Raw genomic sequence first — 62,923 nt, forward strand, 5'->3', positions numbered from 1 at the left:
GTGTCTGTAAGATTTCAATTTATAAATGTTCGCGAAAGTATTTATATTCTTCAGTATACTACCTACATGCAAGTTTCTTTCACTCAAAGTAATTCAAAAGCCCGTGCTTCATAATTTTACTGTAAAAATGCTTGTTTTAATGGGTTACTGCAACTCATTAAAAACAAGTATTTTGCCTGTAAATTTACGGTGTATGAGGCATTTGAATTACTCTGGCTCAAAATATATGACAACTTGAAATTCAAGAAAAATTTCCCCGTTGCATTTTGTCAAGAGTTTACTTGCATATTACACAAAACCTAATTAACTTAAACTCACAACAATACCAGAACTTATAAATAAATAACCAAGTGTACTCGCTAAGGATAAATTACTGAAATTTTGTTATCTTTTAGCCCTGACAACCCTTATTAGGAACCGGAAAAGGGTAGACAACCTTTCTTTGGCTTTTTATTTACAGCTTTTACTCTTCATTGATAATAGAAATTTTTGGAAACCAAATTACTCATTTTTGGTCAACTTCGGCCCCTGATAATCTTGGTTTGATTAGGGACCTGAAAAAAGCATACACTCTTACTTTAGCAATTTATTTGCAACTTTTACTCTTCACTAGAAAATCGCCCGTCATTGTATGACGGGTGAAAATTGTTTCTACATTTAAACGAAGCAATTGCATATTTGGTGATATTTCGATAGTTGAAATTTTAACCCTAACACCAGCGGATTAACCCTAAACTCCAGTAGATATCGTTAATTGCTTTGGTTTCTTCGTTTTCATAAAATTGAAGTCTTGCCCTTAAAACAGTTAATTTACCGTAACGAGTTCAGCCTTGTTACAAGAAAGCATTTCCCTGCATGTTAAACATTACCAAAATATATTATCAAATTATCATGCCGTGGCGCGAGCTTCATTGTTGAAACACGCAGGTTACTCGATTCATCGGCTGTTATTTATATGAGAATTTATGGTAACATTTTGGAAAGTCGATGAGGGTAGGTAGAGCCGGCTCTAGTAGTTCTGCCGCCCTAGGCGATACTGACAAGTGCCCCCCCCCCGCCCCCCATTGAATAATAGTAATAATCATATAAAATAATATATTAATAAAATAAAAATAAGAGTAAAGTGCTTAAAATTAAAGTGAGTTTCTAGTTAAATTCCAAATTAAGTTTTGCATATCCAAGCACTGGTACGCACTAAAATTTATATTTTGTAACGTTAAAGCAGTGCATCTTATGAAATTGGAACAGTAATTGATATTTTCAAAAGACTTTTAAGTCATTCAATTTGCCACTTCTAAAGTTTTACTGAATTTCTTGTTAAATTCGGAGCTATATTTTGCATCTCCAAACACTGGTACACACTCTAATTTATTTATTTATTTATTTTTTCTCTAGCATTGAAGCAGTGAATCTTTTGAAGCTGAAACATATACTCATGCTAAAAAAAAAAAAAAAAAAAAAAATTCAATTTCGAAATTTGCCGCTGCTAAAATCTGCTGCCCTAGGCGGTAATCGCCTATCCCAGGAACCTACCCCAGGAGCGACGATATATACATTATATGCATAATAATAAAGATCACTTACCTTTATAAGATGTTTTGGGAAGTTAAATACAGTTGGAACGGCCGTAGGTTTCAACTTTCTAATATTTACGTAGCCTTTTAAGAAGTCATCTTCCGTAAAATGCTCAGAACACAAACAATGATACACTGTAGGAGTAAAATGTTCTCTTTTGACAGCTGTCACCCACTTGTGCAAAAGCTCTTTGTTACGCAAAGGAAACCTGTAAGCAGTGTGGTATTTTTTATATAAGTTTGAGCAAATTAAAAAGAATACACTCTAATATCAAAACAGACTATATATTTAAAAAAAAACTGTGGGCTTCAAAAGATAAAATCATGCAGTAAGCATACAAAATTCCAGGAAAAAATGCATCACTTTTTATAGATATTGCAGAAAGTTGCATCGTTTAACTTGTGTTAACTGCAAAACAAAACTTCTTGTAATTTGACTGTTTATAAATTTTAAAAAAATGCGTTTTTTATATTGTTTTATAAATAATAACTACTATATTAATACGCATTGGAATTGGTCCGAAAGTGTGATAGATATGAGACAGTATAATACATTTTAACATGCCTTAAAATAAGTATTATTTTCTATCGAATGAAATTAGTTCTACATTTGCTTTTAAGAAACATATTTAAAATTTTGCCCTGAAAAATGACATTATTAAAGCAGCTTCACTTTATATTTTGGATCAGATGTTGGGAACTTTTTTTTTTAAATTTGGTTTGCGATATCAAAGTCATGTACATCGCGAATTTAAATGAAAAAACACATTAAAATGCTAAAAACGTGCTTAAAGCGTACAACTGTACGTTTATCTATCCAGACTTGGGGAATTTTTCTGTATTTAAAATATTTTTACTCCTGTTGATTATTTAATATTATAGTAGTTCAAACTAAATTCTACGCTTCTAAATATAAACCCACTCTTACCTGTGGAAAGATACATTGCTTCCTTTCTTTGCTCTATTCGTACACTTAAATGCTGAACACGAAGTCGGCATGACTGAGTTTCATCCACCTGAAAAATGCTGAGAAACGAAGCAAATGCTGTTCAACCACCAATATATTTGCCCTCACAATGGAGGCCGAGTCCACTCCGAGGGAGAATCATTTTCCCCTCCGAACTTCGGTAGGCTGATCCATCTAGTTAAGTGAGCGAGAGCGAACCGGTTCCCATGTCTATGGAATACACGTATCAAAATTTTACTTTTCTCCCTTATTCACATAGATTCGTCTTATCTCGACGTTTGAAAATTCAATGCAATCCGTGGTTGGACAGTATATAGTATAAGCCGATGCATCAGCTTATGCTTAGCCATTTTGGATCGGATTTTCCATTGTTGCAGAGCTAGGGTTACCACATCAAATTTTCGGGTTGTGCCAAATTTGCTAAAAAAGGGAATTTTATTTAATAAACAATCCACGTACCGCTAATAATTGCTCGCAATGAAAAATCACCAAATGTGATAACTTTGCCAGAAAAGACAATCACTCAAACACGCGCTCCGATCCAAAATGGCTGATCTTAAGCTGATACGTCGGTTCGTATATATAGGGACCTTAATATACATAATAGCGAATTCACTGATCGACTAAAGCTGATATCACCAACAATGAAATTCGCGCCACGACATGTTAATTAGATAATATTTTTTAGAAATGTTTGACATTCGGATAAATGCTTTATTTTGACAAGATTGAACTGGATCCGGAAACTAAACTGTTTTACTGGTAAGACTGTCGCTTTAGTGGAATGAAGAAATAGTAGGGGGGCGGGGCATACTACATTAAATACATTAAACAGACATTCCGTGGGAATTTTCGTGAGGAAACTGTGAGAACAATTCTAATATATTCCTTATGGTCTGTGTAACTATGCCTCACCGGGTGTTTTGCTTGAATTTGAGTCAGACGGCATGTATGACGTCGTCAATCCAAGATGGCAGCTTTGCACATGACTGATGAATTTTTGCAATTATGACTCAATTTTTTGGGTATTTTGTGATAATTTTCAGGTTAATTTACTTTATTAATTTTCTATCACTTTTCTTATTTTAAGTTAAAAGTAAAATACTTAATTTATTTGTTTATTAACTCATGTTAAAAAAAATTCTCCTAAATCTTTTTCTTTGGTATTCAGAATCAGCTAGTTTAAAAAAATCTCAGGTGAGTTTTTGCAGTTAAAAATACTGTTAATTTTCAGGCCTAAATCACTAAACATAATTACAGTCGAGCCTCATTAATTCGAACACGCTTATAACGAATTACTGCTAAAACGAATTACATTTACGATCCCCGTCCTACTGTATTTACACTTAACACTATTGTTTTTAGATTAAAATGAGCTACTGTTGAGACAAATTCACTCTTAAGGTCCCCTTGAGACGCTGTATATTCGTTTAACAGACTTCCTAATAACCTGTATAATTACGTCTTACTTGGAGTTTTTCTTGCATCTTTTGGAACGTGCGTTTCATTTTATTAGTGTAAGATATTGCCCCAGTTACGCAAATTAGTAACCTGCAAGGAGGATTTTCTGGCCTCACTTCTGACCTCTTTGACCGGATGTCAATATCAGTCCAGTTGCATGCTTAAGGGAAAAGACCCTCCGTGGGAAATTGTGAGACCAATTCTAACACATTCCCTATGGCCTATTAAATTATGCCTCACCGAGTGTTATGCTTGAATTTCTGTCAGACGGCCTGTGTCATTAATCCAAGATGGCGGCTCCACTAGTATTGTTTGCCGGTTCGTTGGTGAATAGTCTAAATATTAAATAGGAGTTTCCATAGATTTTGCTAAAGCTCTACGTTTAGAAACACAGAGAGCAAATGAGGTAATAAGGCGCATGGATGAGAGTAATGGGATCTATATTCCTCCTGATCTGATAAAGGGAAGATTTTTATTTTGTGCTGCAGATAACATTGATTTCCTTGAAGACACATCTCATGGGAAAGATACTTTGCACGGCACTGTAATGGTACTTTATCAACAGAAAAAAGACTGGGATAGACAAATTCCACTTTCTCTTACCACGCCTTCAGCGGCCCGTTCCCCTTTGACATTGCCTCAGTTCCTCATTAAAAGCAGAATATTTTTGATTAGGTGGATGAGACGATAGTCTGTGAGGAGGAAAAGAAACAGCATAAGGTTTGTGCGATAAACAGTAGTTTCAAAACCAGACTCATCAGTTCGAGAAACGAGAACATCGAGAAAGGGAAGACAGTTATTTTGTTCTAGTTCATATGAGAACTGAATATGAGGATCTATAGACTTTAAAATAACTAAAGCCTCATCAACACTAAGATGATTATGGTTCATAAGAACAAAACAGTAATCAACATAGCGAACATAAAATTGAAACTGTAATTTTTGGAACAGCTTAACTTCAAAGTAATGCACCTAAATATCACTAAGAATGGGGCTAAGTGGGTTTCCCATAGCCAGACCATCAACCGTAGTATAAAATCTACCATTAAAAACAGAGGAACATTGTGTCAAACAAATCCGAGTAAGAAAAATTAACTCATCAATTTCCTTAGAAGTAAAATGAAATTCAGAAAGTCTACTCTTAAGGAATAACAATGAACCCTCGACCGGCACGTTCGTAAATAAAGAGTTTACATCAAATGCAGCATTAAAAGAGTTATTTGGAGCAAAATTATGAATTTTTTTCGACAAATTCAGTCGAATTTTTCACAGTGAATAAATTCTAACTCCTAAGAGGAGAAAACACTGAGACTAAATATTTCGCAAGTTTGTAGGAAGCCGTACCAATATTGGAAACAATTGGCTTGAAAGGAATACCAGCTAATGAACTTGAGGCAAAGTATAAAACTTAGCACAATCAGCAATAGAAAGAATAACAGAGCGCTTAACTTTCAATGGAATAAATTTGACTGACTTGACAGCCGAAGAAATAGCGTTTGACTAATTATCACAGGGATTTTTAGAAATTTCTGAATATGAACCAGAAGAAATCATTAGTTTTATCAACATAAGATGACTTGTCAATAACAACAATTTGACCACCCTCGTCTGTTTTAGTAACAACCAAATCTGAATTAGAAACTAAATTCCTTACGCAACGACTAACAGTATTGGCAAAAACAGGTTTAAAATTTTTAGAATTGAAGTCAACATTAGAGCTATAAGATGTCGAATGGAATCTTTCTGAGTTGAAGATAAAGCACTAAATTTAAAAACTTTCTCAATGGGAGCAATAAGCTTAGAAAAAGAAGGTTTACTAACCACAGCAAAATAGCATTGCACTTACAAGCGTTCAAGCGAGACTCGGCATTTTTGTACATTTTATGTTTTTGATGGCATTAAGATCTTACCATAAAAAGCAATGGCGATATTGGATTGGATGAAAGTATTTTTTACCGCAAAACGTCAGGAAAGTTTTCTCAGTGTGGAATAACAGTCTGTAATAGGGTTCTGAGTGAATTTTGTTATAAAAACTTATAATTGTATTTGTGAATTTTAAAAATATCTCTTTTTAAATCTTTGCTACTAAATATCTTTAAGTGATATTGAAAGCATTGTTACAGGGCAATTTCACGGGTAACTGACAGACATTTTTGAAACAAAACAGTACGTATTTTGTGATATTCATTGCAAAATATACATTTTAAGAACAATCTTTTCCCGTGGAATATTGCATCTTTTAGGCTGAATTCAATGGTATATAGTTAAATTTTCAAAATACATTTTGAACGATTAAGAAAAATGTTAAAAACAAGGTTAATGACTGACATACTCGTTTTTAAAATATCAGTTAGTTACCATGTTTTTTATAAATATTTAAGAATTCATTCAAAAGGAATTTCGGGAATTCAACTATACCATTAAATTCAACAAGGACGGATACAAGTAATCTTTTATGAAAAAGCGGACTCGCAAGACAGCGGGCTCTTACAGTCTTAAGAATGAAGTTGTAGCACATATCGTAATAATTTAGTGATAAGGATCGGAACTTTGTATAGGAAGTTTTTCAAAGTTCCAAAAACGAAATTTTAGACGATGTTAGATGATATTAAATAGGGTTCAAGGGATCCCCCCCCCTTTTATGGCGTTATGGTAAGGGATGGGGTTTAGTACACTCCTCTGCAATTTAGCAGAAAAGGATTTGCCTACTTATAAAAGGGTAAGGGTATGAAATCAATCGCTTCCTCCTTGAATAGTTTCTGGATCCGGCCTTGAAATTCAGCTTACGAAATACAATATTCCGGAGCAAAAGATCGTTTGCACAACATACCTATATTTTGCGTTGAATGTTACAAAATACGTATTGTTTTGCTTCAAAAATGGAAGTCCGTTATCCGTGAAGTTGCCCTACATTATTAAATTGCTGCAGCTTTCCAATTTCGGATTTCGTTCATGGATGTTTTGAAGATGCACTACCATATATAGGTGCCGTAAACGCGGGCTACTTTGATCCTACGGTCCTTCTGGGACCCAAATGGAGAAAAAGATATACAACTTTCTCTGTCAAACTTCAGGAAGCAATTTTTAAAAATATTTTGACTGAAACCACTAGAGACCATCCCCAAGCGCTCAGTAGTGTGTACCAAGCAGTTCCATTGCTCTGTTCAAGAAGCAACACTAGGGGTTCTGCGTTCCTTGTGCTAAGATGGGTCTTCATAACCTCTCAAACTTTTCCATGTAGAAGCAGTTAGTTCTACATCAGCTAAGAGTTTTTTTATGCATCTATTTATGAGCTATACTTAATACTCTATGCCGTAGTATACTGCCGTGTGCAAGTAAACGGCGGTATCTACAAAAAATGAGTTTCTGAGATATTTGAAGAAACGCGTTTTTGATTTCCCACAAACATCAATAATATATTGAAATTTGATTCTAGGTGATTCTATAGGTTAATATCGAAATATTTTTTGGGTAATCTGTTTCATTTTGATTTTGCTATCAAAAAAATTGATCAAAGCAGATACTGCCGTTTACCTGCTCTTTTCACTAGTAATTTTCATACACTTTTGACTGGCAATTAGCAGTAACTGCACAATTTACTATTGAATGACCAATAATTACAGATTCGACATAATACGGAGTAGATACAATATTTACGAAGTATATTTACTGCAAAGTGAATAATATATTTTATTTTAAAATATAAATAAATACCGCGTATATATACACTTGACCTAAATTTAATATAAATGAATTAAATGCAACTTTTAAAAAAATGATTTTTTTAACAAAAATGTAATACAGGGGTGGACTGGTTGACTTTGGCCCAGTCGGCAAAAGAATATTTTGACCCACCTCTGCAAAATTAAAAAAGTTAAACTAAAGATTACCGGATCTCGATTCTTCTGAGGCGAGTAAAGACATTAAACTACCGCTAGTTCCTGCTTTCCTTTAAGTTTCTAAATCAAGTTTTTAAATCCTAAAAAAAAAAAAGGAAAGAAAATTGTAAAACGCAAAACAAAAATAACACTGACACATTTTTTATGTGCCTTGAAAGTAGGATACTAATGGTTATAAGTCTTAAAAGAGATAGATCTTTCGGTTTCTATACGGACAACATAGAAAGAACACGAGGAAAGGAAGGAACAAGGACAGATACAAGGGAGAGGCGATGAATGCGCTCGCCCTTCTTTTGATCGGGGTTCGGCAGTCCCCCCCCCCTGCATCGGTAGTTTTTCAAAATTGAAGTTCCAAAACCCAAGCAATTTCAGACGATCTTTAGGGATGTTAAGAGGAAGAGTTTGGAGGTCTTCCTCTGGGTATTTTGCAAAAATCTAAGTTTAATGACGCGATTGTATACATTTCAGGCAGATAGGATTGAAGGAAAAAATCAGTTTAGTGACTTTCCTCTGATAATTTTTCGAAACTGAAGTTCCAAAAAAGCACTTTTTTAGACGAACTTCGATCCTGTTAGGGGGAGGGGATCTCTAAGCATCCCCTCGGATTTACTACGAAATTGTAGCTCTAAAATGCAATTTTAGAATAACTCTTTCTACGGAAAAGGAAAGGAGTACGTTCCGGGACCTCCTTAGATAAATCACTATTTACTTGTTAGGTTAAAAACGATGTAGTAATCCCTCTTCCCTCGCTCCCCCCCCTATACATATGTAAATTAGATACGTAGTAGAGCCGAGTTAACAAATCAACCGCCCCCTCCTTGAACAATTTCTGGATCCGCCCCGGAAAGGAATCAGGTAAATCCCTCCGGAAAATTTTCGAAATTGGTTGATCTATATAGGTCTAAGGTTAAAAGAATCAGCAGAAGGGATTCGAGTTTCCATCCAAACGATGTTTTCAATGTTGATGTCAAAAACCGCAATTTTACAATTTTCGGTAACGTTAGAGAAAAGGGGAAAGAATGGATTTTTTTTTCGAAATTGAAGTTTATTTTAGTCTATATTTGTTTACAATAGAATGTCGGGGGCTCTTTCCAGAAATTTTCTAAAATGGGAAGTTTTAGAAATGCAATTTGAGGCTATTGTGAGGGAGGCTCTGAGAAGCTGAGCTCCGACTCTGACAGTTTTACCTCTTTTTCGGTAAACAGGGAGATGTAATTGGCGCTAAGTTGAGTTGAGAAACTTTCTTAGTAGTTTTTTAAAAGCATTCCGACTAAAATGCAAGCTAACAGCACGTCTATTTTTTACTAATCTCCCCCTAAAACAGGTAAACATAGTCAAGGTCACAGCTCAACCCACCAGAGCTGCACAATACCTTTGGTAAAATTAATGGAACAGGGAAGCACTGGGAACACTCAGCGAAAACATTTCGTCTTTGAACTATTAAAAAAAAGCAAAACTATCTTTGTTCATATTTGAGAGAGTAGGAGGTTCAGCATTTAAAAACTGAAGACTTATACTCGACCCAATTTTAAATTACATTTAGTTACTACAGGGAATCCAGTGACTCTCCTTCGGAATTTTTCGACATTGAATTTTAAAAACATACTCGTGTAATATGTTTGGACACATTAACATTAAAGGGGACAGTTTTCTAGAGTGTTTCCCCCAAGATTTTTTAGGAGGGCACCGTACCTTTCCGCTTTTAAGCTAACCTTTGACCCTTAACTTATTCAACCCTCCTTGCCCCTTAAAAGTTTTAACAAAACTTCACAAAAGCGAATTTTTTTTTCTAAAAGATTCACGCAAGCTGGTCCTTGAAACGTCGCTCCCTCGTTTCAATCACTTATCTCCACAAAAATATGATTAGAATATATTTGAACGTTTTTTGCATTACCTTCAAAAACTAAACATCAAAAAGCTTTTTAATATTTTTAAAATAATTACTATCGAAAACGGCGTTTTTTATGGCGTTTAACGGTGAAAATTACTTTCGTTTCAGGCTTGAACTTCGCATGTACCAAAAAGTAAAAGATGTGCCCCTTTTTTATTTGACAAAACATTTCTTACAAAGTACCCTTTTATCGGAAAGCGCACTGCCCCTTTTTTTGGCCTGAGGGACACATTTTTTTCTGAATCTGAAATCAATTTTAGGCTATAGTGCAAATAAAAGGGTTACGGAGTTCTCCCACGGATATTTCTATGAGTGAAATTTTAAGCTCGCTTTAGTGACTTTAAGGGAATGGCAAAGGTTCGAAGACTTTGTCAGGCAATTTTTTGATATTTATGGGAACAAAGGGAAACACAAATGTGGGTCTTGATGCAAAAACCAAAAACCAGGTAAGTCCAGACTCGGTCATTTTTGGTAAGACCAAGAACTAACATCAGTGTCCGATAGAATATCTTTCCCAAATTATTTGCTACAAAGCAGAGGTCTGATCTAACATTTGTGTTTCGTTGTTACACCAATCGGCACCACCTATATTCTTCACACGCAAAAATGAATTAAAGAAAAAAATGGAAAAGCTAGGACGTAACTGGTTCTTGCATTAAAGTCCTCAATTGTAGACCTAAGACAATTCGTTGGTGACTTTAGGACGACAAAGGGACCACAGACCTGAAATGCCTTAGGAACCCCGTTAAGTCTAAATTTGGCCCTGATAACAAGTAATGTTTCTCAAAGAAAAAAAAACTTGCAACACCCCACCCCCCTTCTGAATTCAGTCCTAAATCCGCCTATGTTCAGGAGTTCTCCCTGCTAAGTCGAAATGTTGCCCTGATTCAGATTCAAATTATCGTAGTCCAGACTTGCTTTCCCGTATGCGCTTCTGAGGTGAAAGTACTCGTATAGTGATATAGATCAATGAAATCTCTTTCCAACCGACAGCATTTAGTTGAGTCTGTCACAACCACTGAATACCCGGGGCGTGCACAGATATTTTAGGGCCCGTTACAAATGACTTTTACGAGCCCCTCTCCATCTTGTTTACACCTACGTCCCTACATATATTTCACCCCTCAATAAAAAATCAAGGGACCCCTTCAGGCTCGAAACCGGGCCAACAGCCCCCCCCCCCCCCCTTGTGCATGGCTCATGCTCATATCTCGCCTCAGAGCAACAGTAAGATATCTAATCGCAGAAATAATACTAAGATATCTTACTCTTGCTCTGAGCGACGAATTATCAACACCCGGAAGCATGGCCCACGCATTTATGGCAGGGTCGGGGCCGCTTTGTCTAATGGTTGGAAGCCAATTCAATTTTTGTTATGCACAAATATAAATTTTTAACGCTCTTTTTTTTTTTTTTTTTTTTTGTCCCGGGCCCTTTTTTAGGTCACGTCGGACCCAAATTTCTCTGTTCCCCTCCTGTTTGCTCAATGTGAGAGCCAAGGCCCCTTGAGCTTTAAAAACTAGAGAGAAAGTTGGTAAGAGAGGAAAAAATTCGCACGTGTGGACTTCTGCTACTTACTTTGTCTTTGCTTAGGACGGAAAAAAATAAACCTGTTTCCAAACGCTTTTTTCACATAGAGTAAATAAATTGCATGCTTTTTTTTATTCAGATTTTTTAAAAACTGTCAGGTGTGAATTTAAATCTATTAATTTCAATAAAAGAATTGCTGGAAGTGGCCCACTCAGCGGTTGGCCCAGTCGGGGATCCCCGACTAGCGACCTGGTCAGTCCGCCCAAGTCGCTAGTCGGGGACATATATATATATATATATATATATATATATATATATATATATATGTGTGTGTGTGTGTGTGTGTGTGTGTGTGTTAGTTATAAATTTATTATTAAAAATTACTTAAAAAGTACTTAAATATGTATCAAACGAATTGACCTACACCCACTTGATATAAATTTAATGCAATAACATTTACTTACCTACCCACATACAGATATACTTGCTGATTTAAACAGTCCTTGATAAAACAAACTCAGTTTTGTAGTTCATATTTTTTGACTTTAATAAAACATTGAATAGTAAAAAACTTCAGTAAATTTTCTTTCTTTTTTGTATTTCTTTTTTTCCCCGCATCTCGAGCAATGCGTTGAGTCTAAGTTCTACGTCACATTTTTGTAGGCTATCTTAAACAAAGGGCAGCATAATTTGCTCTCTCCGCTAGAAGAACTTCAGCATTCTGCATGGAATTTCGAGTAGAAGATGGATTGGATGAGTGCTCTTGCTCTGATTCCTCTGACAACGAACAGTCGACAAGCATTCTCGAAAGCTCATTTACGTTTATGTGTTTTCACTTGGCAACTGGAAGATTCTTTGGGCACTTTTAGAAATTACGACAAATCGCTTAATGTTTCGCACTTTGCAATAAAGCAATAAATCTCTACGAAAATTAGGTAAAAGAAATGCGTCGCGTGTTAACAATGGCTCTCATCGAACAACTAAAGTGCAACAGCTTAGTTTTAAAAATTGTGAAAAATATCGTCTGCGACAAAACAAAACAAATGTTCTGTTGTTTCACTTTTATTTATCGTCTGCCAAGTATGAATTGCTTGTGTTTACTCGTTTGTTATCTTTTCTAACTGTATAAAGAACTGATTTTGTTTCATTGTTTTTAGAACCCGAATATGAAGAATCAAAGTACACTTTTAAAAAAAAATGTCTGAGGCCTGTAAAATTACAAACAAATAATTATTTTAAGTCTGTCTTGCGCTCAAGGAGGCCCAAAGTTTAATTTTTTGAGAGGCGGTAATTCCCAATTTTGCCGAATGATAAAACACGACCCGGCACGCATACCTAAATTTAATGAGAAGCGACTAGGAGTCAATTTTAAAAAAATGCTTAATTTGCCAAATAAAGGAAATTTTTGAGAGGTCACACAATAATCTCCCATCGGGGCGCTATTGCTTGCGCTTAGTTGAACCAAAAAAAAAAAAAAAAAATGCAACCACTATTTTTGCGTCTTGGTGTAAGTTTTGGAAGCGATTCATTTATGTTCCATTCTTCGGACGATGGTTATGGGCAGGTATAGAGCAGTAAATACATACTGCTGATTACCGGCACAATGTAGCAATAATATAAGTTATACTGCAAATCACCACTGATATAAAAAAAAATGATTTTATTTAGCGGCAACCAGATAAACATGTTTGCACCATAAAACTGAAGTAATATAGATTTAAGAAAGGAAACAAATTGAAAATGGAAATTTTTGCAGTTTAATCCGTTTACCCTCTCACCGCAGAGCGGTTATGGGCAAAAAATTTCAAAAATGCAAAAAAAAAGGGGGAGGGGAATTAAAAAAAATTGCAGTTTGCCTGCTCACGGGAGAAAGTTTCCATTCTTGCATGGGCAGGCAAAGAGCAGTAAGTGCATGCTGCCGATTACCTGCAAAATGTAGCGATAAAAGCAGTTACTGCCGTTTGCCTGCACACGGGAGAAAGTTTCCGTTCTTCCGTGGGCAGGCAAAGAGCAGTTTGTACATACTCCCGCACAATGTTGCGAAAAAAGCAGTTACTGCTAATTACCAGTGATAAAAAAAATGCTTTTTTTTTGCGGCAACCACTTAAACATGTTTGTACCATAAAACTATAGTGATATAGATTCCAAAAATGCAAAAAAAAAAAAAAAAAAAAGAAAATCGAAAAATCTGAAGTTACTGCCGTTTACCTGCACACGGCAGTATAGTTGTGCTTACCATTTCTGTTAAGGTTTTTATTTAAAAATTTGACAATGACCACAAATCTCTTAACCTAAAAATTACGACCTACTTTGGCCCAGCATGGAACAGTAAAGAATAGATCAACGTAAGACTCTAAACAGGAAAAACCCTGGAATTCTCGTTTAGAAAAAGTTGACCTAGTTGCATCTACTTCTTACAAATTTTGTTAAAATTGTTGGAAAGTTCTTGGAATTGTTTTGTTGTAGAATGAATGGGCTGAGGTTTTCAGGGATAGCTGTTGATGAGAAAGAAGAAAGAGCTAACGTTGAGAGTATGGAACGCACCTGTAAGTTTTGGAAGTGATCGAGAATTTAGGATCTTTTGTTTTACGAATGGTGTTCGGTTAATAAAATTATTTAACCACTAAAACTAATTGAGAGATGACCGTTCACTATCGGCAATTTCCGAGACAAAAAAATAGGTATGCAAACACATTTTTAAAAAATAATAATTTTCTTTAAAAAAAAATGACTCAAACTTCTTTTAAAATGTGTTTTTACTTCAAATAAATGGTTTTTCGTATGCATATCCGTCTTTCTTTGACTCTAGTTAGTTCTACAACGATTTTAAATAGGGAAAAACACTTTGGGCCAATGTAACCCAAACGCAAGGGTAACATTGGCCCAAATAGAAAACAATAATAAAGGGTAAAAGTACCTTTACATCAAATGATTACTATTCAAAAATAAAATTTAGAGAACTCTAGATGCGTAAAACAAGTTCCACAGCTTGGAAATATGAATAGTTACAAAATTATTGTGAGAAAAGTTCAAAAATGTGGGCCAAAGTATCCCGCGTTCACGGTACATGATATTGTTGTTTTTCATGTATTCATTTTTCTTTCCAATTAGATCTATGGCGGCTTGAGAGGTGCAAACGTCCTGGTGACAGAAACATCTCACCTTGACCCGGAAGAAGGGATTAAGTTCCGGAACCTCACCCTCACCGACTGCAGGAAGAAGCTACCCAAAGCACCAGGCGGGGAAGAGCCGCTTCCCGAAGGTCTCTTCTGGTTGCTGGTGACTGGTGAAGTTCCGACAGCTCAACAGGTGAAAATTCTTCTTTTCCCTTTTTCCAAAATCTAAAACTATGACAAGAAGTAAGTCTCTCTAGAAATTCGTAAAAATGTGAATTTTTAAAAGTGTCCCAATATTTTTTGATTTAGTGTGATCGCTCGCTAGTCGTCACCTGGCGAGTAGTCAGGCTAATAGCGAGTCTTACTTTGGAGGATAAATAAAATACTCAACCGGCCACATTTTGAATTGTTTACCGTCCACAGAAAATTATTATTACTTTTATTATTTCGAGACAAGTCATTTATATATTGAAACAAATTTTGATGTAAAAACATTCCCAAATCCTCAAATAGTATTCTATTTTGCCAATGATTAAAAAAAGCTGTTATTCCTTTCACTCTCCTTTTCCTACACCTCAAAAACTAGCAAGCACAAACTGGCGGGCATGTACAAAAGGTTTGAACACACCTGGACGGGGGGGGGGGGAGAAAAATGTAAATGAACGAAACTGCAATTAGGTCTCATATGCCAATATTTTCTTTGACAGATTGCATTTTAGTGCTGTGCCTTTCTGTTTTTGTAATAAATAAATAAAAACTTTTTATAAAGTTGCTACCAATATTTTTTTTAAAGAGGCTACTAAGCCAAAATTGTCTTATGGCCACTGGTGATTAACTAAAAATTTGAACTCTCAGATGTGTCCCCTAAGTTGAAAATTACTTTTGCAAACTATCAAGTACAAATAATTTTAAAAATATTTTTTCCATGCTACTGAGATATCAAAATATTGATATTAAAAATTATATATACATCTATGGTTTAGAGAGCAAGGTTTTTTTTTTTTTTTTTCGAAAACATAGCATGATTCCATACTTTGCCGCGAAGCTTATGATCCCCTTTTAATTACATGTTATTTTACCAGTTTATTGTAGCTGATTTCTATATGTTGCTTGGTTTTTACTTTTCATGTATTTAATTTGTATGTTCCTTCCTGTTTCAATTAGAATGCTTCTCTTGCTTAGTTTTAGTTACGGAAAGCATTTTCCCATAATTTTATTGGTTTCATTTTCACGAATAGTTCCTCTCTATTTCCCGCTCTGTTAATCCGGTAGATTTTGTGCAAATATCATCTATTAAATCTTTCCGAATTTTATTATGACTTTCTGAGGCTCAAAACATATCCAGCTTGCTCCTCACAGACGCACTATGCGTCATATGGATGTAGCGTCTCAGCAGTTACTGAACTTAAAAATTTATTTTCCATCTTCTTTTGCTCATATCTTGTACATTCATATGAGCCTCTAATTGCAGGTCAAAACCTTGTCGAAACAGTGGGCCGAAATGGCATGTCTTCCTCCACATGTGGTGACTATGCTAAATAATTTCCCATCCAGAATGCATCCCATGACCCAATTCAGCGCTGCCATCACGGCTTGCAGCACCGAAAGCAAATTTGCAAAAGCATACAGGGACGGAGTCCCAAAAGCCAATTACTGGGAAGTGAGTATTTTTTCGTTCCTCACATAGCGGCGAATATTAGAATGCTGAATCCCTCATAAATATTGCCTCAAAAGTAATTCTGTATTTATGGCGTTGTAGTAACGTTATTGGGAACTACGAAAGTTCCCTTTCAAGAGGGCCATTTAATTTGTCGAAACATCATCAAAGTAGTAGTTCACGGTTTGCTAATGAAAATTACGTATTCGTGAAAATGTATGAATTAATCTTCAAACAATGTACCATAAGATGCATATTGTTTAATCTAAAATTGTATTTACTCACCTCTAGGGGCTCTCGCCATGACGTAGCCCATGATAAAAATTTAACCAGTATGTTCTTATACCACCATAATTTCCTTTAAGCAATTCCATCACACTTGACTAACAAACATAAGAGTGGATCGGTCTTGCTGCAATCCAAAAGCTTCAAATTGCGATAATACATTAGCTATAATGGCGAGAATCAGGAAAATTTAATTATTTTGAAGAAATTATTTAATATAATTAATAATGCTCAACAAAAGAGTAAAGGACTAACAACATTTGACCTATTTTTGTATTTATACCTATTACATATGAGGCAGTGAGAAGCAAAGGGATGTAAGTGTATACTTTCAAGTTTTGAGTACACTGTAAAAAATCTCGGAAAACTCTCTGAATATACAAAAAAGCTTTCCGTAATACACAGATTCGTACGCCCTCAGCAGTTTTCTGCTCTTATCAAAAACCTTTCCCGTTTAGCAAGAAAGTAAGAGTCGACGCATGCGCAGCTCACACGGCAATTTTATAGTCCAGCACCAAATCCAAACTGAAACTTTCGAAAGCACGCAATGAAAAAAATTGCTGACTCAAGTGCTGAACTCAAGTGCTGAAACAAGTGCGAAGTAACACTCATCAAGGGGATTAGTAGAAGTTTTGTTCCTCGCATGAATTCACTGAAGATAATTTTAAAGTCTTATATTTTATTGCTAATGTATCGTCATGAGATTGAATTTGAAGCTATGTCACTTATTTTTAAGTACGAAGTGCAACTTCTCGACGCATGCCCGCGAAAGGAATACAAACTGAAATTAAAAACCAAATAAATGCCTAGAGGACGCCATGTAAATTCGTTGCGTCGCATAACTTGTGTAGGTAATTTACTTTTTTCTTGGATACTTTTCTTCTTTCTACCAAATGGGTAATTTTTGTTGGCAGAATTTTATTCTGTCATAAAAATCACCTTTTTGGTGACCAAAGCCTGCAAAAGACCACCATCGACGAATAGGTAAGTCGCTTTGCAACTCTATTACTTTAAAGAGATTTAGTTCATATAAATCTCGTTAAAAAAAAAAAAAAAAACTATTTTCCTCAGTATTATTTTTTCGTTGTGAACTATTGCAATTTGAAAATATTTTACATTACATAGAACACATATTTAAAGTGCAAGTGTGTCTAGTTTTATTCCGTAAAATTTATGAATTAAAGATTATAAAAAAAACTTTAAATAAGTGTTATTGTGTACTTTGTTTTTATGTGTCAATCTCAGTTAATATTTGGCTGAACATTTATGTATCAAGCATTATGAATTAAATGTTATAATATGCAAATTGTCAGGTTTGATCGTTCGTCTTTAAGGTTGCATGTTTTCATTCTCTTGTAAACAGTGTAGCTAGATTGTATGAAGTAAAAAAAAAACCTATCTCTTGTAATTAGGAACATAGTGCTTCAGTATTATCTAAATGACGATATATCTCTTTAAATATTTGCATTAGCGAAACGCTTTAAATTAGTTAAATGTGTATTAATTTCTTTAACAAATAGATACATATATGTATTTAAAAGTGTCTTCATTTTTTTCGTTTTACGAGCCTCAATTTTACCAAAAGCAAAAAAAAAAAAAAAGACTTAATAATTTTGTATTTTTACACCATATTAAAGTATTTTACTTATAATTTTATTATACATGAAATATTATTTATCTCAGCAGAGCTTCATTAGTACGATTTATTTTAGTTGCAATGCATCTGCCCTTAAGGGCAAGAAGCTGCAAATATAACAAACAAGAATTATTTCTCAATAATATATTTTTGTATATATATATGAAATACGTAAGCAATGAATAGCAATGAGAAAAAGAAAATTAAAAGTAGCAATTATTAGAATAAAGTTGAAAGGTTGAATTCGGAGCTCATCAGCCGTGGAAGATTCGATAAATATGGTCAAAAGACCAAAAGATATTAAAATATTTACTAAATAGAGAGTGTTTAAGCTCTAACATATGCATTACATTGGGCCAAACGCACCATATGCTAAACTATATGCAATAAACAACAGCTTAAACCTAAAATTCAAAGTAGGGGTTTTTTCCCTGGGCTAAATTAAGAAACAAGTCCCTATAATTTGTCTTCCTCAGGACAGTAACTACTGCATGCATACTAGTTTAATGTAGGACAGTCAGGAGGAATGAGTCAGTGGCAAAAATGGAACAGCTGCATTTACATGCCAAAATAAAAAGTAATATTATTTCATGTTATTGTTTTAAAAGTGATCATTTTTAAAAAACTATGTTATTAATATACAATGTACATATGGGGAGAAGACGAGGGGCGTTCACCACGCAGACTGTGCCATTGACATTTTCAGGGGGTTGCTTTTTCAAGGGGGGGGGGCGCTTCATAGCATTTTATGGGTGCACCATCACTCTTATGGTGGGGGGGGGGTCTCGTATATATGAAATGGAATAATCATGTAATAGAGTTCAATGTTTTAATTAATAAAATATATATTGCATTTTGCGCACACTGTAAAAATAAAATCAGTAACCTATTTTGAATAAGTATTTATATTTGTGATGAGCTGGAAAAGAGCAAGAACAGAAGAATCAACCCGAATGGTTCCAGCAGGGGGACTTGGTGTCATATTTAAATTCATCAATTTCTCTGTTGGTACTTTTCGGTACACTTTGTTCGTCAGAGAAATTAACTTGAGGTGAACGAATTCCGGAACGCGAAGGGTAGGTAAGTCCTGTCAAATTTTATCCGAAGATAAAAGCTATCAAGTTTGATACAAGATATGTTTTTAAGTTCTGCATTAAAAATACAATATGTTGATAGTTTTGTCTTGAAAACATTGAGAGAAAAACTGAAGTTTAAGATTGTTTAACAAACAATCCCCACTTTTCAGAAGGTACCCTCCTCCAATTCCCCGACGATTTTGTGATTAGGAATGAAACTACTAGATTATTTCATAATTTTTCAAAAATTTATAACTGTGCATATGTTATGCTGTTAACCATGCTATTTGTCATTAGAAATTCAAAAAAAAAAAAAAAAATCCACGAATGATTCTAAAATTGCTTGTATTATTGCTCTTAAATATGAAAGAATTGAAACTGATATGGTATGCAATACTATAATAAAGAATTATATTTTAGAAAAAATCACGGAAAAAGGATTCCGAAATTCTCGGAAACGTTTTTGAAAATTGTTTGGAGAATTCCGAAATACTCGGAAACGTTTTCGAACTTTTCATGAACTACAGCTGCACAGAATACTCAGAAACATTTCTGGAAATTACGGAAAGAGGATTCTGAAATACTCAGAAACGTTTCTGAAAATTACAGAAAGAGGATTCCGAAATACTCAGAAACGTTTCTGAAAATTACAAAAAGAGGATTCCGAAATACTGAGACACGTTTCTGGACATTACAGGAAGAGGATTCCGAAACACTCAGAAACGTTTTTGAAACTTTCATGAACCACAGCTGCACGATATACTCAGAAACGTTTTCGGATTTGTTTTACATTGTAACACTCGTTTAAAAATAACTTCCTAGGTATGCTTTCATTGATTTTTTTTCTAAATCATGCTGTACAGCAGCACCTACCATAGATACTAGTACTATTTCTTGCCTCAAAACAGAGGAAGAGTTCACCTACCATTTGTACTGGTTAGCTCCAAATTTTTAATTTTGCCACTTACATCCCTTTGCCTCTCACTGCCTCATATGTAAAATAACTGACAATTCTTTATGGAAAAATGTATTTAATTCAAGAGAGACTAATTCTCGCACAAAATGTGAGGTCGAATCAACTGGTCAAAAACAGGTGACGTTGGTTTGGAAACTTTATTGTATTTACACGGTAAAGTTAATTTGATAATCACGGTAAAGTGTGATTCATATCACACCAGCAGAGTTCAAAATTAGCTGCCCACAGTAAACAATTGCTTTGATTTTATGCGCAGGCATTTGTATTTTTGTCACAAAAATACAAAAGAAAGCAAAATCTAAATGAGTATCGAGTGAACCAATTCTTAAAGTATTTATAAAAAAAACCAGAAAAAACCTCGCGTTATGGTTATTTAACCAACATCTGCTTAAAGAGTATGACATCAAAGCATGAGAGGGATTTACGTTAAAACATTCAATAATGGTAATATACCAAAAACCAAACCAGTAACCCATAATGTCCCAGAAGGAATACCAAGTAGACCTTCCAAATTTGAGTAATTTAAATTTTCAATATTTCTAAGAAACCAATAACACTTCAAGATAGGGTCAGTAAGAATATACAATACTGAATACCAGTATCGGATCTAGGGGAGTTAAATGTGGGTTTACTTTACATACAACCTCCAACACCCCACATCAAAAAAAAAAAAAAAAAGAAGAAGAAGAAAGTCACCTCTACAGTTACAGGTTCGAAAGAAAAAAAATTGCCGTGAGGCAATGATTACATTGACGTTCAGGAGTGTCCAAAAGGGAGTGACTCTCAAGAAAAATTTCTTAATCGGCAAATTTTGTTTGACGATTCGAAAAATTTGGACTGCATTGCATATCGAAATTAATAGCGAGGTTTTTTTTTTTTCTTCATATTTTTATTTATGTATTTCTAATGACGTCTAATGTCTCTTCTCCTCAAATGTAGGTGTGCGCTGGCTCATACTTTATCATTCGATAAAATTCGGAGCTATCTGCTAAAGAGAATTCTCAGAAATTTCAGTTCGGGATGCCCCTGAATGTAATGCTTGCGTAAGGTTAATGATTGGCATATATTTACCTCTCTACACTGTATTCAATAACTGGCATTCTATGGGACATTGTTCCTTACAAGTTTTTTTCTCCCCAGTTTACTTTTGACGATGCTATGAACGTGATAGCTAAACTGCCACCAATTGCTGCCACAATTTACAGAAACTTATACCGCGGTAGAAGCAGTATCGGGGCTATCGACTCAAGTAAGGATTGGGCTCATAACTTCACTTCAATGCTTGGCTACAAAGACTCACAGTTGGCAGAATTAATGCGATTGCACATGACTCTACACAGGTGAGTGCATGCGTATTTCCTTGCCACGAAACCACACGATCAAGAAAATTCGAAAAAAAATTAAAAGTGGTAGCATTTGGAAGAGCATCGTAAAATAGGTTTATGGCACAAAAATTATGTGCCCTCATGGGCCCGTTATCGAAGTATGAGATCTTAAAGTCCGCCGAAATGTTACGTAAAGTCGCCAAATTTAGCGAGTAACGTTCAGAAATGGAATGTACGACGCAAGTTCAACATCTGCATCTGACAAGGTATCTCATTGCCATTTTTGATCTTTACCAAAGTGCGGGAGAGATGTTTTAAGTAAATACTTTACTCATGGGTAACTACCGGGAGAGTCGTGGCACAGACTTCTCCATTAAAATTTTTAGGGGGTTGTTTTTAGGGATATTTTTCTCTCGTCTGGGGAGTGGCCTTTTTTGTAGGGCCTTTCAATTATTGGGGGGGGGGGGGCACTGTCGCTCTTGGAGGGAATAGACACCTCTGCTTTACTTGTGTGTGTCAAAGTTAAGAACCACTATCATGTTCATCAAGATAAAAGTTTTTCCAGAGAAACGACAGCTTTAAAACAGGATTAAATTTACAATGTGTGCCGAAATGATAGATCCACCCGTAAAATCGGAAATTATGTTGATAGAAAAGGATTTATATATATATATATATTATGCACAAAGAACTATTTTATAAACTAAATTGTTTCATTCAATGCAAAATAATACATGAAGAGTATAATGGGAATAATAAGTTAAACAAAATTTACATGAAACAGCTGTTCCAAAAAGATAGGTCCATTGAGCCAAACATCAAATAAATGTTGAATTAATAAGAAAATTTTGTACTTTTTTTCTGAATAAGCTCATAAATCCTATTCGCATTATTCCTACAAGTTTTTCCATACAATTTGCCTCGATTATTGACCATTCGGTGAAAATAGCCTTTTCCATACTGTTGTACTGCATTCCGCCTGCATACACCGCTCATACGAGTATACACCACATGTTTTCTACTGGATTCAGGTCGGGACTGCAAGGTGACCAATCGATAACATGTATACCATTATCCAGAAAGTATTCGAAAGTAGACTTTGCAGTGTGCACAGGAGCATTATCTTGTTGGAACATGAAGAATGGGCCCCTAATGTACTCTGATTGTGGAAGAAAATATTGTTCAAGCAACTGTTGATAGTCTGCAGCATTTTAACGATTGTCTACAAATGCTATATCAGTTTTTCCAGCACCTCCGAATCTGGCCCTTGCCATAACGGAACCACCACCATCTTGCCTTTTCGAGAATATCTTTCTATCGTCACACAGATCGTGCCAGTAATACTGCCAGCCATCTGGACCATCCAAGTTGAATTTCTTTTCACCACTGAATATCACACGATGCTAATCTTGTTTCCAGGCCATCACTTCTTTTGCAAAATTCAATTGCTTTTCTTTGTGCTTTTTAGTCAATTTTGGAGACGCTTTCCTCTTCGCGTACATTAAATTGGCGAACTACTTTACTACTCTATGGACTGTAGATTTTAAAACTGGAGGATTTGTTGCTTGCTTAAAGTGAACAAGCTTATATTTCTTGATTTTAAGTCCTTTACGTTAGTCCTGCTTTGTTGGAGTGTCACTTTTGATGGGCTGCCAGATAATTTTTTACTGTCAAAGGCATTTCTAAGTCGCAAAAAAATGTTCACAACATTATGCGATCTATTTTAAAGATTACCTATTTCTCTATTGGATTTTCCACTGTTTAAATGCTTCAATTTTCCCTTGCTCAACCAACGAAAGACTGCAATGACGACCCATTTCGTTTGCTTGCACCGTGATACTTAAATCTGTTTGAATACCTCCACAGAAGCCAGCATAATCTTGCAGTAAGACTAAGCAACGAGATTTATGCAAAATTTTTTTAAATAAACGTGGTTAGAGCAAAATTCCTGAAGGTGGACTTATCTGTTTGAAACGGTCTTGTAATGAAAATTTGAATAAAATAAAAAGGAATTATTTATTTTTGCGAAATTTCTTTATAAATAGTTGTAACAATTACTGGTTAATTATCTGTATCAAAAAGTGATTCTTATTCTCAATTCGTTTCTGCTGAAAATTATGCACAAAAAGCGTTTCTTCAAATATCTCAAAAATTCTCTGCAGATACTGCACTTTAACTTCCCACAGCAGAATTGATCTTTTCCCAAGTAAAATTTTGAAGAGACGGGCCGGATAAAAGTATATTATTGTATTTTAGTGTATTTAAGTAGATTTTACTTTAGGAGTTAAAGTGTTAATTACAATGTTATTGGTGTACTATATTTTAAGTATTTTCATTATGGTTTTTCAAAGTATTAACTATGAGTATTTTCTTTAGTTTCTATGAAAAGTTAGCTTGTATACTTAAAGCAATATAAATTTAAAAAAAAACTTCTAATTGAGAAATTTTAATTAGCAGATTAATGTTAAATACAAATAAGATATGTTGTAAAATAAAAATAAAAGAAGCCTGTCGAAAGGGGGGAAAATATCCTACTAACTCTGACAAATATGATACTGAAAAAAAAATTTATTAAAAGATAGAAAATTGTGGCACCAGAAGCATTTCATCGATTTAAGTCTAACACAGTTATTGCAGCGTTCAAACTCCTCCGAAAAGCAAAATTCCAAAGGTGTTTCAAATGGAGGTGGCCGAGTTGGTAATGATCCAGACTTGTACCAGGCAAATTGTATCATGTCCGAGTATTCTGCCGTGTGCAGGTAAAGGGCAGTAACTGCAAATTTTTCATTTTTCATTTTTTCGCATTTTTGTCATCTATTGTACGTAATCTTTACTGTACAAGCTCGCTTATTTGGTTTCCACCGAAAAAAAGATACGAAAAAGACGTCTAATTCCCACATTTCCCTATTATTAGTATTGAAACCAAAACGCGTTTCTTCAACTATCTCGAAAACTCATTTCTGCAGATACTGCCGTTTACCTGCACACGGCAGTATTGTGGTGCACTTATCTGGAAATGAATAAGTGATTGTAGTTTCACTGAATGAAAACGCGTAAAAGTTATTCTAGTATTTTTAAAAATAAATAAATAAATAAAAATAACATGCAATATGTTGTGCATTCACGTTATAGCCACTTTTACGGTAGTGACAGATTTTGTCCGGAAGACAGTTGTTGTTATAACGAACGTCGACTGTATTGATAACTTTTAAGAATAAAATATTTCCCTCTATTCATGAAGTAATTTCCGATATCTATACTTTTGAAGTGCATATTGTTAACACTTACTATCCGTTGTTTTCACATTAGATTTTTTTTTCATTTTAAATTAAAAATTAAATATTTTCCTCACAGTGATCATCAGACAATAAAACTTCATGTCTTGATTATCACTTTAAAAAAATAAGAAGTGATACCATAATCCTTGACCATTTTATTTCAGCATCAAAGACTAGGCATTTTATTATCTATATTCTGTATGAGCTCAAATTACCCTGCTTTTTGTACTTATTCTTATTAATTCTCCCAGGTTATTAAGAAATACTTACAACATATTTCATTAATAGTTTACTTAACACACTTAAAATACAGTAATATTCTGAAATGTGCTATTATCACCAATGAAATTCTAAAATTTACGTTTAATTTCGTTGTAAAGTTATCGTTCCTCTGAATAAAGCTTCCTATTTTCTATTTCATAGGCTTGATGGCGATTCTTTAATTTAACACACACAAGTACAGTATTAAAACAAATCATCTTTCACACGCTTTGCAGATGACCCAAAATGGAAATGAGATGCCTTGCAAGATGCAGACGATGAAATAGTGCGGTATTTAAATTTATTGCCAAGTCTTTAAATTTGGCTGCTTTTTTTGAGATTTCGGCAGACTTTAAGACCCCATATCCCGAAAGCAAGGGGACGAGGATGACCCATGACATTTCATGGGTTAAAAAAATGTCTAAATATGCTCTTCCGAATGCTATCATTTTGAACTTTTTGCATTATAGCTTAAGTCGTGTGGTCCCTGGTTAGAATGAACTTTGATTATGTGTCTGGATGGTTTCACCGAGACCCACGTGATAACAGGCCAGACAACTCCCCTCCCCCCCGCTTCGTTACGCCACCAGTAGTCGATCTTTGAACTTGGCGCGAAACTTTGAAAGCAGTGCAGTCTACCAGTTAAACAATAGTGCTTTTTGGTCTGGTTGAAATAGATGAAATAGGAAATATTAACTTCGGCTGCACATTTTTGAATACAATACTGTTGGATTTATCTCATCCTTTCCACGTACCGGAATGTAGAAGCAATTAAAAAATATATATATAATATAAGTGTCTGCTGAGTGAATTTGAGTCAGCGATTTCCGCTTCCGAACAACCTGCATGTGAAGAAAAAAGCTGGGCTATAAAAATGGAATAAATTTTAAAGTTCGGAGGTAAGTACTTTTCTCAAATAAACAAATTTACATTTTATGCAGTTAAGATTACTTACGTTTTCCTCCATTACACGAACAATTGTCAGTTTCCTTTCTGATATCTTTGTCTGTAATTTGTAATTTTAGTATACTGCTTTAATATTTGAAACGGTTAACTTGCAACTTTTTATTTCTTTATTTTTTCATCTTTGTACACGCATTTATTCGAAATGGATTTTCCAAGCTGACAATATACATATGTCAAAATTTTCTGCAAATATACTTGTTGCTATCAGAAGCAACGTAACTTGGTGTTGATATTCAGTTAATATGTAAACAAGTTTATTGAAACAGGCTTTTAACTGAACTAATCTTATATTTTCCGTTTCGATTAAATTGTTTCATACGCTAGCATGTGTTATTTTGATCAAAAAACATTCCTTGATGGGCTTCCGTAGTTCTGAGATAGAAGATTAGATTTGAACGCCGGAGGTCGTGGGTCCGATACTCAAACATTTCCCCCCAACTACGCCCCTGCAATGTTATTCAAACAAGCTGGTTCTGTGCGTAAATTAAAAAAATATATACGGTTTTTTTCACTGTTGTCATTAAGTTTTATGATATTTATGCACACATTGTGGTTAAGTTAACGGTATTCATAATTTCTGGGCTTGCGAAAGATTAGTTTTGAGCAGTGGATACACAACGTGTTTTTGCCAAATGCTCTGTGCTTGTTTGTTTATGCTTAAAAAGGGCAAAATATCTTGAACTACATATTTTTTGAACTCCTTGGGTTTTCTGTTAATAAGCTTTCAGGAACTCTGAAACTGTAACATAAATTGAATTAAGGGGCTGTCTATAAAGTATTATGCAAACTTTTGAACAAATTCCCCCCCCCCTCCTCCTTGTTACATGTAACGCTGTTCAACATGAGCATATTGTTATAAACAACGCGTGATGTCACACTTCTTGTTATCCCCTCCCTTCCCCCTGTCACAAAACTGTCACATTGATTTCCTAAAAGAGCCTACTCAGCAAAATGTTGATCTAAATTTAACATATATGAGGTTTTAAGTATTAAAGAAAGTTGCTAAAATGGTCATTCTATGAAAAGTTTTTTGAAAAAGGTTACTTTGTCATCAATTAATGCTTTTTAAAATAATTTTTCAAAAGCCTTAAAATGATGAACTATTAAAGCCCCCCCCCCCCACACAAGAATCATTAGCAGCAGAAAAAGCTGAAAATGGAAAAGTAGCCGAATTCAAAAAAAAAAAAAAAAGGCTGTTTAGATATTGAATACATTTTTTGGATGTACAACATACAGTATTCATGATGTTGTATTATACATTCTTTAATTAAAGTTTTTCAAGTTGAATTCCTGTGTAATTTTTCGAGAGTGCCCACCGAAGGGGGGAGGAGGGGTCGGAATCATAGTCTCATAGTAATGATAGCTTTTCAACGGCTATAGTTATAAATAACTGTGCCCTTGAAATTTTAAGGGAGATGGAGATGTTTTGGGTTTTTTTTTTTTTTTTTGAAGTTTTCATAATTGAAGGGGGTAGGGCACCGTCTACTTTGGGGGATGGCACCCAAGCATTCACGTCTTTTGAAAAGCATAAATTTGCTCAGCTAAGTTAACATTAATAATATGGTATTATGTACTTTAATTTGATGTTATGTCTTTGAAACATATTGCAGTCATGTTTCCCGTTTTCTTAAGTAAAAATGTTTATTTATTTTTTAAAATTTCATTTAATTCTTATTCAAATACAATAGTAATATTATTTTTTGTTTTGATGTAATTGTAAAATGAAAGTTCATTTATTTATTTGAATACTTCTTAAGACTTAATGTTTCAATACAATATACGAGTAGTTAAAATGAGATTAGTTAAAAAACAATTTCCAATGAAAAATAAAACTGTTTATTTATCACTTTGTTTTAACATGATTGTAAAATAAAATCGTGTTTAGTTATTTGAATACTTTGTAATACTTATAAATGTTTTTATGTCAAATATAATGAATTAAGCTCAGTGTATTTTTTAATGTATGATTATCGGTTCCTTTTTATGTTTTCAAATGAAAAAGTAGAACTTGTAATGCTACTAAAATAACAGAAGTCAATAATAAATAAACCAAATAGTTTTATTTAACCAAAATATTAATCGAAGTGCTCACTTCCCAATATCATTGTGGATCGACAAACGATGACGTCATTTGCTAGTTGGATGGCCTTCCTATCTCGAAGGCCTCGGTTTCACTCTTATACCCCGTTTGCACTGGCGGAATTAAGCCGCTTAGTTTTCAGCTAACCTACTGCGCATTCACTTAGCGCATCTCAAAGCCGCTCAGTTGAGCGACACGCATATCGACCGATCCCAAGCGGTAATTCTGTAATCCACGCTATGGCTTGGTTTTTTCTATGCTCGATAGATGGCGCCACTACTTTTTCATGAATTTTTTTTTTTTTTTTTTTTGCTTTCTTTTCAAAAATGTATTACGATCAAAACGAAAATTTAACTTACAGAGTAAAAGAAATCACTGATGAAAATGCTGCAAATGTAAGTTTTAAAATTTTTTTTCTTAATTTAATTGCGGATAATCCCGGAAAAAAAAAAGTTATTAAAGGGACAGAACAGCCGATTTAAATTATTGGAATTTAAGAAAAAATGTGACAATTCATGTGCCTAAAGGTTTAACGTTGTAATTAATAATTTAATCAACGGTCTAATTGATACAACTATATCAATTAGATAACATTATATGCAGTATTCGGGGGGGGGGGAGTACATATATATAGTGTGAAATGTAAGTCAGAACAGCTCTTTTACAAAAGTACTCCAATAGGCTTTCTAGTTTTTTATTTATTTATTTATTTATTTATTTTTGAAAAACACAAAGACACACATATATAATATATGCCAATGATTTTTTTTTGGTGGGGGGGGGGTGTGATCGCTTCCTTTTTGGGGGGGGGACACATTCACCCTTAGTTTTATTTACCCATGTTTTGTAACATTTTTTAAAATTAATTTTCTGTTTAGTTTGTTCTTTAACTTTTGTTGTTTTTTCCACCAGTACTTACATGTTCTTTACTAAATTGCTATGTTGGGCCTTTTTTGGTTAAGGATTTTTTAGATTGTATTTGTGTTTCAATAAAAATTGAATTAATTTCTCTTTTGAATGGCTTATACAGATTTAACTTAAATATGCTTGTTAATTTTATACACAGAACTGGTTACATCAACCGATTCCGATCCGCCAATATCAACTAATTCCGATCCGCCGGTCGAAATGCGATCCGAAAACTGCTGGAAACGACAGTCCGTTTTGGAAAATTATAGGCAATTTTTTACTTGAACTTTTTGATCGCCAGAAAAAAAGTCTTTGTTCAGTAGAAATATTTTTCTAAATAATCGGGACTGAACCCCATTCGGATAATTAGAACCAGAAAATGTTCTATTGAAAAAAAATAATTGAGTGTATGTGATGTTACTTAGTTGTAAAATATTTTATTGAAAATGAAATAATAAAGTAAAATTGCAAAATTAAGGAATAATTATTTGAAAATGGGACTGATATTACACCAAAAAAATTATAATTTAAAAATGAATAAATAGAAAAATGAAATAAAAATGAATTATAAAAAAAAATAGTAAACAAATTTTCAGAACTTATAAAAATTCTCCCCGAAACTCAAAAAATCCCCCCTGGAATCTGAAGTAACGGGGGACATTCCCCTTCTAGAAATTGAACCTTATTTCAAACCCTGTTATATATACATTTAATTGAAAGTAACTTGCCTTTGTATTGTGATTGTCAATTTAGCAGTGCATCCCGTATGCTTTGAAGGACCATCCCCAGAAACTATTCTGTCTGTCATGCACACAGCGATAGCTGATTTTGTATTTATTAAATCTCCCTGATTTCGGATATGTTGTTGCAACACGCCAAGTACTTTTTGTATCTTCACTGTGTTGCTGTAACCAGTTCCGTGTATAAAATTAACAAGCATATTTAAGTTAAATCTGTATAAGCCAATCAAAAGAGAAGTTAATTCAATTTTTATTAAAACACAAATACAATCTAAAAAATCTTTAACCAAAAAAGGCCCAACATAGCAATTAAGTTAAGAACATGTAAGTACTGGTGGAAAAAACAACAAAACTTAATGAACAAACTAAAAAGAAAATTAATTTTAAAAAATGCTACAAAACATGGGTAAATAAAACTAAGGGTGAATGTTTCCCCCCCCCAAAAGGAAGCGAACACCCCCCCCCACCACCAAAAAAAATCATTGGCATACATGTAAATATATATGTGTGTCTTTGTGTTTTTCAAAAATAATAATAATAATAATAATAATAATAAACAAAAAACTAGAAAGCCTATTGGAGTACTTTTGTAAAAGAGCTGTTCTGACTTACATTTCACACTATATACATGTACTCCCCCCCCCCCGAATACTGCATATAATGTTATCTAATTGATATAGTTGTATCAATTAGACCGTTGATTAAATTATTAATTACAACGTTAAACCTTTAGGCACATGAATTTTCACATTTTTTTTTAATTCCAATAATTTAAATCGGCTGTTCTGTCCCTTTAAGAATATCTTTTTTTTTTCGGGAATATCCGCAATTAAATTAAGAAAAAAATTTTTAAAACTTACATTTGCAGCATTTTCATCAGTGATTTCTTTTACTCTGTAAGTTAAATTTTCGTTTTGATCGTTTGTAATATTAATATTTGAATAAGTAAAGCCGGATGATAAGCTATCCATGGTTAAAACTTCAAAAGACACAAGACATTTTTAAAAATAAAGCAAAAAAAATCATGAAAAAGTAGTGGCGCCATCTATTGAGCATGGATGAAATCAAGCCATAGCGTGGATTACAGAATTACCGCTTGGGAACGGTCAATATGCAGTGCAAACGACTTTTAAAGTAAGTGCGCTTAACTCGTAAGTGCATTGATGGGTTGAGCGCGCTTAGCTCGCAGTGCAAGGGCAGGCTTACATTCACCAAAATCTTTAACTTACGAGCCCAGAATGAGACGACTCTTCCGCTTCCACAATGTAGGGAACAATGAATGGGGTTGTTTCCTTCAGTCAAAAGTACTACTTCCAGTCACTGAAGTTGATAGAATGAGCAGAAATAATCACATGGATACAGAAAATACTTGCATTTTCCCAACAGTTATTTTTTAATTATTTTTTTCAAATGTCCGATTTTTCAAACAAGGCGTGGTCTTTATGACGTCACACGCGCATTCCACTGACGTGCTGAATGTTTACGCTTGCTGTCTATCGCGTTTCCAGGTTATGATAATCCAGAAGCGAATTAAATATTGCGCTTTAAGCTTGCTATCAACCACATCGTTGCCACTATATATGAGTAATATTCGCTCTGAGATAATGGCAAGGATGAATGGCAATTCATCATTTGTGATGTCATGCGCAGAAGCGTAAAAATAAAATTGACTCTGCGCGCCGATTTAAATATATTTTTTTAAATAGTAAACTTTGTAAATTGTAAACTATTTTTAAAATGGTCAAATCCTATGTTTAAGCGTGCTCTTTCGGAAAACGATACTTTTGAAATTTCGGAAGCGACTCTATTCCAGTGTATACCGGTCTCAAAGAGGGGGGGAGTACCCTTTGAGCCAGCTTTTTCATTTTTCTTTGCAAACGCGTCCTTAGAGTACGTAAGATGAGAAAAAAGAAATTTCCCATGAAAATAACGTTATTACAGAGAACATTTGGTAACAATATTGCAGATATGATGTTAGGAGCAACTTTGAGGTATAAGATTTGAACTTTAGGATAGAAGTGCATAAAAATAAGAGCATTGGGATCATTTTTGCACGTTGACGATCAATTTTACGAACTCCTTCTGACAACAACAAAAGTTCGCAAAAATCGAGATGTATCAATATCTATATGCGCTACTTATGGTACGCATATTTCCACGGCAAGTCCCGTCAATACAAATAGATGTTTCTTATTTGGTGCCAAATAAAAAAGCGCACAGACATCCAGAAATTCTGATCGTAAAGGTCTGCTTTCTATTTTAAAACTTTTTTTTTATTTATAAGGAAAAGGAATGAAGGAGGAAGATGAAATTACAATTTAAATAAAATCATCATCTTCTATCCTGAAATTTCCTGTCCTGGTGCTGTAACCGACTTTAAGTCGAGCCCGTAAAAGAGGATTTTGCCATTTCCAGTTCGTCAAAAAGAACAAAAAATTACATTGTTTAAATAAAAGGTTTTTCGTGACAACAACCAGTAAAATCGTGACTGTTCGTTCATTAGAGGTTCGTTAAATCGAGCAACAATTGTTCTTGCTCTCCAAAGTGTGGGTTGGCTAATTGGTTGGTTTCTATTCTATTCAGAGTCACAACTGACTACAACTGTATTTATGTCGAGGACTGCATACTAAGTGCCTTGCCTCCATTATTTTATATACCGATAGATGGCAGCACCATCACCGGATCGAACAGTTTATGAGAATTTGGAAATTAGTCCAGGAGCTAATAACTACCTGGTGCTAGCACCCACAGAGGTATCGTTTCACTTGGAGGACATTGAGACCACGAGCATATTTAACGTCGCCCAGTCCCCTTTAATGACGACGGTGGGTCTTCGACCATCGAGGTTCGAACCCAGGACCCTCCGGCCCCGAATCCGACACTCTACCGATCGGGCTACCACGGCCCTAATTGGTTGGTTTGTTAGTTACACAAAACTAAACTTGACTAAAAAGAATACAAAAATGTTTTCTTCTTAGTGATCACGGAGGCGCGAATGTCTGTGCTCACACGGTTCATTTAGTGGGGAGTACTCTCTCGGATCCTTACCTCTCCTTGGCGGCTGGGCTTAACGGAATGGCTGGGCCCCTCCACGGGTCAGCAATTCAAGTACGAAAATTTCTCTCGTCTTTAACTGTAGTTTTCAACATAATTTATTTTTATGCTGAATACTGAATTGATTATGCTAAATACTATTTTGTTGATGTTTTAGGAAGTTGCGTTATGGCTTGATAAACTTCAAAAAGAACTAGGAAATGAGGCTACAGATGAACAACTGGAGGAGTTTATATGGAAGACACTAAAATCGGCACAGGTATTTATTTGCTCGTCTGAATTTTAGCTAACTGTCGGAATGAAATAACATTCTAAAACTGGAGAGTGGCCTTGAAAAGCAATTTGAAAAGTTGAAAATGAAGTAAAAACGAAAAAATAAAGTTGCAATTAAAGTAAGGGTAAATTACACAGAGTTACATTTTCAAATAATAAGGATGAATTGGGCGGAATGGGACGGTGAGAGGAATGAGATTGCACTTATAATGAAATAAAATACGAAAAATTATTTCTGCCATCTCAACTTGGTGTAGCAGACTAGAATCTAATAAAGTAAAGTTGCTACATCTACTGGACAAGCTCTAGACAACTTTTTGCGTTGTATTTCATCATTTTAAATGCAGCTGCGCAATTATTTCTGACACTCTCTCTAACAATAAAATGCAGGGAGATTTAGAAAGATAGACACTATTGTGTATTTCCATGCCAAAGTACATCCAATGGTCAAATTAAAAAAAAAAAAACTTCATTTAAAATGTTTCTTCATTTTTTTAATAGTAAATATAGATTGAATTTCACATTATTTATGCAAAAACTGCTTTTTTTGTTTTGCATCTGGCAACAAACAAGCATACAAAAGACATTTGTAAACATGTGTTGCTGCACGCAAAGTTGATAATTTTCATAAGGATCTTTTTAACATACATGATAAGTTGATGTGTAATCTATTAGCATTTTTTAAAAGTGGTTTTGCCGTACTTTAAGAATGCATGCCAATTTTTTACAATAATAACTTCAACATGTCAAATTTTGTATTTTTGAATGAGCCTAAATACATGTAGTTTGAGTCACACAAAACATAGAAAATTTAGTTTTATTGAATAATGCCTATACTTTCAGCTCCAATATTTTTATTTTCTTTCTTTTACTTAATGTCAATACTTTTTCACAATTCATTTGATATAATTTTGAATACTGTTAGAAATAGAAATATAAATATGTGTGTAGTGTTAATCACAGTTTGGTTTTTGCTTTGCGAGTTTTTACACTTTTATGACAAAATTTGTCTTTAAAATTATAAAATTTACACAAACTACTAATTTAAATGTATTTGCTATAGATACTATGGCTGAAACTCCATCTCAGCGTAAAGCAGAGCGAAGAAAAAGGCTTAAGGAATCCGAGAAATACTTAGATTTTCGCAAACTGAGACAGAACGTTAATAAATCAGCTTTATTTGGGTACATTAATAGGAGAAAAGTTTCAATGGCAATTTTCTGCCATTAGCCATGGCAATGGTGCAATCGATGACTTGGGTGGTACTCTGAAGCGGCGAGGGAAGGAGGCTAAGTTATCTAGGAAAATTAATCCCCATTCTGCTAAAACGTTCACGCAAACGGCTGCAGAGATTTGTCTGAATATTCACTCCATATCACTCCACAGGAGTTGATAACATCCAAAATGTCTTTTTATGATAAGCTGTGAACACCAAATGGGATTGAAATCAAGCCGATTCCTGAAACAAGGAGGATGCATTGTTTTGAGAAAGCATCCCCATACAAGCTAAAAATTTTGTTAATCTCAGAGAAGATGAATAAAAATATATTCAAGTTCACAAATGGGAGCTTTGAAGAACCAGAAGGCGTCGAAAACATACACATATGAAGAATCTTCAAATTTTAATGTTGGGGACCGAATTTTTGTTCATTTTTCTAGCAATAGATTAGTAAAGTATTTTTTTGGTCAAGTTATTGGCAACAGAAGCTTAGGTGTCGTGACCGTTAAATTTTTAAGATTTTATAAGGACTCCAAACGTTTCTCTTAGCTTAAAGTTGATGACATATCTGACGTAGATATAACTTTTTCTGATAGTGCTACAAAGAAACTTACTGAGCCGTTTAATCCAGTGCATGCATTACATATTTCAAAATTTTTGCCTTAATAATTATGTCATGGGTTAGTTTAAATCTTGTAATTCTGCTTTAAAACACGTTCTTTGAGATTTATGTTGTTTAAAATATGTCCATGTTGAAAAATAAATGTGTAGGATTTGTTTTGTGTTTCGAAATTGGAAACTGTATTGTGAGTTACAATCTAGATGTAAAGAGAGTCACATATGGAAAAGCCCCCTAATATTTTTAAATAGATTATATTAATAAATATTGCATATTTTTCTTGATTTTGAACCTTCTGGATGCATAAATAGAACAAGTTTTATTTCTTATTTTGCTGAAGAGGAAGATATCCAAAGATATAAACATCACCAAAATATCACTTCCTGTTGCATGTAGTGTGAGTCACATTTGTATTTTAACACTTCCAACTGTCATGTAAAGCTTTTAGTGAATAATAATATGTTGGGTAGTTTGTTTCAATGCTAATTAGTAATGCTGAGAAAAAAAAAGGAGATATTACTTCAATAAGTTTGAGATAAGAGAGATTTGTGTCTTGAAATTCTCAATTTGTAGTGTGAGTCACGCAGGGAATTAACCTATTTCAAATTTCTGTATCTTCAGCACTAATCATTGTACTTGAATTCTGTAAATTACATGTGATTATGCATCTATGGAAGTTTACAGATGTTCAATAGACCCTCTTCTGGCTACCCCATTAACATCTAGAAGGTAGCCCAATTCATCCCACACTTGATGACGAATGTGTCTTGTGTCGCTGAGTTCACCACCACTGTGATACGGCTTCGTAAGTCATTCATGTATGTAGGGAGTGGTACCTACCTAAACAGCGTCTTTCACAAACAACCACAAGAAAAAATCGCAGGGTGTGAGATCAAGGGACCTAACTGAAGTTCCAAGTGCAAGCCGTGTCGCTTGTAACTGATGGAGTTAGTAGTTCAATAACTGATGCGGCAGCAAAGTACTCTAGTGGGGGTGTTCAAAACAGCATTCTCAATCAAATATATCTGACAAATTTCAAGTACAGCGTATAATGAAAGAAATGTGGCAATTTTGAATTGGATTCATCTGTTTGAATACAACAGATTCTCTTTTGTTTGAACTCTGCATATTAATTTGTTCAGAAATTTTTGCAACGGTCTCACTTGCTCAATATTAATATTTTCATTTCTTCAAAATTGTTAATAGTTTTTGAAAATTTACTTCCCTCTAAAGTAAAGTTAAGTATACGATACTTTTAAAACAAACAGATTGATGTGGTGGACTGAATTAACACTTAAAACAAAAAACTACGAGAACTCTTTAGTAGGTGAATAGTTGGTCGATAATTCTAGTTATGAACTAACTCGTATCTACCATTTTAGGAAAAATACAAGTATATTTCGTTGCATAGGTTTCTGTAGGGGGAGGGGATGGTCCAAATTGCAAATACGTTTGTAAAATTTAACATTGCATAACAAATTGCGTAACGTAAGCATACAAAAATTCTATGCTAAAGGAGTCCAGGTATTTATTTACGGTTGTCAATTAAAACATTCGTGGTAGATGTACGTGGTTGAAAGGTGCACACTGTAAGTTATCACCTAATTTTTATTTTCGAACAGACACAAGTATACTATGAGTATACAAGTAGTTGTTTAAGGGTTTTCCTTTTTTTATTTGCATAATTGCCAATATACAGTATTTAAATTTACTACTAGTTAAAATAAAAAGTTAATTCGTGAGAACGCATATATTTGGTTTGAATATATGCATGTTGAAATTTGATATATGCATGTTACAGTTATGATATTGAATTGGTATGTACAAGTGTGTCAAAAATTACTTACACTTTTCGTTCTACAACTTTATGAAACTGCAATAGGTATACAACAGATACACTATTTTTCGGTATAAGTCTCCACCTTTAGCAATGCACTTAATCCAGCGAGTCACAGACTTTCGTATGCCTTCCTGGTAGAAGGTTTTCGGTTGGTCATGAAGCCACTTTCACACCGTCTTTTGCAGCCTCTTTTTTCCATGTCTGAGCCAACTCGACGACCTCTGAAAGCTTCCTCGAGCTGGCGAGATCTGGGCTATAGGGAGAGTGTTCCATTGTCTCAAAGCCAACCTGTTGACTGTTACCATGATGTGGTGCGCCGTGTGCAGCCGGGCTTTGTCTTGACACAACAAAACTTTCTTTGGGAGTAGACAGCAGCTTTTATTTCCAATCGCTGGCTTCAGCTTATTGGTCAACAAAAATTTGACCACTCCCCATTGCTCCACTTTGGTGGAATCAGATAGCGGCGCTGACATGCTTATGCTGCTGTAGCTAAACGACAACTGACGCGATCGTAATTGAATTCCGCACACGTGACCACACACACGCCGCGCAACTCAACACATGCGCATTTGGCCGCCTCCTATTTTAGTTTAATAAGGTTGTAGAACGAAAAGTGTAGGTAATTTTTGACTTATACTCCCCGTAGTTTGGATACTATAGTCTGGGCAACATTCGATGCTTCTTGACAATGGTGGTTACTGACGTTAATATTATTTTAAATCATTAGGAGCAAGTTATTGCTGTATCTTGAAAGAAGTTTTCTTCTCATCTTATCGCTCTAAAACCCTGCTGTAATTTCTTTTTAGGTTATACCTGGCTACGGTCACGCCGTCTTAAGAAAAACGGATCCTCGTTATGAAGAACAGAGAAAATACGCCTTGAAACATTTTCCCGACGATCCTCTCGTCAAACTTACTTCCAGGCTTTACAAACTGGTTCCGCCCATTCTTATGAAACTCGGAAAAGTCAAAAACCCTTATCCCAATACTGATGCTTTTAGTGATGTTCTCTTACAGGTAAATACAGTTCTTAAATGTTGAATTCTCCTTAAGGATAAATTCTGTATTTGTTTTTTTAAACTTTTTCTCTCAGTAGTAATGGCTTCTCAGGTTTTTTGCCTTCAGTTTTATTATGGTTATCTCAGACTGGTGAACCTGAAACAAAGGCTAAACTACTATCTCTAGATGCAGTGTAGCAAGCTGTTACGCATTTCCTTGCAATACTGTTTTTGTTAGTGCAAAAGTCGCTTTCTCCTTGAACCACATCGAAGTTTTTTATAGTTTCACGATTTCTCTCGGAAAACCTAACATTTTTATTCTTAACAAACCCAATTGAGTGATCTTAGACCCCACACTCCTTTTATCAAAAACATGTGAGAATTGATTTACAGGCATTGAAAAGGACGCTTTGAATCCGTTTCGAGACCAGAGCTTTCAAATCTGACTAACTTCTGAAAATGCCAGCAGCAGCTCCTTAACAGAAATTCATTCATTCATCGAGATTTTTTTTATCACATTTTGTTCACTTTCTCCTTTCTTTTCTAGCACTACGGCTTGACCGAGGCTCTGTTCTACACCCTAATCTTGAGCATGGGTCGTTCCCTGGGCGTGATGGCTTCCCTGGTCTGGGACCGTGGGTTAGAACTTCCTTTGGAGCGGCCGAAGTCCTTAACCACCGATGGCCTAATGAAACTTGTCGGAGCCATCTAAACACTTCAAGCACGTCACAGCTGGAACGCAATCATAATATTTTTCTGAGAGAGTGTCCATAAAAAATACTTGTTCGTGTATATAGGGGAACCTGGGTCAAAGTGAAATGGTGAAACATTTTAACTGTTTTCAGCACCACCTATCTGGTAATATTTTAACTATCTGATAACATATGTAGGCTACTCCAGTCAGAAAAACGAAAATCAAAGCATATGATAATACAAGAAATTTTGAAAAATTGATACTCATGTTACAATTTTTTTTTTTTTTTTTTTTTTTTTTGCTGTAAGTCAAAAATTATTTTTGTTTTTATAAAAAGAGGAAGTTTTAAACATTAACATTTTAAATATTAACTGAGACATACTAATATTTAGTGCAGTGTTTGTTTAATTAATATTAAGCTTATTTCTATTTTTAATATTTTGTCAAATTAGTCAGATCTATACGCGATACAAAGTGAAATAATTCATTTTGTTTATTTGTTCAATTATCAATTAAATGACTTATGTATTCAGTTATAAATTAATTCATTTTGCATTCCTTCAATTAAAAATTCACTTATTTATTCAATTATTCTCTTGTTTTCTTATTAATGGGGGGGTTTCCTTCAGTCAAAAGTACTACTTTTAGTCATTGAAATGGATAGAATGAGCAAAAAAAATTACATGGACCCAGAAAATGCTTTCATTTTTCCAACAGTTTTTTTTTAATTAATTTTTTTAAATGTCCGATTTTCCAAACAAGGTGTGGTCTTTATGACGTCACAAATGATGCAATTTGGTGCATCTTTCTACTACGTTTTCACGTTATGATAATCAAGCAGCGAAATAAAATTGCGCTCTACACTTGCTGTCAACCATATCGTTGCCAATACACGTGAGTAAAGATGTGAATTAAATATTTTGTTCTGTGAATGGAAACACTGAGTGGCATTTCATCATTTGTGATGTCACGCGATAGAAGTGTAAACAATGAAAGCGCAACGATTTAAGTTTTTTTTTTTTTTAAATATTAAACTTAAATGAATTATTAAAAATATTGTCAGATCCTATGTTTTTAAGTATGCTCTTTCAGAGAAAATACTTTTAAAATTTTGGAAACGACCCCATTTATCATTTCAGCCACTCATTTCTTAATTCTTATATATTAATCAATTAATTTACTTTTTATTCGATTATTGTTTCACAATTCATTCATTTATTCATTCATTACTTAAGTTACAAATTCATTTTATTAAACACTAGCAAAAATACCCGGCGTTGCCTGGGTCAGTAATAATTATTAGAAAAAATCGTTACTTGCTTTTGTTTTCTGTTTTAAGTGAAAGAATTTAAAACACATCTTTTTGACGTGATTAAAAATCGAGTTTCTTCCTTACCCATAAAATTAAAATAGCAATAAGTATAAAGAACAAAGTAATATTGATTTAGAAACGAAAGCACTATATTTAAGCATATACAAATTTAAAAAACATGAAATTAATCTTCTCATATTTAAAAAGATTAATCTGTTGATACTTTTTTTTTAACATGGAGTCTAAAACCTTCTCTGTATGGCTAATGAAGTACGAAGTGATTAAAAAAAAGTAGCTGCGCTCGTAATCCCCTTATACTTGCTTTAGTTATTTCGGGAAATTTCAATCATTGTGGCTCTTGGTGCGATTTTACCGAATTTGCGAAAGTCGTTTCGGGGTACCTTCGATGATGCTCCCCCATTCTTTCCTTACTTTGTAAAACGATATGATATTAATTTTCGTTACAGAGATATCGTCGCTAGATGCTGAGATATTTTTGGTCACCATAAAATGGCGCTAAACAGTTTCATCCGAAATGTTACCAAAATAAGTAATACAATTTGGTGATTGTTTGAAATTGTGCAAAAAGGAAAATTAATGGAAGTTTTTGTGCTGTTTATGGATTTGCCTAATTTAGTTGCTGGATTATTTAACACAGTAAAAAAGGTCTTTTGAAAATTCTTTGATTGGCGATATTTTGTTTACATGGTGAAAGCTGAGAAACATTATGACGTAGTCTTCGGCTTCAAAAACAGCAACGTTGAAAAAACTGCCAAATGCATCAGATACGGAAATCTTTCTGCGAAAATTTTGGCGATCTGCTGGTTGTTTGGATAATGAGTAAGTGTTCAGTCAGCATAAATAATAATAAAAACCATTAATTACATTAAAGTTCCGTTTAAATGGAAAATCATCAGCCAAATCATGTATTATTTGCCAATCTTGTGCAAAAATCTTACTTCAAGATTTGACTTGAGAAAAGCCTTGAACAATCACGAAAAGCAAAGAAAGTCAACAATACAACAATTGTCGCTATCGACAGGGAGTTGAGATGATACACTAAATACTGTATTGAGTTGAGGAAAGCCTTCGAACATGGATCTAAAAAGCTCATAACTCGTTTTTTATTCTACTTAGAAATTTCGAAGAGGTGCCATCTTCAGCAGAAAAATCAGAGCTTTCAATGGACATATAATGTAAATATGTGCAAGTATTTTTTCATCCCCAATATTAGAGAATTTATACAAAAATTGTGTTTTATTGCCCCCCTAAGGGGGTTTTGCCCCCCATAACGGGACGAAAACTACCCTATGTGTTATTCTGATGCATAAGCTATATTATTATAAAGTTTCATCAAAATCCGTTCAGTAGTTTTTGCGTGAAAGAGTAACAAACATCCATCCATACATCCATACAGACAAACTTTCGCATATATAATATTAGTAAGATAAGATATTCTTAATTCGGAACTCCAGCGCTCGAATACACTACCTTGCGGTGATTTATAAAACTGCGAATGCAACTAAAACATTGCCACGTTGCGCTCCACGTGTGTCTGTTGACGTAAACACAGGCAGTTTGTTCTGAGTATTTATTAACGCAATCGATGTGTCTTAGTTTGCTTTCAGCTACAGAAATTAATTCGTCCCTTAGTAGTATTCTCGAGCTTCTCAAAATAATGTTAGTTTTCCTTATTTCTTTCAAAAGAGTATTAAATGGTGGAAGCATAAACAAGAAAACTCTGGATTAACAAAATTGGATAACGTTATACCAGGTAAAATTTTTTATTGTTTTGTATGAATTTGTAAGAATATGAGTTTTTTTTAATCTTAAATTAATTTAACTAATCATATTTTACAGCAGCATTTAGTTGGAATGGACATGGACAGTATGCAAAATATTTTCTTGAATTTATTATCGTAGAACAAAATGAAAAATGTTTAACCGAGAAAGAATTTTCTTTATTCCTTTTATTCTCAGCTGAAAGGTTTCGCCAAATTTGTTTAGGGTTATAGTGTTAGTATTGTGCGAGCAAAGTAGCCTTGGCGAGATTTCGCGTTTTTAGTTAAACCATTTTTAATTTTTATTATGAGTGGAATAAAATGGTCGTAAGATTACAGAATTCGATAAGTAAAAAGAAATAATGGTCAATCAACTGAAAAGAAAACTACCACCATATATAAACTGTGAGTACACATTTTATTTATTTTGTTCTGAGTGAATTTGAATAAATATCAGTTTTTCAATTCGATGAAAAAAAAAAACGAACTTAACAACATTGACTGGACACTTTTCCTTAACCTAATTCCACATAAATGATTTAAATAACCTTTGTTACTACAGTATCCTACTGAAATAGACAGTATGCAAATAAATTTTCATGAAAATATTTATCGCAGAACAGATTGAAAAATCCAGAAAGAACGTTAAGAATTTGAACAATAAAAAATAAAAGCGCCAAAAATCTGTTTATAGGGTTATGGTTTTAAAATTGTGTGAAATAATAATGTATCTTGACAAGATTTCGCATATCAGGTAAATCATTTCCATGACGAATGAATTAAATGCATGATTTCTTTAGATATCCAATCATATAGTCATAGAAATAAATTATCTAGTGTTAAACGTTACTCTTGACAGTCTGCCACGTATGTGCACTATGTGACAAAAATGTCAACAAATGCCGGAAATGTCACGAAACTGAACTTAATATGTACTAATGTATAGAAAAAACGGTACAAAATGAAAATGCCGTTCGAAGCGAACCAAAAATTTATGAATTCTGAATTCAACATCGTGAAAATGGCTGCTTCAGAACAATTTACTGTGTGTTCTGCATTAATTGTTTACTTTCGTAATACTTTTTGGTTTCTAATCTCTTTCTATATGGGTCAGAATAACCAAAAGACTTTGAAAAATCTTTTCAAATGAATAAAGGGAAAAAATCATACATACGAACAAAAATCACAACACTTTTAGCATTTTCTTCGTTACCACATGCGTTTGTTTTAGTTTTTAAGTCGGCCATTAGACAGTGACTGCAGTGCCCCCTATAGTTCGTTGGAGTTGCGAATAGTCAGATAAAAAATATTTACCTAGAAAAATACTTCATTTTTCACTTTGCCACAGGAAAAAAATCGGAGCAAAATTTCTACCTTTTTTGAATGTACATATTTTTTGCAAAAATTAAAATTAAAGCTTCAATTTAAGTTTTATTATAATATACATTGTGTTATTTCTTTACGTACTGTAATTTTCAAAATAAATTTCTAATTTGTTAATTTTGAAAAAGTAAGTTATCCTAACAATGTCGCTTTGCCCCACATTGTTTGCCCCTTATATACATGCATCTATCTATACAGTCAAACCTCGTTATGAGAGTCAACTGTCGCAACATCCCGGATATCATGTCAGTTTTCAAAAGTAACCTAACTTATGACAGGTAATAAACTTAATGTTAAGTGTCTTCGGATTTCAGTGCAATGTGTCTTGTGAAACTCCAAGTTACCCGTACACTTATGGCTATTCAGGGTGGATCAAACTTTTCTTTACAGCTGATAAGACTGTAGCTAAGACCACAGCTACTCGTTAGTAGTTGAATGGTCAACGCAAGCTTCTCAAATGTGAGAAAGAGATGATATTAAGCAACTTGGTTTGACAAGGAACACACAACCTAAAAGTATAAAAATAATTAGAAAGTAATCTTTGTTTAAAACTGGTTCCTAACTTTTTGAACCTATCGTTCCCCTATAGAGCTTGACTGACACCTATGCCCTCCCCCTTCCCTATCTGCAGGGGCGGCATTTCAGCATTTCATTTGGGGGGTCGAGTTTCTTAAATATGTATTACTACAGTGTGGTACAAAACACACATTATCTAACAGGGAGTGGTCATAAAATCGGTTTACTATGAATAAAAATTTGTGTTTGGAAAGAATTAAAATTTTGATTCATTTTCTGATACGTTATCGCACAAAACATCTCGATACTAAAGTTTTTATACCTCTTGGAAAAGTTTTAATGCATGATTTTTGGAATTCGGAAGAGCAGGAAATCGCGTTACTAATCTGTCAGTGCCCAGTGTCGTGCTGTTTTACCAATACAACTTAATAGAAAAATTTTTTGCCCATTGTGTTTCGAAAATAATTCTCTAACCTCCTGAGACAAAGAAATCTTTCTCTACTAGCTGAGCTGATAGGAAAAGTTAAAAAAATAATTGAAGTAACAAAGTTATGTATGAAAACACTTTTTATATCTTGCTCTTCAAAATCACCCACGCAACTTCAAAAAATGTGAAGGGCTTAATTTTACATCATTGAATAATCTAGTGTCATAGGCGCTCTCAGCTTCAACGAGATGTCCTCTGCATCCAGCTCTGTTATTCAGTATTCCAGACTGATGAGTCCATAACAAGGACGAAACTGCAGTCTCTGGATGTGATAACCGGTCTGTCGGTATATTGCTTGTAATTTTTCTTGCCTCGTGATAAAAATTTTACTCAAAATTGAAACATTTTATTTTTTTGTTTCCAAGATCCAATCCAGATAATATAGAGCCAACCATACAGAAAAAATATCATCAAATCTTGTGTTAATTTCATTCGAAACTGAATTGATTACTTCATACAAAATATTAAGAAAACAATGTTTGACTTTACATCGTGTGTGTGGGTTTTCGTCACTTTTTTTTTCCGCACCTTTTTAAAATTAGCTCGGAGGAAGAATTTTTTGAAAGGTTTCACGATTGATTGAAATATGCATCTATATGAAATCTAGTTTCAGTTTCAATTGTAGATTGAACTATGGTAGTATGCTGCACAGATCAATTGTAGATGGAACTGTGGTTTGAATAGTCTAAAAATTAAGGGTAGTGGATTGAAGATGTGTTGATAGAGTAAAGCATTTTTCAAAAACTTTCCTCAATACAAACAAATTGAATAAAAATTCAAACAAAGTCATACATGGTAAAGGGAATGAGCTTTTTCACCATTGAAAGAATCGTTTTGCAATAAATCTTCCAATCGTCAAATCACTGCTTTGAAGTTATAGAGAAATAATTTTATGGTTTTAACTCGTGAAGACCATCTTCTGTCACTCCGAGATTGTATACTTATAGAGCGCCATAAAAGATATTTGTTGATATGTTTTTTTTTAATTCAATAATCATATGCATTTTTAAGAAGTTTCTATGAAAGCATATAATGCATTGAGAAGCTGAAACGTGTTTCTAGCAGAAGAAAAAGATAAACACTCATCAAATAAATATACACTTAAAAAATGAGCGTAAAATTTATTGAATAATATCAAGGACTTTTCTTGTGAAATCCGTGCAGCTACACCACTTTGCACGAGCCACTCATATTGGACATGCCATCGTTACAGTGGGCACACAAGTATGAAATATTTAGCCAAAATGAGGAAATGTCTTCTTTAGTTAAAATTAACCATAGTTCTCTATCACTTTTCTATGCTCTGAAAAGGCCGGAAAATACTTCATGAATTTAAGTCATCATCTAAATAACGAAAAACACTTTTTCTAGTCTGGGAATGCGTCGAATTTCATCAAATATTTACTGAGAACCAGCGAGATTTTTTAAAATGAACATTGATTTCCGATTTACATAAATTGAATTCACCCATTTTCTATCATTCTGCTTAAAAAATTTGGGGGTGCGACCGCCCCCTCTTGACCCCCTATTTGCCGCCCCTGCCTATCTGCATAGAAAAAACCATCAGTTGGCGCTTAATAAACATCGATATTATGAAAGGATTTATTCTAATTTGAAACGTAATGCACACGTACAATAATTGCACAATCACTCTTGAACAGAAAATAAATAAACAAAAGTACTTTTTTTTTTTTTTTTTTACATTTTTGTCCTCTTTATTTCCCAAAACGAATTTTTTTAGGGAAATGTTTAACCAAGATCATTGACATGCTTTTAAAAAACAGAACCTTTTTTAGGAAACTATTTTTGTATGAATTGGGATTAGCGGAAATTAACTCACCGACTCTTTAAAATTAAAAAAAAAATGACTTGTGATTCCTTTTCTGATGAACTCTTATCAATCGGTTTCGTTACACGTTTTCAATTTTGATATTTGCTGACGTTTTATAATTATTGTTTTGGCTGAAATACTCATCGCCCCCTATCTCATCTCACGAATTTATCTCCCCCTTGGGGAATCAAAACGCCCCTTTTGGGGGAGATCACCCCCCCCCCCCCCCCGGTAAGAAATCACTGCTTCAGAAGGAAAGTACCAATACCTACGTCCTGTCTAAAAACTCAATTTTAGGTTGCCTTTTGACGTCAGAAAAAGGAAGGAAGTTCCCTTGCCCGTGAAATTGACTTTTCAAGATAAGTCTTAAAAATGCTGCTTTAGACAGTGTTTGGTGTCAGTAAAAGTGTATGCGAGAAGGGGCCAGGATCTTCCTCGAAATTTTAAAAGTTCCGCTAATTTTTATGCTTTAATAAAAGAGCTTTGTCATTGCAATGTTCATTTATAGCAGTTGTTTGCAATATTCATACCATTTCTACTTTAATCTTTGCCCGGATGTATTCCTGAATTACTGCAAAATATGGCTAACGTTTCACTTATAAAATTCTGCGTTACTTCTTATACCCTACATGAAATACAATTTTCAGCGAATTACATTATACTAATCAAAGTAAGGTAAATTGGTGCGATTACTCTCCAAGAAAGGCCAATATTTATACTACATGAGCTTATCTAAAGCTTTTCGGAAGTACAGAAAAAAAAATTGCTATTTTTTGTGACAAAACATTGCATTCTCATCACAAATTGAAATTAATTTTGAATATTATTCTGTTGCAAAAACGAACAAACATCTTTTTGTCTAAAATGTGAAAGTCAGTTATTTGACGGCGTAGAGAGCAGTTGTACAATGTTGTGATACAACTTATCTGAGTGCATCTAAAAACACAATTATGTTATGCATTTAAATTTTCTCTACCTTTTGATGTTTCGGTTACGAAAAAAAAATAGTCTTAAATATATGAAGATAAATGATTATTGTTTTAAAAGACGTGGTTGAAAACAATATCAATAAATGTTGTAAAAACAAAAAAAAATGTTCTGAAGTTGTCTTTCTTACTTTGTACATGTTGCTCATTGTTCAATGTTCAAGGGCTGGAGACACCTTTAAAAAAAGATGCGAAATCATTAAAAAAAATTTTATTTATAATTTTTTTCTTGATTTCTTAAAAAATAAATTTATCAATTCTCTTTGGAACCACATTTTTATTATGGCTATAAGACTGACAAGAATAAAATTTAATACTAGATAGTTTAATTATATGACAATACGATTGATTATCAAAAGAGGAAGATGGTGTTTCTTTGTTTTGTTTGGCAAACGCTAAAATTGTTTTGCATTTCTGATGTCTGATCTGAGTTTTTCTCAAATTTCTGAATCGGTTAATTTTTTTTTTCTCTCTTTCATGTGTTTCTAAATTTTGGATTAAATGATTTAATTTTGTCATGCTATGCAAATCATCAATAAAAAACTCACGGATATATGGTGGTAGTTCTTTTTTTAATTGATCTTCCATTATTTCTTTAAACTTATCGAACTCTGTATCTACTTTTTTAATCCACTCATCATAAAAATCGATGATCGGTCTTTGGTGATTTTTTAACCCCTGACACCCAAAGGAAGGGAGTTATAAGTTTGACGTGTTTGTGTATCTGTGTATCTATGTATTTGTGTATCTGTGCGTCTGTGTGTCTGTGGCACTCTAGCGCCTAAACGGATGAACCAATTTTGAAGAAAAAAAAAATTGTTCAAAATGAGAGTTTATCGAGAGTGTTCTTAACTACTGTCTGTCTGACCATCGATTACATGGAAAGGCGCGGTTTATAGGCGGAAATGGACGTTTCTATTAGTTTATAGGGATGTTAGTTGGTTTGTTTCAGATGTGCACTTTTGCCTCTCTATTATTTAGCCTTAGTTTCGTAAAAATGAAAATTTGCTCACAGCGGCATTTTTTAAATTTAAAGTACATTCGATCCATATTCTCGCGCCAAAAATTAATTGATTTATTTATTAACAACAAGTTTTGAGTTAACAAGTTTTGAGCTTACCATTTTGCTTTTACGTCCTAAACGAAATAATAATGTTTCATTTTCTTTTTGTTGTTTCCATGGTAACTATTTTTGTTTCCTTTTATTTTATTTTTGAGAATGCACTAAATGAATAAGACACTAGTGATATTATAAAACGCGTGCATCAAAATCCCATCGTTATTTTCCCTTCTCCCCTGCTAGATTCATTCAGATGGAATAGTCTTTACTTGGCAGATTGCCGAATTACATACAATCCGTGGTCAAACACTAGGTTGCATCTTTGGATGACATTAATTAACGAATATATTAATTTAAAACCTATAAAAGGTTTTTCGCGATTTTGCAGTCATAACATTGTTAAAATTTTTAAAATTTCAGACTGAAAATGAAGAGGATTATCTTCCGCGTCTGATAGAATGTATTTGGAACTTCCAAGTTTCATAGAATTCAAATTATAAGGTTTTTTTTTAAAGCAGATTGTAATGAAGACAAAGCCTTTATTCACGCGATTGATAACCGAATTCATTGTTGACCGACAGGGAAATAAAACGTAATGATTTAAAATTTTTATCTGCGGCCAGTTTCTATTTAATAGCAAATAAAACACACCGATTTTTAATAATATGAGGCTTTTAAAAGGATTTTCAATTTTCCCTCTAAATCCTACAGTTGCGACTTAGTCGCGGGTTTTTAAAAAGTTTAATTTTATCGTTGTATCTTATTGTTTTTGCGTCAACTTCAAAAACTGTTTAATTCCTGTCTGCGTTAGTTAAAAGAAGTATTTATTCCATAATAATTATGATAATAAAATAATATATGTTGTGCAGTTGTGAAAATATCTATATACTAGCAGTGCCTGCACGGCGATGCCCGTGGTAAGAATTTAAAGGAAGTCCGTTGAATAAAAAAAACCACGATCCCTTCCGTCAATTCTGATGTGAAATTATCATTTTTCCTCAACTAAAATGCGTACACACATTTTCAAAAACCTATTAGAGTCTCACTGGAATTTAAAACTATTCGCCAAAACATATAAAAAGATTAAAATTTGCTTTAAAACTCAAAATAATCTTTCAACTGTATAGTTCATCGCTTAACGCGCCAAGCAATCACGCTACCGTAACCCTGCTTTTTAGCGAATGAAGTGTTTTTTTTTGCAAGTTAAAATGTTTCGCCAAATAAACAATACTATAATAAAACCGTTATAAAGAACAATCACAATTGAATAATACGGCAAATGAAATTATTTACTTAGATAAGTAACTATCTTCAACTATAAGAACAAAAACAAACGTTGTAGAAATAAGGAAAACAAAACCCAATAGAAAAATCCTACAAAATCAAATTATGTACTTGAATATCGAAAAAAACAAACGCATTCAAAAATCAGTTCGTTGACCACAACAGTCCTACAATGGCGTAGCTATCGACACTGTCGGCCAGCGCCTTCTCGAGTTAACTTACCCCGCCATCTATTAGGAATTCATAGAACTAAACTTACCCCACCATCTATTAGAAATTCATACAACTAAACGATTAATTAAAAATTTAATTTGCAATTACAAATCTTTCGGGAACGCGGTCGAACTGGATAATCCTATGTCCGTCTTCTAGTTCTAAACTACCTCCCCACCAATTTTCAGCCAAATCGGTTCAGCCGTTCTTGAGTTATAAGTAGTGTAACTAACACGACTTTCATTTATATATGTAGATTTTATATATATATATATATATATATATATATATATATATATATATATATATAGACGGGCGCTAGATCCCCCTAACTAATATTTAGAGAAATAATATATATTGAAAACTATTACTGACTGAAGGGGATATTCCAATTCAAAGTTTTAAGGGACTATACAGAAGATGAGATTGAAACTTATCGCCCTTTCAGAAGAATGACAGTTCGTTAAAGTAAGGAAAACTAGGTACTTAAATTTTTCATTGCTATTCGAAAATAAAATGCAATGTTATGCCGTGATAGGCAAAAACACACAACAAAACCTCGAAGAATTTGAAAAAACCACACTCTATGCAGACATATAATTTTAACCAATTGTTAACCGCTATATTCTCCGCCAAAAGGTGTTACTGACGGCGAGTGAAAAGTGGTGTAAGTCACAAAACACTGCGTTTCACATCTTAAAAAATATTGGTCGCACTAATTTCAAACTTTTTGTGTTGGAAATATTTTTCAATGGAAAATATTTCTCTAAGTATATGTTAGGGGACCTGGGGCCCGTATAAAAAGTTAAATTTTGTATTTTTTTGACTTTTTTATATTTTTACTCCAAATTTTCAATATCTCAACCCTGCACCTGAATTTGAACATTTTTGCAATTGGATTTATACATCTAGGACAAACGGTTACGAAAATAAAGGTCTTGCAGGTTAAAACAAAACACTTTGTATATATATATATATATATATATATATATATATACATATATATATATACTAGAGGACCCGACAAACGTTGTTCTGTTCAAACTTTGTAAATTGAAAAGTTAAACAGTTTCAATTAACTATCAAGTGTTTGCCCGTTCTGTTGAAAAAATAATTTAAAAAAATATGATTTAAGATGCTATGATGTCAGAATGCGTATATTTATTACTACATGATTTATCTAATGCCCACCGAGCAGTTAGTTGTTTTATTAACTATTTTTTCTCTCGTACTTGATAGTTTGTTCCTTCAGCCATACTCAAAGGATAAAAAGCGTCCTCAAATATTAAGTGCAAAAATCTAACTACCCATCTCGAACAAACGGGAAATCCCGCTGCAACATCCCCATATGAAAAAGAATAAAAAAAATCGAAAGGCTATCGTTTAAAAAAAAGGATAAATGTAAAATGAATAAGCGAAAATCGCTCATCCCTTCCCCCCCCTCCAGATGCAAAATAAACACATTCTTCAACTAAAATGACTAAAAACTCTTTAAAAATGAAAAACAATTCTTTGCAATTTGAAATATTTCGCCAAATAAACAAAAAATACAATAAATTACATTAACAGTCGCTTTAAAATGTAAACAAATGATCAAGCAACTCTATTTTTTATAGCCAAAGTCGCCAAGCCACCACGTTACTGTAATCCAGCCGATCAGTGAGCGAAGCCAATTCCGACCGATTAGCGGTCCGATCTTTTGAACGAAAACTTCTTAAACTTCATATATTGCATAATTTGTTCTTTCCTTCAAAGATAAAGATCTTCCACTGCACTGATTTTTTGTGTACAGAACTACCCTGTTGTAGTTTATCTGGGCGAAAGTAAAATTTGTTTCGTCTTTAAATTCCATTATCTTTTCCTTTAATAATGTACTGATTAGTAAGATAATCCTTAAAGTATTCTTGACATTGGTGCCAAAACTCAGTTGGAATTCAGCCGAGAAACAAATGTTGCTAGGTACGGTACTTTCTGATCATTTGGTTAGGAAAACCTGAAGCAACGATCCCGTCACATGGTTCAACTACTACGACAGAACCCACGTTTTGCGTGAACCTTCCAGTACTTTATATTTTTAAATATATCACGGGACCTAACATCGTTGCTATCACGAAATGAAAGTCTCTCTCTCTCTCTCTCTCTCTCTCTCTCTCTCTGTGTGTGTGTGTCTGTCTGTCTGTCTGTCTGTCTCTCTCTCTCTCTCTCTCTCTCTCTCTGTGTGTGTCTGTCTGTCTGTCTGTCTGTCTCTCTCTCTCTCTCTCCATTCTGAATTGACAAATGGATGCTTCACTTGGCAAATCGATTAACTCCATAAAACAAAAAGTCTAGAAAAGTGATGAAGAAGATAGTGTTATCTATAGGAGTGAATGGGCCCTCATGTTACATTTTCTGCCATCGCAGGATCAGAAATGTACTGAACCAAAAGTTTAATATAAATTCACATTCTAAGCATTGATTAATCATTACTCAAGCAAGATGATGATTTTTTCAAAAAGTGAAGTTAATCGATTTGGCAATTGAGCCATTCATATCACAGTAGGAAATTTCCTTACAAAAAGCAGAGCTGGCTTTCTTATTGTCCTTTGGCAACGGGTTAAATATTTATTTCAGTTCTCGCTCAACAATAGATTAAAATAAATATTAATCATTTGGGAGACATTACCATCCAATGTTTAAATTAATTTATTAATTAACAAAAACGTTTCCGATTCGATACATCGCGCTTCGAAACTATGCTTGCCACAATTTAATTACACACAAAAAATTTGATCCAAATTGGTCCAACCGGTTAAAAGCCTTATGGTGACAAACGTCCGCACAGAAGATTTTTTATATATTAAGACTAGCAGTACCCGCACAGCGATGCCCGTGCTAAAAATTTAATGAAAGTCCGTTGGATAAAAAAAAAATGATGCCCCCTCCCCCACCGATGTGAAATGATCATTTTTCTTTGTATAAAATGCGTACACACCTTTTCAAAAAAAAAACCTATTAAAGTTTCTTAGGAATTTAAAACTTTTCGTCAAATCATTAAAGATTTACAGCTGCTTTAAAACTCTATTTAGCGAGTGAAGCGATGTTTACTGTAATTTAAAATATTTCGCCAAATAAACAAAAAAGGCATTAAATAATATCTTTCAAATGTAAAAATATTTCCGCAACTCTATTGTTTATCGTCAAACTCGCCCAGCAACCACGCTATCATAATCAATCCGTCTGACGGAAAAAAAAAAAAACATCCAGTGGAACATTCAAAAATCATTGTCAGAAGAAAAAAAAATAAAAATAAAAATATATATATTAATATGAATTTTTGGCATCTTGAATTTAAATCATGTTTTTCGCAATCACGAGCGTGTGTGTGTATGTATGCGCGTGTGTGTTTGTGTAGGCGCATGTGTGTGGGTGCGTGTGTGTGTGAGTGTATGTATGCATGTGTGTGCGTGTTGTGTATGCAGTGCTTCCTGTGCGTGTAGGCGTTCATTTGTGTGTGTGTATGTAGGCATGTATGTTTGTGTCTGTGTGCAGGCATGAGTGTGTGTATGTGTGTGTAGGAGTATGTGTATGTGCAGGTGTGTGAGTTTGTAGGTGTGTATGTATGCGTGTGTGTGTAGGATATGAACGCAACCTGGAGACGGTTTTTGCAAGAGAAGCAGCATCGTGAGGCGGCCGGTCGACGGTGATGCTGCAGAGGGTGCTGGTGGGAAAATAAAATCAGCGTAACGTCAAAAACAGTCAAATAAGAACAATAAGCAATCGTGATTGCTCAAAAAAAATGTCGTACATTTCACTCGTATCAAAAGAAATCAAAAGTTTCTTTTCTTTCAAAACAAATCGCAAAAACAAGGAATTGCATTTACGGCTGCTTTAAAACAATAATCCTAGACTGAACTGCTCAGCGCCTAATGCGCCAAGCGACCACGCTACTGGAACCCAGCCGTTTTGCGAGTGAAGCGGATGTTTTTTCTTTGGCAATAATAAATGTTTCGCCAAACAAACAAAAAGTATAAAGTCACATTAACAGTAGCTTTCAAATCTTTATATATTAAGAGCTGCCTTGTCTGGCTTTGCCCGGTCTACCTTGAGAATAAAAATTGCTTCAAGTGACATATGTTCAACAATCAGGCTTAAATAAAAGTAAAAAAAACACCATGCAAAATTACCCTTCCAATCAATGACGACAGATATTAAAATACTTTCAAAAAATTAAAATGCGAAAGATGTATTTTAAAAACGTAACCATGGAAACACGAAATAAAATATGTTTAAGAAATTATCAAAATAAGGAAAGAAACAATGGATACAAAAAGCGTAATCGTGGAAACGCGAAAATAAAATGGTTGACAACCTGAATCAAAATGACATTTTTCGAATTTGATTTAAAAACGCTTGTAACTTTTTTTCCTTTGAAGATATAAGCTAAGTTTTTTCTAGTTTGTCTTCGCTACCATTTTATGTTTCGTACTGATCTAATGTTATATTAGTGATGTTCCGGATATCCGTATCCGTATCCGTACCCGCGGGTATCCGAGGGAAAATAAAGATCTGTATTCGTATCCGTATCCGTTACTTTTTTGACGGATCTTAAACGGATCATTTCTATTCTAAAAATATTTTAATATTTGAATAAAAGACTCTTAAATTCCGTTTAAATTAGGTTTTATTCCCTATTTAAGTTATAAGGTATCATTTCAGAAGTCAATTTGTACCCCCCCCCCCCGTTGCAAAAAGGAAGGGGAAATAAGTTTTAAAAGTATGTATCAGTGTGTCTTTTTGTGGCATCGTAGCTCCTAAGCAGATGAACTGATTTTGATAGTTCATTTTTCGTTCAAAAAGGTGTCTTAATCGAAATTGTTTTTAGCTTGGCCTCGTTTTTGTAGAACTTTAATTACCGGAGAAATTAATTAAAAACCGATTTAACGTTTTTCATAATTATGGTAGTAAAAATTTACTCGTACTTTAAAAATATTGGCCTAATTGAAAGAACGAAGTTTTCTGCGTTTGATATTCATTTGAAACTTCCAACTTATATACAGTAGGAGCTATAATCTTGTTAAGTAAATTTTAAGTGCAATTCTGAGCCTTTATACGTGTATTGGTAGCGATTTCATAGTCGGAAGATAAGGAGAAAAAGCTCAATGATTTAAAATTTTTACCTGCTGTCAGCTCATATTTGTTAACAAATGTGTGTTCTGACCCGGGAAATTCATCTTAATGTGAGGTCGGTTCTCTGGGACATGTTTTGCTTTTTTAATTTTTAATTTAATATTAGTTTTTGTTATTGATTTGGGGTTTCTGTTATTCTTCATTTTTGTTTTTCTCGGCATCCTTTAAAAATAGTGACACTAAATTCTCTATTTATTGTTTGTAAAGGTATTTCCGGTTCTGTATTTTGTCGGTCGGAAAGTTTGGTGGAATGGGTTAGCGCTCCATTTATGCTGATATAAAATGGGAAAAATTATTTCTAGACTGTCCAGTAGCAGTTTTACACTCTTGCTCCTGTATCCTACATCTACGGAGTAAGCTGGAAATACATTTTCACATCCCATTTAAGCATTAAGGCAGCGCTGACTCATTCCTTCCAACTCTCTCTCAATTTTAACGGAAATTTCTTTAAAGAGTAAAGTATAGTCTTGATTATATTTCTGCCGCAGTTGACATGTTTTGAAGAAACACCCATTATTCTGACGAGAATACCTTCCGTAACAAATTTTACACTTGGATAGTTGAATTGGGTAAAAAAAAAATTGAGATCCGTATCCGTATCCACGGATCTTGACACTAATGATCCGTATCCGTATCCGCGGATCTACTTTTTTAACGATCCGGCACATCATTATGTTATGTACGTAAACACAAGCTTGGATTGTTTCGCACTTGCACTAATGAAATAGTTGAAGGTTCCCTATGAACTGAATGCTAAGGAACAGAAACAAGTAGGGCTCGACCGATGGCATTTTTTGGCCGATGGGCCGATGCCGATTGTTGGCCGATTGTTCAAAGATGGCCGATGGCCGATTGTTTTCCTCCAAATGGCCGATTGCCGATGGCCGATGGCCGATGCCGTTGGCCGATGGCAAAAAAAAAAAAAAATCTAACAGAAATAAATTGATAAGATGGTCAGAGATTTAAAGGATCATTGATTCATTTCACTTTACTTTCTTTCTACGAATAAGGATTTGTAATCACAAAAAAAAGAAGAAGAAAAAATCAGATTTCGACCTAAATTTTTATTTTACGATCACCCAATTTAAACTTCAAAAGTTTTTTCGGCATGCATATGTACCTAAGAACATATAGATGACCGAAATATCTATTTTGAACGCCTCCTTAGTTAATTATCGCAAATTCTCTTGTGATGGCTTCATGCGCGTAAACTTGCGTCACTCAAAAACGTTATGAAATAGTAAGTTGAAAACTCATACGTACGTAGTATCATCTAAAAGTTCGAGGACAAGTTGTTTAAAACCTTACCCTGAATAGTTCACATTACCGAAGTACATCTATCTACAAAATACTCACCTTGAACGACTATGCAATTCTACCAACGTTGACGTGACAAACAAATAACATAACGTTTCGTCGGACTTAGCTCCGTGTGACTTTTACCTGTTCCCAGCAAAAAAAAAAAATTGCATAGACGCCGCTTCTTCCATCAGGAGAAGATAAAGCTGCATCACAGAAGGTAGCGAAAAATGGCTTCCAGGAGTGTTTCCAAGAGTTATATGAAAACTGGCAGAAGTACATAGTCTCTCAAGGTGCCCATTTGAAGATGGATGTGCTTAGGTAATGTGAACTATTTTGGGTAAGGTTTTATACAGCTTGTCCCCCGAACTTTTGGATCGTACTACGTACAATCTGTATAGGGTGTAGTTGTGCTTCTCCTTTTTTGACTGCTGTATGATGGAAGAGAAAAAACATCAAAAAAAAAAAAAAAATAAATTAATTAATTAATTAATATAATAAAACAAAATAAAAATAAGGGAAGAAAAACAAAGAGACTGTTTAATAACCAATTGGCTTTTTTTTTTAAATTGAACGTATAACTAAGATTTCAGTAATATTGTAATAATGTAAGGATTTAGGTACACTAAACATCGTTAAAAACATTAAATTATGTTGTTTAATCATTCAAAAAAAAATTAAGAATAAAAATATGAAACCGTCAACAAATTACGCAATTAAAGTGGAAAGATTGCACGTAGACATTTTTAGTCATCAAATTAAACAAAAAAGGGAACAGATAAATTATAATATTAAATCATAATAAGAATATTTTTATACTTATTTAAAATTTATGAAAGGAAAAATTTGCATTTTTCATAAAAGCTATAACCGTGACATAAATTTTGCGAAAAAAAAGAAATAGCCATGAAAAGAGCGAGGTTCTTAAAACGCAGCGACAATAAACAAACTCAATATTTGCATCAAGTTAATAACTGAACACATATACTACTTGATCTGATGTTTTCACACGTAATATTGAACAATTTGATTGTTTAATCTTTTATGAAGCACTACAAACAAGTTCAAATTAAATTTTGAAATTTAACAATAATTTTCTGAATTTTAAAAAATTGCATAATAGAAAATCCTTGAAACTTTTCTATAACATATTATTAAAAATATGATGAAAACGAAAGTAACTTATTCATTTATTTTATATATTTATATAAAAAAATAGTTACTTACAACAGAAAAAAAAAATCGATCGCTATTAATGATGCAAAAAAGATGGCGCATTAAGAAATATAGGTGAAACAAGTATAAGAAATACGCAAAATGATATTTCTTGACCAAAATAAATAATAGCTAAATATTTAAGAAGTGCTTGAAACGACGAGGGTGGGTTAGGGGAAGTCACTCTCTGATTTTGGAGTGACTCACAACATTAAACTTCGGCCTCATTTTTTTAGTACAGAACCGCTGCCACCAACGCCTCGGAAGAGTTTCTGAATCTACTTCAGCACTTTCGAAGGAAAAATTCAAAAGTCCCTTTGGCTTCCGAATTATGTTTCCATTCAAAACGTCTTTAATCAATTTCTGACAACAATAGAAAAAGCTTGAAAAAAAGATCTCCAATTTTATGAATGGTGTTAGTTTTAAACAACTCAGAAGTACAACTAGAGTTTAATTTCAGAAATTGTTCGATTTGGAGGAGGGGCACGCAAGTGTTCTCGGAAATACAAAAAATAATCGTAAAAAATAAAGTTCAAAATAATAATAAACATTGAGCAGAAAAACCCTGTTAAAACTTGCATCCGAGTATGTTTTGACGTGCAGTGGCGGATTTAAAATGTAGCAAATGTTGCGATTGCGCGAGAGGCCCCATAACCATAAGGGAACCGTAGGAGTTACAAAAATGCTTATGATAAATGTTTTACAACTTCTGTGCTAGAGAAATAGGGCCCCAAAATGTATTTCGACGGGCCTCAAACGTGTAGCTCCACCGAAGCAATACAGAAAAGGCTGCATTACTATGATTCATATTACAAATATCGAAAAAATTAAAATTTACCGTCGTTTCAAGTGGAATCTAACAAAATGAAACAAAACCGGTTTCGCCATCTCATATTTGTTTCCATGGTCTCCAATTCGGCAATATATCGCCGAATGATTGTCAGTCTGAGACGCTATATTAGTTTTGCATTGAAATAAGTAATTGATAGCCACAAAAAATGAGTAAATAGGCTTTTTAGAACCCCCCGATCGAAAACAAAAAGTGAAGTGCACAACTGGAACGTACGCACACCCCACATGCAAAAATTTAGCCTTCTACAGTTTACCATTTTTGAGTTATGAATTATGAGAGATACATACGTACATCCAGCCGCAAGAAACAACGCAACAATTAACTTATTTGGTACCTGAATGCTGTATAAAAAACTCTTTCAGGGGTGACTAAAATAGAAATTCATACTGAAATTTAAGTAAACAATTTTATATGAAAACAATAACTCCCTTTACTTTGTATTAAAAAGTAAAACAACAAAGGTCCTTTTTTTTTTTCAAAAACATCGGCCAATTCCATCGGCTTTTCGATGTTTTTTAAGGCCGATGGGCCGATGTTTCCTGCAAGTTAGCATCGGCCGCCGATGCCGATGCCGATGGCTAAATTGTTGAACCATCGGCGCCGATGCATCGGCCTGGCCGATGCATCGGTCGAGTCCTAGAAACAAGTGAAAATAAATAACGATGGTGGCATAAGAACCGCCATTAATCTATACATGTGTTTCAGGTAGTAGAGGATAAGGTAAATAGCATTCTATTAGCCTTGGACATCGCGAAACATTTGGACTTGTAGAATGTTAATGCATCAAAATTCATTCAAATGAATTATAACTGGGATTCACTTCGAGTGAATTAATTTTGGAATTCAAATATTGCAGATAGATGATATTAATCCTTAATTCTAAAAGCTGTAATTTTACATGCATTTCGGACTACCCTTTTAGATTTTTTATCTATAGTAATATTATAAGGAAAGAAGGTTTATTTTGTATGTTTATATGTTCCGGACAAGATTAATACGTGATTGCAACCTACGGAATGAGTGCGTTTCCAATCAAGCAATTAAATTAGTAACCGATCAGCGACTCATCTATGATACCAGAACGCAAATTAATGTTTATCGGCATACCCGGTGGAACTGAAAAAAGTTTAATAATTTAAGCAAAACGAACAGGCAGACTGAGGATGTGGTTGTAGGGTTTTTTTTTTTTTTTTAAACCTGATTGCAGCAATTTTTTTTAGTGGTCGAAAAACTGACCGATTCAGGTTTAAACTACTTTGAATGGCTCCTTTCAGAAAAACTCCATACGTTTCATAAGAAAAAAATGGGACATTTGGATAGCGTCTTTAAAACGTCTGCCACATAATGTATTACGGATGTTCTATGAGCCACTGTTTGTATATAGAAGCCGTGGATTTTAAACGAATTAAAAGATTAAGACAACATTTAGAGAGGTGTCATTTTCGCATTTGCCCCGGTGACTCTTACCAAACTATTCTTGTAATTCCCTTGATAAACGCGTGCAGATATACTTTAAGCCTGTTTAAAGTATTTAAAGTAAGGTAGGTGCGGGTAATAAGGCCTACCTAAGGGAGATTTGGAATAAAATGGGAAAAAAAGGATCCGAATCAGCAAATTGCAAATTTAATTAAAGTACCATTCAATTACTACACGAAAATAACAAAAAACGGCCTTTCTTGCCGAAAACAAACATAAAATTAATTATTTAAAAAAACCTTGCAATTAGGCCTTATTATACTACGGTAGGGTAATAAGGCCTAATATTTTAACACTCGTAAATAATCAAAATAAGCTATTAACATTGGTAATTGAGAGCATTTGTAATATCCTTAAGCATTACTCATGCTGAAAATCTTCAAAATAACAAAAAAAAAAAAAAAAAAAAAAAAACAGCCGTTAGGGCACTCAAAAATATCTTCGTCATCGGCTGTCAAACCGACGCATTGCTCATGATACCACCTGTTGCATTTTGAACAGGGCCTCATGTCAATCATTTTATCCTCCTCACAAGCGTGACAGTACCAACTATCATCGTTTTTTTTTTTGTTTTTTTTTTATCGTCTTTCTTTGAAGGTTGACGTCATTTTTTGCTTTTTTCTCTTTTCTATATTCTTCAAACAGTTCTTTGGTGACTTTAATTCCTCGATAATTAATAGATTTTCTTCTTAAAATTGATGTTTTTTCAGTATTTTTCACTGGAGTACGCATAAGCTCCTGAAATGCCTTTTTTTTTAGTGGAGCTAGTGGTACATTGTCCTCTTCATCGTCCGAACTAGAACCGTAAACCATGCCGTACGTCGCTCCAGGAGGTTTGTTTGGGGTACTGTTAATTATTTCATCTTGTGCTGTCGATGTGGAAGGCCTTGGGGTTATTGGCGTGAGGGAGGTGCGAGGTTGCGAATTTTTTTCTTGAAATTTGTCAGCTTCGGGAGCTGGAATTTCTGTTAATACAGACGGAGCAAAAGCTGTTTCTGAAATAGCCTGTGGATTGAATGGATACAAACCAGTGGCTTTAAAGCCACTTATAATGTTACTATGTGTCATGCATTTAGACCAGACATTTGAAAGAATAACATTAAACCGTGCCTTGTTGAGCTTTTTGTCTGGGTTTTGATCCATAAATGATAAAACTTCTGCATCCCAGTGGTGTTCAAATGATCGATAGACGGCTTTATCAAGGGGTTGGAGTTCATGAGTGGTGTTCGAAGGTAAACAGTATAATGATATATCGAGAGAATCGGCGACTTCAACGATTGTTAAGTCTAGGTGACAAGCCGCTCCATCAAATATTAAAAGGGACTTTCCTGCACTTTTAAATTTAGATAGGTGTTTTAGAAATTCTGTAAAAAGTTCATTATTCATGTAACCCTTTGTAGATTTTTCTACCAAAGAACCCGGTGGCAAATTATCATATAATTCTGCCTTCAACCGTTTGCCTTTAAATATTATCATTGGTGGTATAGCAGTACCAACTGCATTTACACATCCAGCTATTGTGACACTTTCGGCGTGTTCCGAAGACTGTAAATGCACTCTTTTAGTCCCCTTCTTTGCCAAAACAGTCTGCTGGTGGTGAACTGTGAGACGGCAGCCTTTCTCATCCATGTTGTATATTCTTTCAGGATGACTTCTCAAGTCCAGATTATCATAAATTTCATTCAGTCTGTTAAAGTGATCATTAACGATAAATTTGTTAAGCTTTTGAGCTCTGGCCGGGTTCATAAATTGAGCTTTTCGTCTAGATATTTCCGGGTGTCTTTTCATAAATGCTTTAAACCAATCTTTACCAGCAACTTTAGCAAATTTATTAAAATTATGCTTTATGTTATTAAGCTCACAAAATTTATAAACCAAGCGTCGGAGAATACGTGGTGTCACAGGCAACCCTACTTCAGCAAACCTCAAAATTCTGATGACAAGATCAGTTTCCTGGTCATCACTGAGAATAGATTTTCTACCAAGTGTTTTTTTCAAACTTCCGGTCTGGAGATGGTTTCTAATGGTTCTCCTGGGAACATTATACCTCACAGCTGCTTTATATGAGCTCAGCATACCTCTTCTTACTGCTTGGACAGCCGACACTAAGTCATTATCAGACCACAGTGCTCGTTTGGGGGGCATCGTGATGTAGGCACTAAAATAAGAATGAACCAAGTCGTAAACAGCCGCAATTACTAATAAACACTCATACCATGTTGAGAAAGGTTCAAAATAAGATGCACAGCTGAAAAACTACGTTACAAAAAAAAGGAGTATAATAAGGCCTACGGTCAACTTTCGTAGGCCTTATTAGCCGCTGACGTCGAATTTAAAAAAATACAAAAAAGTACAATAATTCGATCATATTATTTCCCTCAGACATGAAATATCGATAGAAGCATTCACGACAGATAACTGTAGCGCAAAACTATGCATAAAAGTATGATATTACAAAAATTACTTACATTTCAATCTGACGATTTTTTATTATTCGTGTCTTACAAGCGTTCCGTGAAAATGAATCTGGGCTCGCTGGTCAAAACAACTGAGCATGGCGTTGCGACCAGTTTGAGGTGCCATCTGGGAGTGTAAACTATCTACGATAGCGTTTTTGAGCGGCCACAACCATTTTAAATTATATTTTCGCTGTTTAGGCCTTATTACCCGACAGGCCTTAATACCCGCACCTACCTTATTTAAAGTTACTTAAAGTTAAAATATTCAAGTTAAGTGCATTTCTAATATAAGAAATTGCAATTTCCAATGAAAATTTCTTACGCCATCACCATCATTAAAACTGAAGGTCATATGTACAACGTTACATATGGGAAGATTATATTGTTACGAGAAGTAAAGGTTGGTCTCTTAAGAAATGAAGTGAATCAATTTCTTTCAATACCTCAAAAAACGAAACAAAAAGCGCATGTACGAGTATACCATGATAACAATGATAATGAAAATAGTACTAAAAATAAATCTCTCAGAAGTTACATCAGAAATTTTCTGTCCTGAAAATTTCTGATGTCATTTCTGATGTAATTTCCAATCCAGTTTTTACATTTAGTATTATTTTTATTATCATTTTCATTTCCTCTCCAGGGTTTTTTCAACTCCTTGTTTTACAAATCCAGGTTCTGCTGCCGCCGTGTCTTAACTGTATGTTTGCCTGGCACGTGCATATCATTTCTTTTTCAAGGTCTACATTCTGATTGTTTTCTTCCTTTTGATGGTTCACCTGAAAACGCTTTCGTTCATTATTTTTCAGGTATGTTTTCTTGTTCAATTTTCCTCCAAGGGGCTCTCAGGGAGGATAGCAAGTTATTGCGACCTTCCCTCTTGCTAAACAGAAAGGGCCTTGTGAACTTATGGACCAGTCCTCCCCTTGAGAAAGTGTCGGTCCCTGATTCACCTTTTTACTTTCTTCTATATCTAATATATAGAAGAAAGTATTGGATTCGTGCAAATTTTCGAATTTCGAATTTTGACGGATTCGAACGTTTTGAGGTGTGCTGAGTTCATTTCGACTATTTTTGGAAAATGTCTGTCTGTGTGTGTGTGTATGTATGTATGTATGTGTGTATGTATGTGTGTCACGTCTGTGTGTGACCAGTTTTTTGTGGCCGCTCTACAGCAAAAACTACCGCATGAAATCGAACGAAATTTGGTACACATATGTGCCCGTATGTGAACTTGTGCCCATTAGTTTTTGGCGCGAATTCCTCCAAGGGGGGTGGA

The 62,923-nt window shown here is 34.1% G+C and overlaps 1 protein-coding gene across 1 annotated transcript; it reads left to right on the forward strand.

Annotated features, from left to right (window-relative positions):
• Positions 1-10,184: 10,184 nt before the first annotated feature.
• Positions 10,185-38,887, forward strand: LOC129232262 (probable citrate synthase 2, mitochondrial). Its single transcript, XM_054866464.1, has 8 exons — positions 10,185-10,238; positions 14,434-14,631; positions 15,910-16,098; positions 21,209-21,408; positions 32,606-32,735; positions 32,839-32,940; positions 37,439-37,648; positions 38,177-38,887. Exons 1-8 carry the CDS (start codon positions 10,185-10,187, stop codon positions 38,339-38,341), a joined length of 1,248 nt encoding a protein of 415 aa, XP_054722439.1. The 3' UTR covers positions 38,342-38,887.
• The last annotated feature ends 24,036 nt before the right edge of the window (positions 38,888-62,923 follow it).

The sequence above is a fragment of the Uloborus diversus genome, unplaced genomic scaffold (genome assembly GCF_026930045.1).
Source record: "Uloborus diversus isolate 005 unplaced genomic scaffold, Udiv.v.3.1 scaffold_1129, whole genome shotgun sequence".
Lineage (NCBI taxonomy): Eukaryota > Metazoa > Arthropoda > Arachnida > Araneae > Uloboridae > Uloborus > Uloborus diversus.

Coding starts and splice junctions, on each gene's coding strand:
- LOC129232262 (XM_054866464.1), top strand. CDS start 10,185: ATGGGAACAAAGGGAAACACAAATGTGGGTCTTGATGCAAAAACCAAA. Junction 16,099..21,208: donor CAAAAGCCAATTACTGGGAA/GTGAGTATTTTT, acceptor TTTTCTCCCCAG/TTTACTTTTGACGATGCTAT. Junction 32,736..32,838: donor TCCACGGGTCAGCAATTCAA/GTACGAAAATTT, acceptor TTGATGTTTTAG/GAAGTTGCGTTATGGCTTGA.